This window comes from Magallana gigas, chromosome 9 (assembly GCF_963853765.1).
Source record: "Magallana gigas chromosome 9, xbMagGiga1.1, whole genome shotgun sequence".
In the NCBI taxonomy this organism is placed as follows: domain Eukaryota; kingdom Metazoa; phylum Mollusca; class Bivalvia; order Ostreida; family Ostreidae; genus Magallana; species Magallana gigas.
Genome location: NC_088861.1, coordinates 26,257,137 through 26,329,225, shown reverse-complemented (window position 1 = coordinate 26,329,225; position 72,089 = coordinate 26,257,137). Strand labels below are relative to the sequence as shown.

Sequence of the window (72,089 nt, the reverse complement as noted above, 5' to 3'; positions counted from 1 at the left end):
TGTGACAATCAGGTGAAGTATAAAGTGTTTATCTTCCTTAAACAGTATAAAAACAACGAATTCTTCCCTATTCATTAACCGTTATTTCAATAGACATCCTATGTCTTTTATAAAGTTTTGTTTTTTAACGACCGTTTCAATAAGTATTGTATTTGTTTGATGTTTATTGTACAGATTTTGCTTAACATTAAGTTCAAATAATTACTTGAAATACGTGTATATAAAGGTAAGTTTAATTGTTAAATATAGCTATTGAATATTATGATTTTAAGATATACGATGTTTTTAAATGGAATTAACCCAGTAATTTAGTGTACGTTCATCAATGAAAATGAATACAAAGTTATATGCATTCTACAGATTTTCAATTTAAAACATAAAGATGAAAAAAAAACTATCAAAATTTAATGTTTTTGATTTGATAAGTTTATGCATGAACCCGGTGTATGCTTTAAGAAAAAAAAGACTGAAATAATGTACTTTCAAAGTTAATCAACTCTTTGTAATAAGGTGTTAGTTGTGACATCAAAACATGGTTGCTCGTCTAAAATCTATTGGATAAACTTAACATGTGAAGTATTCCTTGAAAGTTAGTTGTATTTCGCAAAAAAAAATATTATGAGACAACGTAATTATCTTCAAAATTATTTTTTCCTTTTATGTAAACAGGTTATAAAACGGGATTTTCAAGCCCCCGCCATGAAATGGCCAGAAGAATAATTTATAGTCACCGTGTTACCCAGTTCCGCCACTCCGTCCTTTCGTAATAATTATTATTTAATTTCAGTTCATTATCTCGACGACAATTGCCCACATTCATCTCAAATTTAATCTTTGTATAATATATCGAGGTATACGCAGGTCAAGTTAGAATTTTGGTTCAGGTCCAATGATTTTGACAGGGTAATGTCCCTGAATTCTACATAGGAAACAAAGAAATTTTCAGTTTCAGCGCTCTAACTTCTAATGGGATTTTTATATGTAGTTGAAATTGCATATACAAATATTTTACCTGAAAATACAGGTTAAGTATGATTTTGGTCCAGGTCAGATAATTTTTGACAAAGTTATGCCCTTGAACTTAATAAAAAAACAATTTTTATAAAAATCATATTTTCAACAGAAATTATGGATGCCTGCGGGCGTGGCGTTACGAATTATGTTTGCTATGTTATGTATAGATATTATTTTGTATTCTGGTGTGACACAAATTTTTAATACGAGTTGTCTTTGCTATGCTTATATTTTGATTTTTTTCCTTTAAATAAGATATTGGCATGATTGGCTCTTAGTGCCTACATATTTACCAATGATATGTACTGAAAACAACTTATGACTCAAATTTTCATTTCATGATACTAGTAATCAGAATTTTGATTATGTTTGCCTGATTTAGTTTGGTTATGTTTAAATGAATAAACAATTTAAATAATTTACCGAATAAATATAAAGGTTGTTGAAATTAGAAAAAGAAATATTAAAAATAATTTGCTACTATTACATAGTATTTTGTACATAGTTGTCTGAATCGAGAAATCTTTTACTTAATTATTCTTTCGTTATCTTTCAGTTAAATCGTTCTAAGACAGTCCCCACTATGGTCACTTCCTCTGCGCAACTTCCGGAGAAAGTCAGCATAAGTGTGGATGACATATACAATCTAGCAGAGCGGGAGCGGTTGTGTTATTCTGCCAGGGGAAGGCGTAACGCGGTGACAAAAGCACAGAAAAAAGCATACAAAGTGGACGAAGTCTACAGGTCCCGCCCTCACACAAGCGCCAGCGGCTATATAGACTCTTACAGAAGAGATGTTATCACGCCGACCAAAAGCATTCGCAGTGAGCCGCTGCCTTCGAGAGTGTCTTCTCGAGCTGGACGGGACTTCGAGGACGAGGAGGAAGCGGAAGTGTATCCATTAAACTATATCAATGCCCCTTCCGTCTGTTGTGAGGTTATTGGGCCCCAAGCTTGTGAGGAATGTCGCCGAGTTCAACGGAGGCAGCACGAGAGAGAAAAATTCGAGGCTCGATTTTCGAATGTATTGGTGTCCGACCATAATATAACTACCTGTGCTTTTTTACAGCGGTATCTTCCACATTTGTCGAAGGAAGATATTTTAGTGAAGCTAGCAAGAGGAGATATAGCCAAACCTAACATTTTATCGCGATCTCAGAGCTTATTAGAAAGAAAGTCAACTGAAAAAGACAATGTTTATTCGAAACGGTCACGTGAGACCAGTAATATTGAACGCGCAAAACAATCCATGATTCAGAAAAAGATCAAATCTATGTTTTTCGTCAACATAATGGATTTGAACACGAAAATCAACTCAGGAAGAGTATCTCGTTCGCTCGGATTTCACTGCCAACCTTCAACGAACAAGAAAATTATACCTGAATACCAGAGCCCTTTTCCTTCCTTTGTCAGCCCAAGAAAGGTCAGTTTTATTTCTGAGGCAAGTGGTAAGAAATTTCATTACGAGCCTCCTCTTCTTCCGAAGGAAAACCAAATCCAAGAACCCGGATTTTTCGCTGGTTCTGAGAGTACGTACGTGTTACCTGAGCGTCTTCCAGATACCATTGAATTTGTTCAAGACGGGAAAACTGTCAAACGGTGTGTCTCAACTTTATCCGAGAATGAGAATGAGGCGGAAGAAATTTGAACCTTGTGAACGAATGAAAACGAACGAAGCGATTCGGACGAAGATAAAGCGATATAATAAATGTCACCAAAGCCTAGGATTAAAGTAAACTTTGTTATGCTGTCTGTATCATTTCATTGATTTATTTTTTGAATAAACAAACCAATTATGATCATATATAATTTGTAAATATTTCATTTTATCCATCATTATGTTAGATCTGTACGCAGCTTAATGATATTTTAATACAAGTTTGCATCTATATTGTATCTATCAAACTGTTTTAAAATCTACAGGTTTGGTGGTAGCAATCAAGCCTTCTTTTGTTCATTAAAAATGTTTTCATTTTATAACTAAACACACTTTAAACTTTGCAACAACAAAAATAATTTTAAGTTGCCACGACCAACTACATACATGTACGTGCAGCTTAGCATGGATCCTTCTTTTAGAGTGAAAAGGATGCGTCTTTAAATTTTGTAATCTTCTTTTCCCAATTGATACTGTCTAGCTCTTCGAGTATTATTTTCCAACACATTTAAATAACAGATATCAACTTTTTCATAAATATTTCGGTGGATATGTTTACTATTGATAATACTCATACCTTATGATTGTAAATGTACATGCATACATGTACATATTACTGAATATCAGTAAGTTAATAAACATTTACCAATGTACGCATGCATATAATCAGGGTTGTCAAAGACGAATAGAATTATGTTTGCAAGAGTGTGATCAGTGTCTAATAAATCTTTATGCCAATCAAAAGTAATAATATTAAATATATATCTTTCCTTTTTGATGTACAGCTTCCAATTTCATTCAAGAGTTTGTCGAAACAGGTATTATGTAGGAGAGACTCGCCATTCGAGAATGTAAACAGGGCTTAGCTAAGTTAAAGGCAGCTCCTGTTTACAAGAACCGCAATAACTATCGATAAAGATAATTCTAAACTAGTGGGTATTGTTTTTTTATACAAAAAAACACATGTCTCCCCTTCTCCCAAAGGATTGTAATATGGGGCAAATTTATTAAGTGAAAAAGAATGAAGTCAGCTATATGTTAGATATCATCCATATATGATACAGTTTAGAAAATGAATTAACTTGAGACAATAAATTGGTCAAGGTCAAAAATTATGGAGGCGTGCACTCCTTCTCAATACCATCTACCTATGTTCCAAGTTTGAAGCCTTAATGTCAAAAGCTATCCAAGTTATCACCCAGACAAAATTTAATTATTTTTTCTCAAGTTGACCTTGAGTAAAACAAGGTCAAGGTCGAATATTTATCAATAGTACACCTCAGTGTATTATAATTGTTCTTTGTGTAAAGTTTGAAGTCCTTCTGTCAAAGAATATTTAGGAGGTGAGCAATGAAGTTTTTTCTAATTTGACCTTGAAATATAATTTTTAGGTCAAGGTCAAAAATTTTGGTAAGGTTGAACTGGACTATATACCATCTATGTATGATACAAGTTAAAAGATTGTATGATTAAGGAGTCTTGTGTTATGGTCCGGACTATATTTTATATAAAACGCTTGACCTTGAAGAAGATAATAGGTCAAGGTCAAAAATTTTGATAGCCTGCACTTTTTCTTAATACCATCTACCTATGTTCCAAGTTTGAAGTCTTAATGTCAAAAGGTATCTAAGGTACCACCCAGACAAAATTTAATTATTTTTTCTCAAGTTGACCTTGAGTAAAACAAGGTCAAGGTCAAATATTTATCAATAGTACACCTCAGTGTATTATAATTGTTCTTTGTGTAAAGTTTGAAGTCCTTCTGTCAAAGAATATTTAGGAGGTGATCAATGAAGTTTTTTCTGATTTGACCTTGAAATAAAATTTTAAGGTCAAGGTTAAAAATTTTGGTAAGGTTCAACTGGACTATATACCATCTATCTATGATACAAGTTAAAAGTTTGTATGTTTAAGGAATCTTGTGTTATAGTCCAAACTCTATTTTTTATAAAACGCTTGACCTTGAAAAAGAAAATAGGTCAAGGTCAAAAATTTTGGTGGCGTGCACTCCTTCTCAATACCATCTACCTATGTTCTAAGTTTGAAGTCTTAATGTCAAAGGGTATTTAAGTTACGGCTTGGACAAATTTGGATGAAGAAGAATAAGAAGAATAAGAAGAAGAACTAGACACGATCTCGTTGCGAGCAACGAGGAGGTCTTCCGTCTGATTTTAGAATTTGTTCTATCTTGATTTTGCTATTTAGCAGCTAAACATGATTTAGAATAAAGAAGACAGGGTCTACATTCTAGGGGGCCAGAAAACTATTTTGTTACATGTGTAAGAGCTTTGTTCAACAAGTGTTTAGAATTCGTCACTGTTCTTGAGATATCTTAGAAGAAAAAGTTTTAGGGGCCGGTCCCTTATCTCCTTATTGGAGCCGCTGAACCAAATTTTGAAGATTGCATGTTGTTAAGTACATCATTTTTAGCATCTTTTCTTCTATGCTGCATTTCAAAATATTTTTTCTTTTTGAGATATAGGTGGTCATAGTTTTGGACTCTTGACCCCTAAAAATCTCTCATTACATAACACATGACATTACACTGCTTGGATACATAGTTGTAAGAAAACATATTTGCTTCTATAGCCTTTCACAAAATATCCCTCAGTAAAGAGCTAAAGATGAAAGACTTTAGAGCCCTTTGGTCCCCTAATTTGAGGGGCCAGCCCCTTCTTCTTGATATCAAATAAAAGGTCATTTAAATTTCAACACATTTTGTTTAACAAGTGTTTAGAGATTTGTTACCGTTCTTGAGATATATAGAAAAGAACGTTTTAGGGGCCGATCCCTTAACTCCTTATAGGGTCCATTTAACGATATTTTGAAAATTGCATATTATTTAGTACATCATTTTGACTATCTTTACTTCTATACTTTATTTCAAAATATTTTTCCTTTTTGAGATATGGGTGATCAAAATTCTGGACTTTTGGCCCCTAAAACCCCTAATTACGTAATACACGATAAAACCATTACATTGCTTTGAAAAATAACTGTAAGATAAACAAATTTGCTTCTATAACCGTTCACAAAATATCCCTCAGTAAAGGGCTACAGATGAAAGACTTTAGAGCCCTTTGTTCCCTTAATTTGAGGGGCCAGCCCCTTTTTCTTGATATCAAATAAAAGGTCATTTAAATCGCAACACATTTTGTTCAACAAGTGTTTAGAAATTTGTTACCGTTCTTGAGAAATATAGGAACGAACGTTTTAGGGGCCGATCCCATAACTCCTTATAGGGGCCATTTAACGAAATTTTGAAAATTGCATATTATTTAGTACATCATTTTGAGCATTTTTACTTCTATACTATATTTCAAAATATTTTTCCTTTTTGAGATATGGGTGATCAAAATGCTGGACTTTTGGCCCCTAAAAACCCCTAATTACGTAACACGCGATAAAATCATTACATTGCTTGGATAAATAACTGTAAGATAAACATATTTGCTTCTATAACTGTTCACAAAATATCCCTCAGTAAAGGACTACAGATAAAAGACTTTAGAGCCCTTTGGTCCCCTAATTTGAGGGGCCAGCCCCTTTTTCTTGATATCAAATGAAAGGTCTTGTAAATATAAATCTTTTTTGCATTACAAGTGTTTACAAATTATTTTTCAGAAAAGAGACAAACTAAGAAAACCATTAAAAATTACGACGTTTTTTTAGTCGGAATTTTCGGGACCAGGCGAGCTTCATCGCCTTTTGAGCATAACAAATATGAACGCCAAATAGCACATCTACAATCTCTTGTCTACAATCCCTGAAAGTTTGAACTCAATATCTTTTTCCGTTTAGGAGGAGATCCCTGGACAAGCCGACCCTCTGAAAATCGTTAAAACGTCATTTTCTCAAGAACGGAAATGACGTCATCAAAATAAAAAAATGTATATTAAGTTTGGACTAATATCTATTACATCTGAAAGTTTCACGAAAATCGGCTGAGCCATTGTCGAGAAATCGCCTGCACAAATTTTGTAAGAAAAAAAATAATAATAATAGGGAAAAAGAAACCGAACGAAAACAATAAGGTCTTCCGTTGGAAAACGGAAGACCTTAATAAGAAAGTCGACAAAAACAATATGTCTCCCCTTTGAAAGGGGAGACATAATTAAAGGAACAGGTGCTTCACATCGATTTTAGATTCAAATTATTTTCTTGTTTGTTTTCTTTCCTAAGATAAACGTAAGGAAGCCGCGACATGTCATGGCGTTTTCTCATATTTTCAAACCACAGTCGCAATGCTGTGAAGCAATTATTTGAGGATTAGAGATTCATTACTTTGTTTTAATGTCAATATTAGGTTTAAATAGTCCTGAAAATGGAATTCGAACGGAGAAATTTCGATTTGCAATTGTAGTGCTGTGGTTGGTAATTGGAATTTAGTATTATATTAAGCGGTCAATAAAATTACAATTCAATTCATTTATTCTCCGATAACCATATAATTGGTACAAGAAGTACATGTACATTTTGAAAGATCGAACATTAATCAGGCTTTGAAGAACAACATTTGAAAAATCGAATACATAATTATTACTGTAACCAACTATCATAAAATAATGATTTTGATTGGCAAATAATACACATTCAAAAGGGGGGGGGGGGGCTGGGTCCTCTGGATCCCCTCCCCTGTTGATCAGTACATGAATATTGAAAAAACAGATCCGTTGTTTTAATTGTATCGTATGGAAGAGTAATGTACATGTATACCTATATTTGATATTTTTAAGTTCATGTAGATCACGATAGTACATATGTATATACAAGTAGGACTTCGAACATGTATGAATTTCAATACGCCTGTGATGAAAATCTTTATTGATTTGTCTCAACTAAATTATATTCTACAGAATAGAGTACATATTTATTTGGTAATTTATTTCATTCATAACATAAAAGTATTCGAACACAAATGGTACATTCACGATAACCATTATATCACAGCTGAATACGATATATAAGCAATAAAAACAAGCATTCTGAGAGTATTGCATAAGCAATACACGTCCCCTACCGGTTTGTAGAAGTTTGTGAAAACAATGCACTGTTATGCAGAATATCATTTCTTACCGTCTCAACAGACCAACCCGATAACGAACCCGATTGTAATCATACAAAAACTGTCGATTAAATTTACAATACAATGCTTGATACTATTTTACAGAACTTATTTGTTTGTTAGAAACAATATAAGGAATGGTCCAAGTAATGCACGATATTATTACTGACAACATACTTTCCTTGTTTATTTGATACACACCGAGCCCGATAACGAACCCGAACATTAAAAAATTGGAATATAAAAAATTAATTTTCTTGAAAATATGTCAACCAGACGCTACAAAAGTGTAAACTTGATCTGCAGTTTGATATTTTGAAGCTGCTCAGCAAGTTTCATATAATTCGTCCAACGCATAAAGAAAAAAAACAGTGGAAACTGAAGTGGGACAGACAGACAGACGGGCGGACGGACGGACAGACGGACTGACGGACGCAGAGGAAAGCTATAGTCCCCTCCGGTGAAACCGGTAGGGGACTAACGCATATTTGATGTTTTTGAATGTCAATCATTATACTAGTTACATTAGAAACAGCCATTTCCATGCAATAAACGGCATGCAGCTACTAACAGTAATAAAGATTGCAATTCGCCGACGGTAAAATATAAAGAAAGAATGAATTCATTCGCTACCCATTTTATACGAATATAAAATGGGTTGGGTGGTTTACGCTTTATAAACCGCGAAGCGGTTTACGAAATAGCGTAAACTGTTCCAACCCATTTTATATTAGTTTGATTTTGTGTATCGCCTTCACAACGAATTCAACGAAAGTTTGTCTTAAGGATTACGTTTACTCAGGGGCAAAAAAAAATCCACTTATAGGAACGAAAAACTACTTATTTTACATTGTAGCCCCACTATTGTGGTGCTATTTTTCACTTTCAAATAACTAGGTCAATGACCTACTTTTTCTGACAGTGACCTCTGAATGTTTTTTGAAAAAATTGTCAAAATTTGTCAAAATTGTCCACCATTTTCAAGGTTTTCTTTATTTTGTAATTATTAGAAATAATAAAACAATTTGTAGGTTGGGAAATGATAAAATGCGAATAGCTTTACTAATTTTATATTTTACTGAATCGTTTTAAGCTCATATTTTAAGTTTAATTTAGTCCGAATTTTCTCTATCAATTTCCAAAATTCTACCCATTTTTGATCGAGATTTACAAAAAACTGACTAATAGGAGCTGCAGAAACATTTAGGAACACTTTTGATGTATTGGAATCCTTACAATGCCCTTCGAAACCCAATTGATTATTAATCTAAAGTTTTATACTTTCAAATTTCTCCAATTTGATTGACAGATGGGGGTGTGTTGTTTTGTTCCGCTTTTGTTTTGTTGATTTATTTTACAATGATGTTTGTTTTGATTACTAAACGCGGGTAAGTTATGAATGTTGAGAGTTGTTTGGCATTTGATTTCATTCTAATAATCATCAGCTAAGTTGTTTTAGACACGTCCGACATTGCTAAAATACCCAAGTACAAATAAATGTAGCAAAATGTGACTTTTTAGGTCACCTGAGTCACTCAGGTGACCTATTGCAATTGGTCTTCGTCCGTCGTCGTGCGTTGTGCGTCGTGCGTCGTGCGTTAACAATTTTACATTTTTAACTTCTTCTTGAAAACTACCAGGCCAATCGTTACCATTTTTGGTGTGAAGCATCTCTATGGTAAGAAGAATCTAAATTGTGAAATTTATGGCTCTACCACCCCTGGGGTGCCACGGGCGGGGCCAAATATGCAAAAAAAGCCAAATTTTCAAAAATCTTCTTCTCTACTTCCACACAAGTGAGGAAAAAACTGAATGCATGGTTATGATGTCCATGAGGCCCTCTACCAAAATTGTGAAATTTATGGCCTCTGGGTCAGGGGTTCTGGCTCTAGGGTGCGGCCAATATGGCCATATAGTAAAAATGTATTAAATCTTAGAAAATCTTCTTCTCTACTCCCATATATATTTGTTAAAAACTAAATGCATGGTTATGATGTCCATGAAGCCCTCTACCTTAATTGTGAAATTCATGACCCCTGGGTCAGGTGTTCAGGCTCTAGGGTGGGGCCAATATGGCCAAATAGTAAAAATGTATTAAATCTTAGAAAATCTTCTTCTCTACTATCATATATATTTGTTAAAAACTAAATGCATGATAATGATGTCCATGAAGCCCTCAACCTAAATTGTGAAATTCATGACCCGTCGGTCAGGGGTTCAGGCTTTAGGGTGGGGCCAATATGGCCATGTAGTAAAAATGTATTAAATCTTAGAAAATCTTCTTCTCTACTCTCATATATATTTGTTAAATACTAAATGCATGATTATGATGTCCATGAAGCCCTCTACCTAAATTGTGAAATTCATGACCCCTGGGTCAGGGGTTCAGGCTCTAGGGTGGGGCCAATATGGCCAAATTGTAAAAATGTATTAAATCTTAGAAAATCTTCTTCTCTACTCCCATATATATTTGTTAAAAACTAAATGCATGGTTATGATGTCCATGAAGCCCTCTACTTTAATTGTGAAATTCATGACCCCTCGGTCAGGGGTTCAGGCTCTAGGGTGGGGCCGATATGGCCAAATAGTAAAAATGTATTAAATCTTAGAAAATCTTCTTCTCTACTCCCATATATATTTGTTAAAAACTAAATGCATGATTATGATGTCCATGAGGCTCTCTACTAAAATTGTGAAATTCATGACCCCTTTGTTAGGTGTTCATGCTCTAGGGTGGGGCCAATATGGCCATATAGTAAAAATGATTTAAATCTTAAAAAATCTTCTTCTCTACTCCCACACATGTGGGCAAAAAACTGAATACATGGTTATGATATCCACAATCTCCTTTACCTAAATTGTGAAATTCATGGCCCCTGGGTCAGGGGTTCAGGACATGAGGGGGGGGGGGCAATATGGCAATTAAGTGTTCATGCATATAATGTTTAAAAATCTTCTTCTCTATTCTCACACATCTGTATAAAAAAACCGACTAATAATTATGTTTACCAGGAAGTCCTCTACTGAAATTTTAATTTTCATGTCCCCTGGGGTATGGGTTTTGACTCTAGGGCAGGGCCAAAATGGATGTATAGATGCTAATGCATATAACGTTAAAAAATTATCTTCTTTACTCCCACACACCTGAAAGGAAAACTAAATTCATTATTTTGTAGACCAGATCTTTTAGTTTTTCACCAAAATTATAGGTTTCACAGTTCTTTTTGAATTATATGTGGTTGTCATTACAAATTTATAATTTTTCTACTCCAGTATGAAACCTAATTAATTAGATGCATATATGAGACTCCATGACAAGTTTGTGTATTGGATATATGCTACTCAGGTGACCGTTAAGGCCAATTGGCCTCTTGTTTCAAACATATTTTCTTCATTGTTTACATGGTGTGGAGCTTGGAGCATGAAAAGTTAACATACATTCATTTATGAAATCTGTTTCTAAGTTTTCATTTTATTTTGATTGTTAAAATTGTATCAAAAAATGAGTCCATGGAATTACAAAGTAGTTAAAAAAGGCCCAAAATGACATAAGCTGTGTATATTCTGTCGTGCTGTATTTCGATATTTAAGTCCCACCAAGCATACTTTTTATCATTATCACCGGAAACAATTTTTATCTCATTCAGTAGTTAAATCTTTAAAACTCAAGATTCTATTGTGTGTGTCGTTTTTTTTTCTAATTGTGACAATTATTTGTAGAAAAAAATGAAAGAATAATAAATTATTATAATTGTCAGTATTTGCGTGAAGTGGTGCATCTATATTGTCGAGAGGTGATAACAAAATTAATTTCACGTTAGCAATTTTTTTTTATTATGTTTATTGAACACCAAGCTTTTCGCCATTTGAGGCCGTAGAGAATTGTTTATTTGTATGAGTTATCTTTCTTGTCATGTCATTACTTGTTAAGGTGAAATAACACACCTGGAAAAAAGGCACTCGAATTAACAGTAAATCATTTGATTATGAAAGAAAAAATGATAAATTAACTGTACATATGTCAATTAAGCGGAAAATTTGCAGTTTGGGGCTAAAAAAAATAAATATCTAAAAAGTTCATTTCAGTAAGTAACAACAAAAACCCCAGCGGGATTCGAACTCCGGATGTACGGATCACAGTTACAGGCACCTGACGTTAGCCTTTTCACTCAAAATAAAGGGAAAATATACCGCTCACCTGTATTATATTAGGTATGCAGTATATCTTTTTCATTATGAGGAAAATATGTAACGTAAAGTGCCTTTGGATATATACTATCACTTATATCACATTGTTTAATTATTTTTATGAACATTTATTCATTACGCATGAAGGAGATAATATAGTGATGATGAATTAGACTATTCTTTTTTAAAAAATCGTACCTCAATATTTCTAGCAATTTTTAGTTGTTAGATTATCGAGTAATAAATTTTCCTTCATTTATGGAGTCTTTAAAAAGTGAATATGGCGTCAAGTCGCAATTTTAAAATCTCAAAAACATTCAAGGCCGATGAGATATTTATATTTGATTTAAATTTTGGCCAAAACATTGATTTAATTTGAACATATTTTATAATGCAAATATACATTTACATAAATGGATTATGCAATAGGCAATGTGTATGTAAAAACATTTAATGCATTATTCAGTTTAATATTATATTATCTTTTTATTTATTTATTTATTTTTTTTGTAGTGCGATTAAAGGTCTTTAGTTTTCATTTTGATATTTTTTAATGTATGAAGCTGTCGACATGTAATATACGAATCATAAATATACATAAATAATCAATGATTAATCTTTTCTGGGTACCTGGTATTTTTTTAAATTTCATTTTTGCTATTTAGGATAAATATACATGTATGACCGTAGAATATGAAAAAAATTAACAAACAAAATACACCATAATAATTTCCTTTTGTTAATTTGTTGACATTTAATCTTAAGATGCTTTTTATTTAGAAGCTCGTATATTTAATTTTGTGTGAGGCACCTATCGCATGTACTTGTTAATCAAAAGTGTGCTTTAAACACACAATTTTAAAATCAACTCAATCAAGAAGGCATTTGCTTTTTTAAAATGGGTTGTAAAAATAGAATACAAATAGAAACCAGATATATAAAGATATACAAAGGCTGTTGTTACAATCTTTCGACCGCAAATTTGAATCATAAAGTACGATGTTTTATTAATCGAATACGTTTTAATTAAATGTATTGACATTTCAGTCGTTTGCTTTCTTGCATTATTTAAATAAAAGATTTTTTTTCTTTAACTTCCTACATGTGTAGGCCTGTATGCCTTTATTTCTTATTTGAAAAATCCCATGATATATGAGTTTTCCCAGACTGCTCCGATACGATTAAATTGTAAAGTATTTTTTCATCCGAATTTTTATTCAAAGAAAATCAGTTGATTCAGACACTTAATCAAAATGAAAATGAACAAGAATAAAATGTACGCGATCCAGTCGAATCCAGTTCATACGACCCCTTCTCCAAAGCTACATGTACATTGTCATTGAGAGCACGGGCTCCACGGACTTGCACGGACCGACCTCGGACTTCTAAGTAGCTGTGGTAACCATGGTAACGGTGGAGAAACGGCGCGACTGTGAAATGTGCTGATCGACAATAATTACATACATGTACTTTTAAACACTTTAATGAATAATAAATAGATTCAAAAATATAAATGTAAATGATTACAGGTAAAAAAAAAAAAAGGATGATTCATATGGGCCTTGATGGTAGCAATCATTGCTAAAAAAAAAAATAACTTCCTGGCGAAATTTTACCAATGAGAGATAAGGAAGGGAAAAGAAGAAGGGGGACGCTAATATCTTGGAAGTAATATATTTCATAGATTATATTAGATATAAGTACTTTTTCCTTTTCAACATTCTTGTACAATTAAATTCTTGAGATATTTTTAAAGTTTCTTAAAATGAACTAACCATCTTTTTACATGTACTTTTAAATGGCGCATTTTATATAGAAACGTGTAAGTAAGACGAAATAAATGGAATCGAAACAATTTTTTTTTTAATTTGAAACTCTCGACTCAACTGTTCATTTTAATTTCAATAAGTCTCTGCGTTTGCTTTGTTTTCCTACCCTCTGTCGCTTACTGAATTAATAACTAGCACGCTCAAAACAAGTACACGGAAAGTTTTTGTTAAATACTAGACAATTAATCAATATTAATTAGGAGAACACTAATCGTATAGACTACAGGGTTATCTTATCTATACAGAAAAAGCTGTTGCTTGTATTAGGGACATGCCGCTAATTCAAAATCACTACGGTTGTATCTAAATATTATTGTAAGAAATCGAAAACTAAAGTGGCAAAATATTTGAGGAGAAACCACAGAACACTAGGAAATAACTCTTGAAAATATATCTATCGATTGAATCGGGCTATCAATTTTCATGCCAGTAGATTTGGAGAGGGATTTAAAGCAAGCACTGGCTTCAATAAATGTTTTCATTTATTCGCTTGTTCCTTGTCACTGGTGCGTGTTTAAAATTACAAAACGAAATAGTCAATATGAGCAGTTAATTTCTCTCTCTCTCTCTCTCTCTCTCTCTCTCTCTCTCTCTCTCTCTCAAAATAAGTTTTAGCAAACAAATCGCCATCTCTCTCTCTCTCTCTCTCTCTCTCTCTCTCTCTCTCTCTCTCTCTCTCTCAAAATAAGTATTTAGCAAACAAATTGTCATCTCTCTCTCTCTCTCTCTCTCTCTCTCTCTCTCTCTCTCTCTCTCTCGTAAAACGTATTAAGCAAACAAATCGTTCTTCAATATTGACAGAAGTAATTTTTCCTTGCGTCTATGAAGACAGTCTGCATTTATATTGAAGTTTAAAGCATACTACATACAAAACCACCAAAAGACAAACCAATCTTTGATACATTACAATGACAGAACATCTTTAGAAAAACTTTCAAAAGGTTGTGCAATGATATCTTGACATTTAAATCAAATTTAAAGTCAAAGATCAAAATGAATGACTCAAGCATTTCACTTTTCAATTTTGCCATCAAACACAGTAGAAGGAGCAATCTACCTTTAGCCTTCTAGACAATTCATTTGAGCACTCCCGAATTTGTCCAGATCTCATTTGAACTTTTACCGTCTGTTATTCCTTATTTGAAAACAAAACAAAACAAAAAACCTGTCTTCAAATCTCGCTCTAGCTATAAATAATACCCGAGTTGAAAAGCAATCTGCTGAATGGCCACGAAAGTAATTTAACATTTGCAGTGTGTTGTACAAAATGCAGCGGGGTAATCCATTTTTCGCCTAATACCTTTAAACAGGATTACCATTTGACTAAAATTAGCCGCATTAACAAATCGGGGGGTAGATTTTTCTGTCTGCGCGTTCTGTCGATTGAAAATCGAGAAATTGGAAAACAGATAAAAAGTTTACAGAGGACATTAACGGAGGGTGATATGGGGGGTTCCTAAGATCACGGGCCATTGCTGAACAGAAAGAAAATTGTAGAGGAGTAAAAAAAAATCAGGAATGTTCAATAAGCGATTTAAATGTTTTAAGTGATAAGTAAACCTTGGGATACTTCAAGTTATGGGTTCTATATGCTGTTGACACTGGTGAATAAATGACTCTTGTGGAACCGGACCGCCAGTATTGATGGGTTCGCGTTGATCAGCCAAATCACCAGGTAGGGAAACGACGTCTCGTCTCTAACCTTCATTTTCACGTTATCATTATTATCATTGCCATAAAATTCATGACTTTTATTTTTGGTCTTTTTACATAGACATTAATGTTTGATTTTCTTCTTATCATAAAAATTCCGTAATGTGATTTGAGTTTTCATGTTCGTTGAAATTTAATCTCCCTGGGAAAAAAATATGCTTCTTTTGATTATATTTAGATCGTAACATATTGTAAGCAGTCGAAGATACAGCATTTATTTAAATTTTTGATTATTTTTCTGCCATATCGTCGATAACAACTTGTTAATTGAGGTACGTATAAGGTGTGCATTTTTCCGCATCGATGGCCGACGCGATTACATTTGACAGTTATTGAATTCGAGAACAAGAAAAAAATATCACATTTCACTCTAAATTTCGGACTAATTAGTTAAGTCTGTGGGAATTACGTAACAAAGCATTCATCATTTCATTGATCTTGGTCGATCTTGGATTTGTCATCAGTGTATAGTAGCGATGTCTAGCAAAACGCTTTAAAGACTTGCTTTGTTCTTTTTGACTGATAAAGAATACTTGACAAATTTTCTCACAGTCGATAATCAATCCAATTATTTGTATAAGATATTTAGTAATTAAAAAATTCCGTATTGAGAACTTGTTAGCGATCAATAGCATTAATGAGAGAGAGAGAGAGAGAGAGAGAGAGAGAGAGAATGTTATACGTTTCTTTATAAAATAAAAAGTGAACTTTCTTTTTGATTTGTATTTAAAAGTTTAAAAGTACAAGAACACAAGTTTTCACTTTTGAAATTCTTGTACTTTCCTAATAAATCCTTCTCTTCTAAAACTTGCACCTGAATACAACCGTATTTAAAAGAAGTAGTTTGACAAGCGCGTCTCGTAAATTAACAATCTGAGTACTTGAACTCGCTCAAATAAGAGAACGTTTAGAGAAGGACATTTCCATTCTTTACTCTATCACTGAGCGATATTGCACTAGCATTAAGGTTGACTTTATGATTTGTGTGTTCTCTGGCAATTGATAAAATGCCTTTCCCTTATTTACCGTAGCCCTGGACGACTGCATCTAATCCATCTAACACCTTCTGTCCCCCAAAGAAAAACGAGACTTTTTACACATTTAAATCGGTTATTCGTCGAATTAACTGTTGGGAATGCATTGAGTCTATATATCTCACTCCTTTGATACTTATCAAAAGACCTTACAGCGCTTGTGTATGGAGGTAATACGGGGGTAACAGGAGCATATTCTTGTATCTATTACATAAATGTCACCCCCCGCTTTGAGATTGAATGTGAGCGTGTGTGTGTGTGTGTGTGTGTGTTTGTGTGTAAGTTCAGCAGAAAACGTTTAATCAGGCCGCTAGGAATTGGAATATACTGGTCTAATCAACACATTTCTCTGCATGTGGAGACGGGGAAATATTAAAACTGCATCTGAACGGTAATCGTACATAAATTTTGAATTTTACAGGCATAGCTTTTTTTTTTTTTACATGAAATTCGGCATGTAATTAGAAATCTGCAAGACGCTCAAGGGATCTAAATATTTCAATCTTTATTTATATTTTTTTAAAACAAATATATTACAAGTACGTGTAATCAACTTTAAAAAAAAATATTTTATTTCATTTAGAATCATGAATTACTTTACCGATATATATTTTAGGGGCGGAGGTTTTTGGTTTTTTTTTTTTACATAAGATATAAAGGAATATGAGAATGATCAATATCATTAAATTAACGTAATCTTTTATTTGCAAAGTTGGATTAAAACAGTAGATTGCTGTAAGTTACTCGAGTTATGAAGAAAGTTTTACAAGGTGCAGCAGCGTATTAAATAAATCTAAATTGGAGATTAAACTGCATTAATTCTTCTAATTTTTAATAGCCATTACGGTTAACCACGTGAAAGGTAATATGCAATAAGCGCTACTAGAATATAACAAATTAAATACATTGACATATTAACAAAACTTTGATTTTAAAATGGGAGTCCTTCAAAATGTTTTCAATAAACTTTGTCAGTTGTCAAACGAATAGACAGAAAATAGCATTAAATTTCTTGATTTTGCAAATTTGACTAGGTACGCGCACGACAAAAACCAAAACCTAAAGACACTGACCATTAGATCTACCTTTTAGCGACTAACTATTTTTAGCTTAGAAAAGTTCCAAATATCTTAGCTTTAAAATTTGAATATTTTCCTCTACTTTATACAGAGAGCTCTTTTTCTTAATGAGATTCGTGTAGTCTAAAAATGGCCGGGACCAACCAGCCCTCTTAAAGAAAAAAAAACATCGAAAGGTAATGATTTTTTCTTCAAAAATAATACCAAGAACAGGCACCTTCAAACACGTGTCCTTCCTTGTTTTAAAAGGACCACATTTCGTGTGGTTCTTATCTCTCTGTATCGGCTTCTACTCAGTAAAGCGGTATTGACTTTTTCCTCAAATCTAAAGATATATGAATGGTACCCAGGGAATCAATCAGAATTTAAAAGATTTCAGGTCAACGGAAAATGCCACTTTAATCTTTAGTCAAAGCCCATTCTGTGTGAATGTCATCAATTTGGGCATTATATTGTGGAATTGTTACCAATGTACATTCATTTGTGTATTTAGATTTTTTTTCATGTTGAAAGGAACCTTCGACTAGAAATCTATGAGCAAAAATCGTGATACATTTTAATTATATCTTTGATATATCTAAAGACGTTTAGTTTTAAAGTGTTTGTGAAATAATGATTAATGTTACTGTATGTTTAATTTTTCGGGTGGGGGTAATATCGGTGCATGTTTACATTTATGTTAAACAGTCAGCCACCCACGAATAGGATAATTGATAGTCCCATAACGGTCAAATCCGACGACACTGAATTTTTCATTTTTTTTTGTTCGTGGTTCTTTTTATTTGGTTCTTTGACATTTGTAGATTTAAAAAAAAGAGGTTATCTAACAAACTGTGATATTAACATTAACAAAATGAAAAAGATACCATCGAACTCTTATATTCACATCCACTCTCCCCCATCCTATTCCACCAAATCATCTAAAAGATGGCCCAACCGTCTATGATTATTTAAACTTATTGTGCTTTCTTATTTACTATCTTACTTAGGCCTGTGGTTCCGCGAGGAACATAGGCCACCAACAACAGTTCTTGTGCCCTGTCCATCAAAACGAAAAATAAAACTATCGTCAAATTGTGAACAGTGATTAATTCTTCATTTCTATATTAAAATAATACATGCATGTTGATTTATAATAATTAAGCTTGTCAGGTTACTAGATACATACAGACAGTATGTAAAGAAAACAAGATACTAGTACAAAACAGTAGTTAAATCCAGTAACTTGGTACAACATTTTCTAAAGGGTGTGTCTTCAACTTTTACCTTTGAGTTAACGGATCTTTGATTTGGCAGCTAGCTTTGTTTCAGTACTATGGTCCATTTGGCCTCTAATTGTCTAAATTAGAATTAGCGTATTAACATGTCTAAAAATTTTTCTTTAACAAATGTTTACAACAAACTTAACTCTGAAGTGCTAGTTCGATAACATCAATGATTAGAATTGTATATTCATAAGTATGACAGTCGCATATCAGTAAGGCGCAAATCTACAAGGTTTCTTCTTTGAAGACTTTAAACCTTTTCCAGATAAAACTAGCTAACGTTTTTCAATTTGAATTATTTTAATAGATGATTTATTTTGAAAGCTTATTTTCACCGACCTTTGTTGCAGGCATTTAAATCACCAAAATAGATGTATAAAATATCATACAAATGGATTTTAAATGTGAAAATGATGAAGGTGAGCTTCAATTCATTTCTGTGAACTATTTCAATAACTAGTTTTTATTTAACCATTATGTTTCTGATAAAAGTTTAATAATTTAATGACGTGTGGACATTTTTCATATCCATTTCTGGAGGTTAATAAAACATTATATTTTTGTACATAAACGCCTAAAGCCAGGTAGGTGGTGTGTTCAAGACATAGAGAAGATTATTTTCTCCGCTTAACAATGGATCGAAAATCAAATGACATGTCGCAGAGGACTTTTTTCAAAATTAATGATCTAGAACCATTTTAGAATTACATATTTCAGTCTGCTGTGGGTGTAAAGTTAATTGAAGCAGTTTAATGTCAGGCAAAGAAAAAGTTGTAAGAATATTCTCGCAAATAAAAAATATGATTAAATGTGTAAACAGGTTCTGTCGAAGCATGAGAACTAACCATCCCTTTTTCAGCACTGTCTTCCACGCTTTGTTCAAATTACAAAAATTTGTAGATATATTCATGTATACTAGGAATTTATTTTTTTGATACTCATTGATTGGTAAAATGAACATCAGCGTTTACGAACGAATGTTTTCGTAGCTTAATTTTTTTTCAATGCATTCTTCGCAGATTTTTTTATCTCAGCAAACACTTATATAAATGTTTTTCTTTCTATTACAGGTTAAGGAGCCTGGCATATTCTCAAGTTTCCCAAAATCACAATTAACATATCACACAGGCTAATCCACGATCATTTATAAAAACGTAATCGTTAAATGCTTCCATCCAAACCCCCTAAAAAGTGATCGACGGATGTTTGAATAAAATCGCCTTCCCGATTAATCTTTTAAAATGCGCCTAATCACTAACTGTTCAGTCAACATTTCACTGACGTTTCTTCGTCGGGGACAACAACATCATGAGTTCAGCAGTGTTGACTTCTGATAACTCGAACTGGAGACCGACAGTTGTTCAGATTGCTCCGTTTGTACACGACCAACATTTTTCAGCTTCGAGGCCCTCGACCTCTTCTTCATCGCAAACAAACTCTGACTCTACCACAGAGAAACGGAATTATCCCGTATTGGCCGTAACCCGCTCCAACTCCTGCATAACAACCGGCTCCGAAGACGTGAACAAAGGGACCCAAGATGTTCCATTCTCAGGCAGACCCCCGACGGAGTTTATAAAATCGTTTTACGGCGGAAAATTCGTGGCTAGTCATTCAAAGAAACTTCAGATCGCATCAGTAAAGAAATGCTGGGTCCAGGATTTAAATACACAAAATAACGATACTCTGAGTGACTCTCAGTCTGAATGTCAGATGGATCAATCTCAATTTCTTGCTACAAGTAACAGTGATAGTGTGAAGTCGGTGTTGTCAGAAAGGAAGTATTTTTATGGAACCAATGTTATAATGCGGAATCTGAAACCAACCCCTGGCGAGCTTGACTTGCAGATGCGGAAAGAAAAGTATGCGAGTGAACAAGCTCAGAAGCGAAAGAAATATAAGCTGAATGTGAATCAACTCCCTCGAAGTACAACCCCCATCAATGATCATGACCCAGATAAGCTTAACATGAAACAAGTGATACAATTTCTTCAGAATAAGAACGGTTCAAAAGTCATTCCCCCAAAACAAGCAGGAAAAGTTTCGATAAACAGCGATTCTCAAAAGACAATAGGAACGACTGGATTACGACCTCAGTCGGAGGTCACTGCATCAAATCAGCGACCTCCGACTGACAGTGTTCGTTCTAGCACGGAAGTTTTGCGAGATGATACAAAATCGGACTCCGAATCCAGAATTGCTAGTCGAAATTCGTGTTACAGCAGGGACTCTTTTGGATCGCGTTCTATTTTGTCTACTCAAAGTGTTCCGATTATGGACTCCAGGGAAAAAAGGACCCACTCAAAAAGACATACGCCATCATCGAAATCAGTGAAGGACAGAAGTCGGCACTCCCGTAGAAGTGTAAAGGAATTCAAACTCTACAGGTTTCTAGCCCTAGCTCCCAATGGAATGGGACAAACAACAGTTCCGGATAGTCAGACATTAGATCAACTCAGATCCAAGGAAAAACAAAAGGAAAAGGCAATTGATGATAACCAAAACCGTGTGGCATATCGGGCGCCCATTATAAGAGAACAAGTACCTGCCTATCAATTCAGTGAAAACAAGTTGCAAGGCAACAAAATCAGTGCTAAGGATGAAATTGAAGGGCATAATGGTGAACGGAAAACGACAAAAAAGACATCTCATTTGATGCGTCGCCGTGCGCTGCTTCAGTACCGAGAAAAATTTCGCATGCTTAAAGCGGAAAATCTAGAAGAAGAAGGCGATCAGAGAAACACGATACGATTACCAAGCGTCCATGATTATGATGATAATGTACGAAGTCACGAATCCGAAGATGAGGAAACCGTGCCAAAAGAGATATTTTCATATCCAGAAGATACAGTAAAAATACAAGATTTATCTCTCTTGTCTAGCAGATCTGACCAAACGAACAACAGAAGCGTAAACTATCAATCACCTTTGTTGATCCAAACAACATACGTAGACAACAACAATAACAACAAAAACAAAAAGCTTTCCGTAAACATTCCCCAACAGTCGGACAAAACAACCAAGGAGGTGATCAAATTAACACTCCGTAAAGAGAAAGATGTAACTCGAGAGCAAAGCTATATGCATGACATCGCGACCCCAAGGGACGCTAACATGTACACTATGATGTGCCAGCATCTAAAACAATCGCTACCTCCGACGTGCGAAGACGATTGTGGCTACGATAGACGGATTTATAGAATATCGGCCGTAGCCATTAACGAAGAGGATGATAATTATAATATTCTTCCAGACGAAGCCACATTGGCAGTGCATGAGACCTTAGCAAATAGCTGTATAAAAGTCAGACAGAAATTGAAAGGCACTGTCCACAATGACTGAAACAGCTAGTTGTGATTTAAATTCTTTGTGCTAAACTGGTAATTGATGTCCTCTTATAGAGGACACGCTTGCCATATATTTTATAATAGTATTTTTCTTGGCTATTTTATAACTAGGAATAATTTAATAAAGTTTATACCTGCAAGGTGTACAGATGGCATTACACACCTGACTGAGACTTTTCAATAACAATTCTGCTTCGGACTGATATTCAATAGCGGTAAATCAATGGTCGTTTTACATTGTAATCTAGGATTAAGAAAAGTACTTAATGCTTTTTAAATGCACATCTACATATTCCCAATGGCTATAGTGATTAAATCCTTTTTAATTTAATTTGATATGAAAAAAATCCTAAAATATCCGAGCCGTGATTGCTGCTCAGATTAATTTGATAAACTTAAGTGCAAGTTAAATTGTGATAAATGTGCATTGAATTTAATTCTATAGCTAGGTCAATCCAAACTAAGTAATTTAAAAGGACATTGTAAATGGCATTCCTTTTACAGATAATTATTGTCGTTGTTCTTCCAAGTAACGTCTTAAAACTAAAATTTCATATTGAAATAATATATTTGATGCTAATGCAGAAAAGAATAACAATAAGATTCCCTTACAGATTTTTAATTTTTTTTTTAAAATTTTGAAAATTCAAACGATGCTAAGAGATGAAAGCGTTTAGGGTCATTGTATCTTTTTTCACTACCTTATAAGGAAGTCTTTAGGCCATGGGTTTGTCCATTACATGTATGCACGCGTTTACTGCCTATACGCCAAGTCATACATGGTCATATCTAACAAAGGAGTGGATAAAATGACAATGTCATTTTAACTTGTCTCTAATTTTTCATCTTTTATTCGAGTCAAGGGTGAAGGTGTGGAAGTGTATCTACGTACATGTATATTGAATGACTGACATTGCTTGCAAGTATCTCAGATTATACATTTCTATTTTTTTTAAGTTTTGAATGTATATGAAACATGATTTTAAGGAAAAGGAAAAATCTCAATGCTGTTTCTTTGCACAGTGACATCCGGCAGAAATACTCGATTTATTTTTTAATACAGTCATATCATAAATCCAATTTTTATGTTACAATTTTATTTTCAAGAAATTGTCAATATCACTTCAACATCTGTTAACACACGTATAGATATAACCACAATCAACTCGAAAAAGCGTACAATATTACTTACTAGATTTGTTACTGACTGTTTACAGAAATTTGTGGGGTCGGTAAAGTCAATAGAAGGTGAGGCGGAGCCGAGCCTTCTATGGACTTAGCCGACCCCATCAATTTCCCTAAACAGTCAGTAACAAACCTAATAAGTGTTTTGTTTTGTCGAGAACAATTTGATATGTAAACAAACAAAAGATAATATAAAACAATTGCATTCATAGCTTAATTCTTTCATTTTTTACCTTCCTCGGCAGTCATCTGTGCAAACCTGGATGCCATTGTAGAATCTGAATATTACAGTACGGGCAAAGGGGGGTCACTCTTAATATTTTGGGACTTAAAAATTAAAGGTAGGTATGAATTTTGACGCTCGCCGTGTAAAGAAATTTATATGTCAATCACGTGACGCAATTCATCCAATGACATCGAGATATTCTAGTCCGAGGCAAAACAAAATTTGATACAGTAATAGCTTTGGAACAATCCGTATCCATACAATTTATGACTGTATGTTAACATTGTAAAGTTCTGCAGAATAAAACAGTTAAACTTATATACAGAAAAAACAGTCTATCATTTTCTTACCCTTCATCATTAATAACATTAAACACTTTCCTTTAAAATAAAATGTTCTCTAGGTCTATTTATCTTTACAATACTGTCTCTCATATTGTTGCGCAATTCGCAGCCTTCTGATGTATTCAACTCCCCATTCCTTCAGCAGTGTCTACAAAACAATACAATTTAAAACGTCAAAATGAACATTTTTCGAAAATTGCACTTTCATCAAGAGTTATTTTCCACCAGCAACAATATTGAAGAACACCATACCTGAATTCCTTCATTATTCTACCAAATTGAATTTAACCTTGTCAAATCAGGCACTTTTTGTGCACTTTTTTCTGCTTTCGCTGAACTGAACCGAATGTTCTCATGAACTTTTCTAACTACATGTTGCTCTTCCGTCTGTCAAAATTTCCTGTACCCGCAACACAAATTTGGCGAGCGAGCGATCGCTCTGTTGAACTCGAATCTGGCTTTTGAACTAAGCTAACGCGATCTATGACCATTTTACTCGAAACCAGCGTCATTTCTGACTTGTTTTGGTGAAAGAAATAGAAGGCTACGTCCTACCGAAAGTCCAAGGTATTGTTAAAAGAAAAACACTAGTACTTAACATTGCCAAAATGATAAATGAGAAAACAGAGCCGCTCGAATATTGGTGTCTGCATTGTTTTTGTGACAGATTGTACTCGCTTTGAATTTGCTATTTATTTTGTCCTCGGCATGATTTTAAATATTAAGGAATCCGAGGAAACGTTACATTGATATATATTTTCGCTTCCATAAAGTTAACATCATTTCAATTAGCAACTCAAAACAATCCTAAAGCTTGGGGCGAAATTCAACTAAACAAGAAGTGTTTGTGATATTAAGCTAAGGTCAAAGTCTCAAATCGCAACATGAGGTCTTGATCAATGCATCGTTTTTCACTATTTGGGAGTTTAGTGGAAATCAGTCATCCCATGACAAGACAAATAAATATGCTTATTTCATATATCAAATTTATTATACATATACAACTTTGGTATGTCTGTCCATCTATAATTTTTTCCCTTTTCATTTCTTCTTTAAAGCTACCGGGTGTAAGCCAAAAATCAACAAAACTTTACACAAAGCATATAAATATTTATTTTGTATATTTAGCTGAAATAAAAGGCCAAATATTTTTTAGATAGGGGTGTTATTACGAACATATTCCTCTCAAAAACTACAATTCTCAAATATGTAACATATGAAACTGTTATATATGAATAATGATATCATTATTTGAGAATTAAGGAACCATTCTTTGAATTAAATGAGGTGTCCAAATACGGTCGGGGATGACCAAATCCAATTGAGTCAAGAACTGTTAAAACTACCGAGATTTTAAGTTTACAATAATCCAAGCGACAAGCGATAAGCGCGTGCTATGATCATTGACGTCATGAAAAAGTTCATACAGAACGTTTTCCCTATTCTATAGGTTCATATCAGGAAACATATTTGCAAATGTAAATATATGTGTCTAATGTATATTTGCCTCCACTGTTTGTATCATATTAGGATTTTTCTTACATTACTTATTAAAGTGTTTGTTTCCATAACGCGTAGGGGGAAGAAAAATATATTTTTTAGTGCTTTGTTAATGAAAAATGTGGGATTTTCTATCAACGAGGATTTAAAGTTCAGAACAAGCGTACATTCGAGGTATTTGATATGGCTTGTGACAAGAAATAAAACGAAATTTTCACTACTGCGTAGTTCTATTTTTCCGACATTTTTGCGCTAAAAAAGCACCACATCTACGAACCAGAGATTTTTTAGGATCGGGATTATAGTAGTGAGTAGAACGTTTATCTTCTGTCATCAAAGCTCTTGTTTCAAAAATTATAAAATTCCTGTGCACTTTCGAGATTATAATGCTGTTAAAGTTGGAATTGCCATATCCCTCATAACATTTCTATATTCTTACTTGTATGTGCATTTTTTATCAGTACCTCTCCGTATTTTATTGCTTTGGCGAGTCTTCCATACACAGGCCTCATTTCTTCATCAGGGTACACAAACCGCTGCAGTTCTCGAGGTATTTGCTATAATATCAGATTAATTAAAAAAGACCAGATGAAAGAATGGAAAAAATGTTGTTTTCTCAGCTACATATTATAGCTAAAGCCTAATATGACATATCCGGGCTAAAATATTATAATATGAATTTGTATTAGAATACGTGCTATGAGCTTAAATGCTAATACCCCGGTAGGTGTAACTGTATTCAGGGTTATTTTCGGCCCGTGTAATTTTCGCCCTTTTACACTTGTTAACAGTTTTACTTCGTCTTGAATTCGCCCAGACACAGTTGTGTTTTAAAAGAAATAATTTAAGTTTGAATTCGCCCAGTCTTAAATTCGCCCGCTGACAAGGAGGGCGAAAGGGGCGAAAATAAAACGGGGCGAATATTTTCCTGTGAACAGTATATGTATGTTATTAAAATCAATACATTTTGCAGAATGGGAACTCTTTTTAACCCGCTTTTTTATATGGTTGAGGAAATAATCTTGTATTTTATGATCTTAGATATCTAAATTTCTCGCCTCCTTATCACATACTGTAAATTCCTAATTAAACGCGAGGAATTAATATCCGCGTAAAATCGCGAAAAGCCCGTCTCGCGAATTCTTAAATCTCGCTTTAAATTTTAGGAGACATGTGAATACATGAAACTATGATGAAATTTCGCCATTCGCGATTTTATGTTCTCGCGATTTGATGGTAAATCGTTGAATCGCGGAATTAAGTACTCGCGTAAAATAAGGAATCTACAGTACTCAATTTTTTGTTGAGTTCTGCAAAGTGTTTTCTTATTCTTTTCTTTGTCAAATATAATAAACAGGGACATAATGTTGGAGCAAGGCGATTGAATTTAATTGTGTGTATGTTGGTAACATACCTTAACTTTAGTACTGAATTAAGACTTGAACATGATCTTAAAAATATATGCTTGACAGTACATTTATAGCTGATAATATGAAGCAAGAGGGTAATGGGCCATATCGCGCACATGAAAAATAGTTTTTAACATCTTGTACAATTTTATTTCGATACATAAATTCTTTAAAAATCTTATAAAAATCTCATGTATTCCAATATCTGACAATTCATACATAAAAAGACTCCTACTTTTTGATCATCATATACTAAGATCTTAGATGCGTCAAGTGACCAACCTCATTATTCTTAGCCCCAACGTATTAAAAGATAACAATATTGTAAAATGGACTAAAACAATTCTAAAAATTTATTAAACGAAGGTTACTGTGGCCTTCATATGGGGATATGAAGATATGAAGAGAAATTTTACATTGTAAATTAACTTAACGTAGCAGTGTACTCTATAAGATGATATTTTTGAAAGAAATTATTTTTTCTGTATACTTCTATGTTGAACTTTAAATCAATTTTAGGACCTTAGTAGAGTCTATACTATCTAAGGATGCTTGCAAAGAAACCTCAGAATTGTAGCATTGCAGTTTTTGATAAGGAGATTTTTAAACATTCCCCACATATTTATATCTTGAACTTTAGACCTCTCTTGGGGCCCTATCATTGGCCCGGATGGGGGGCTAGATGAGTCGCAATTTAACAATTTAGAATTTACAATCTCTGAGGATGCTAGCATAGTAATCTCACAAATTGTGGGATTGTAGTTTTTGAGATGATGATCTTTATACAATTTTCCTATACAATTATATGTTGAACTTTGACCACTACTGAGAATTTTAACAATTTAGAATTTAAACTATCTGAGGATGCTTGCATAGTAACCTCACAAATTTTTCTTGAGAAGATTATTTGTTCTTATGAATTTCTGTCCTTATCAATTTAGAATCTAAACAATCTAAGGATGATTGCATCTCATAAATTGCTGCATTGTACTTCTTAATAGGATGATTTTGAAAGATTTATATATATATATATATATATATATATATATATATATATATATATATATATATATATATATATATATATATAGATAAAAATTAAATAAGAAAACACGAAAAACGTTCAATATAGCTTAAGCGCTTTCATTTTAAAATCTTCAGAAGCTATATAATGGTAACATAGTAACGTGACGTCAAAAAACTTGAACGTTGAACGGCAATGTCTATTATGACGTCATAGCTAGATTTAGCGGAAAAAATATAATTTGCAACATAGTATATAACATACAATTCAATACATTGTTATTACAGACAGTTCAATTTGGGTTTTAAAATACGGATGAACTGTTTTTCTTTTTCTCTTCTTTGCACATTACTGTCACTCAACAGTTTGTAAAATGGAAAGATTTTAAACTGTTTAAAAAATTTAAAGATATTTCATCAACTTGTGAACAACCTTGATCCCAACATCAAATTTACTTTAGAAAGTAGTGACACCAAATTACCATTTTTGGACGTTCTGGTTATAAAGAAGAATTCAAAACTTTTTACTGATATATACTACAAAACAACTGACACACATCAATATCTTCATTTTAATTCGTGTCATCCTCATCATACAAAAACTGCTATTCCATATAATTTAGCTCGACGTATTTGTACCATTGTGAGCGATGAAAACACCCAAGACATACGCCTCGGGGAACTCAAACATTACCTCACTAACCAAGGTTATCCCGAAGGTCTCATTGACGACGGAATTCGTAAAGCCAGGACGTATGATAGATCGGAATTATTAGCCAGTAAACATCCGGAAAAAACCATTGATATTATTCCATTTGTACATACTTTTAATCCAAGAAATATGAACATTACGCCAATAATTCATCAGTTTAATAATATCCTCATCAACGACCAATCCACGAAAGAAATTTACAAAGATGTGAACTTCATTAACAGCAGACGTCAGCCTAAAAATCTAAAACGAATATTGTGCACTTCCCATTTTGATACTAAACACACAGTTACTAAGTGTAGAAACCCACGATGCGGGACCTGTGACCATATTACAGAGGGATCTAAGTACGACTTCAACGGAAAAGAATTCATCGTAAAGACGGACATGTCATGTGACACTAAGAATGTATTATATGTTATAACATGTCCAGGCTGCAACGAGTACTATATTGGGGAAACAAGCAATCCACTTCGGGCCCGTGTGCGTGTACACAAACAACACATAAACACCCCGGGATATCGACAGATACCGTTAAGTGAGCATTTGGACACTTGCGGCAATAAACAGTTTAAAATCTTTCCATTTTACAAACTGTTGAGTGACAGTAATGTGCAAAGAAGAGAAAAAGAAAAACAGTTCATCCGTATTTTTAAACCCAAATTGAACTGTCTGTAATAACAATGTATTGAATTGTATGTTATATACTATGTTGCAAATTATATTTTTTCCGCTAAATCTAGCTATGACGTCATAATAGACATTGCCGTTCAACGTTCAAGTTTTTTGACGTCACGTTACTATGTTACCATTATATAGCTTCTGAAGATTTTAAAATGAAAGCGCTTAAGCTATATTGAACGTTTTTCGTGTTTTCTTATTTAATTTTTATCTATAACTCGCCGACCACTGTGGATTTTATTGTGTTTCAATATATATATATATATATATATATATATATATATATATATATATATATATATATATATATATATATATATGAAAAAAATCACAACACCGAAATAAACTCAACTAGTTTCATTTTAAATCATCAGGAGTTTAACAACATGTTGCTAAGTTACACAAATACACATACATACGAATACATATTTCTTACTGTGACGTCATAAAACGCTAGTATTATGTTACGTTATGTAGCCGAATTGATTATGACGTCATAATATAAAGATATACATTAAGTACGGGAAAATAAAATTCTCCATACAAATAATAGAAATATATAAAATAATTACGGGAAACAGTTTTTATCTGATACATATATATATATCAATGCTATCAATGCTAAATTTTGAATTTCTCGTTGGGACCCAGTATTAGTCCGAAGCCTAATTTTAGAAATTTAGAATCTTCACTATATATACAGGTTTTGATGACAATATTGACATTTCTGGGGCAGTAGTTCTTCAGAAGAAGATTTTTAAAAAGAGTTTTCAGGCATACACCCTGTTTTCATTGTTTCGTAATTCTAATTATCTCCCTTTCAATAAAGGCTTTGTTCTTAAATTTTATAATTCAGAATCACCTTCCCATACGGATGGTTTCTACCAAGTTTGGTTAAATTTTGCATTGTGGTACAAACAGAATAAGTTAAAAGTGTGAAAAGTTTACCGATAGACAGAGGGACGTACGACGGACAACAGGGGATCAGAAAAGCTCACGTGAACCCTCGATTCAGGTGAGCTAAAAGGCTCTTGGGCGGAGTCATGAAATGAATGCTACTTACAGCATACAAATGCTATATAACCTTTTTAGTTCTTCAAGATTGTCTTAGTTAAAGTTTTATAAGTGTTTAATTTTCAAACGGAGTGCAAATTAGGATAAATTACTTGCCATTGGAGCTTTCCCGCGTATTACTGTAACTTGTCTTACAATGTAAAGAAAAATGGTTGCCACGACTCGAAGATTGCTCTCCGCCAGTCCAGAGAATCTCTGTGGTGCCACGAGACGATATTCAACTGGCTTTAAGAGGAGCTTCAGAAAGAGGAAAGAACAAAATAAAATGCATATAATCTGATCAAAACACTGATCTACACGTATACTTAAAAAAAAACCCAACTGAACTACCAAAACACTGTACAAAAACACTTTTTTTCTATAAAATAAAACACTGAACAACTCCTTCACTACTAAATATAAAAGGCTGAACTTCTCGTTCACTTAAAATAATAAACATCTCGTGCTCGTATTTTTGAGGAGAGAGGAAGAAGACAAAATTTCAAAATCAGCAGGTGGGGACGTTTTAATTATAAGCTGTTTTAAGGATAGTATAGTTCACTGGACTATTTCAGTAAACTTAACCAAATATGAATGAGAAATCATTATGTTAAACAAAGTGTTCGCATATGGCCTTTTAATTTGTGTTGAAATGTTTATGTATTCTAGAAAATGTGCAAAAAATGATTAAACTGTCGACATTGAATAAAGGATGCCACGGTTTTAAGAATAATTTCTGATTAACAATTTTTAATGTTAGATAACCCGAATAGAAAAGAAAGTATCTACCAAAAAAGGTAATGCAAGAGTTGCTTTGCCTACAATTAAATGTTTAAGGGTCTCCTTTTCACATGAAGTCGAAGAATATGATTCAAATAAGGAGAGAGTCATTAGCATAATAGTCATAGTTTGCAAAATGTGACTTTTTCAAAGAACCTGCACGATTCTCATTATACATATACAAGTTATTATATATATAAATGCCAAACATGTCATATCCCAGGATGTGTGAATAATTGGCTTCTACAACGTGACTTAATGGCAGAACTCATTCAGTCAGCTTTTCAGACTTCTCGGTTAAACTTCAGTTAATTCAATGTCATGCGTTCGTCATGTGTTTCGTATATATATATATATATATATATATATATATATATATATATATATATATATATATATATATATATATTGTCTTTTTATGTACAATATTAATATTATGCATATTTTGATAAGTTTTGATAAGAGAGAGACAGACAGACAGGCAGACAGACAGACAGACTTCCTTACCGTTGTTATAAGACCCCTTGTGATGTACATTCCAACCAACAACATGAACGCTTCTCCATCTCCAATGTAAAGAACCCTACATTTCTGGTCGAACTGAAGTCGGTCCTTCATTTTAGAAAATATTAAAAAAAAAATACTACCGGTCATTTAGTTTCAATTCAATTTAATTTCCTACTTCATAATGTAACTAACTTATATTGTTTTAATCTACTGAAAAGATCGCAGGGCGAAAGCACTATAGACAAACGTTAAAATATGGATTTTTTGTATAATTCTCTCTCTCTCTCTCTCTCTCTCTCTCTCTCTCTCTCTCTCTCTCTCTCTCTCTATATGCACCTTCAAGTTAATAAAAACAAAATGCATATAAAACCATATTTCTTTTCCTCTTTAATTTTATATAAGAACAAGTCTGACATTGACAAAAGAAAATGTATGTTTTAAGACCCTCTTTTTAACATCTACCTGACAATCATTGTTCTTGGCTTGAAATCACTCAAATAAGCTTTAACATATATATATATATATATATATATATATATATATATATATATATATATATATATATATATATATATATATATATATATATATAAGTTTCCACTTTAAACACTATTGGGTTTTGTTGGGTTTTTTTTTAATTTTAATACAAGAAATAATTTCCCGTCCAAAAATAGAGTTTCTATCCATTTACAAAATTATATCCGTGGTTTTTTTTGTGTTTTGCCTTTGTTTTTCGTTTTTCGTTTAGACTGCTTATATTTCTCCAATGAACTACGTCTTATCTTAAGTTTTTTTTAATAGCTTACAACGGTAAAATCAGATAGCAGGAATACATGTGCTGACTATAAAAGATACTCACAATTTCGCATTGCAAAAAATAACCGTCAGGAAATGTGTTTCCCTCCCGAATCAGTTCATATATTCCTGAAGATTTGAAGCTCGTTCCGAGTAAGCCTTGTGTAGGCTGTAGACAAAAATTTTGAGTGAGATAGAAAAAAGACAAGGGAGAAATATAGGGGGAAAATTGTCAGAATTGTGAGTAAAAATGTGAAAATTGTCAGACCCCCACGAGAAACAGAGCTAAGAACTCGAAAAGGGGAAGAAAAGGGACGAGAGAGAATGAGAGAGAAAAAGGGAAGAAAAAAGGACTAGATAGAAAGAGGGAGAGAGAGAGAAATTCATTCACCATGATCCCAGATACTTCGTAGATGATGTTTTCTGTGACATATTGCAGCTGAGAAGTGATGCTTGCTGCATCTGAATGACTACAGCCATATATCAAAAGCTCAAACTCGTACGATTCTGGCTGGATAATATCGCTCAACACAGAGGATATTGCACCTGTCGGCTGATTCAGCGAAATTTTCAAAATTTTGAGTGATATAGTTTTCGGAAAGAAATTTGTATTGATATAATAATGAATGCCTTCTACATTTATTTAAACGAACCAATTTTGTTAACTTTACTCTTTAATAAATATTAAATACAAAATGTATATATCAATTATTATTCTGTATCGTAGTTACCATTATATATTTTAGTTATATGGTTATTGTACTTCAAAATTATAGGTTATATACAGCTTACAAAATAACGTTTTGTCAAGCATCTTTGTTAACTTTTTTAAACAGAAAACGGCGTTTTGGTAAATAAAAATGGCATATTAATTATGTTTTGTTAGCTTTCAGTTTTATGGAGTCATTTACAAAATATATGAACAATGTTGTACAATATTAGCATCATAACGGCTTTTTTATTTTAAAGTACTCACAAGTATACTGTATTTCACAATAATATATCAAGTTACTTACGTTCAGAAAATGAGAATGAATTTCCACTATTGTTGATTTGATGACACGATGGAATTGATAAAGGCTTAGGTTTCGGACTGGAGACTGTTGAATAAAGAAATTGGAAATCTCATGTGTTCATACAAAGTGTAAAATTTAATATGTTCGAAGACCAGTGAAAAAAATACTATATCATACGACAAAGAGGTGTTGACAAGGCAATCAATGTCCTTTAAATAGAAAACTAATGTGTAATGATTACTAAAAGGTAAAAATAAATTAATGAAGTACATGTAATATTATAATTTCAATACACATATATTTGATAATATAACGTTGCTTCTCCTTACTATGTGATATAAAATTATATAATAATAAAATCTGATATGTACTTACTGTATGTTGGTCATGTGTCGTAGATATTTTCTTCACTCTATACAGTAGAATGATTAATAGTTAAAAATAATACAAAGGATTAAAATTATTAAGTGCTCGATGTTTTTATCTGCCAATCTTTCTACTCTACCGCTACAATTCTCTCTCTCTCTCTCTCTCTCTCTCTCTCTCTCTCTCTCTCTCTCTCTCTCTCTCTCAAGTTGCTTTCTTTAACACAAATATACAAATCTTCTTCTAGTCCACTCACCTAGAACTACTTCCACTCCCCATTTTTCGTCATTCTTCTTTCCCAATCGCTTAAAACTCTGAAACCAAATTAAACAAAGACAATTGATCCTGTAAATCTCGAGAGTACACTTCAATCTACAAATTTAGGAGCATTGTTGTTTCATTTAACTTTCCATTATTTGCTGTGATCGACTTCAATTACAAAGGCTTTTGTTTTATTTGTAAAGTGTTTTGGTCTGATGAATTTTACGACACTTTAAAAAGATTAATAAATTTTACTAATTGTATACTGTTACATGTCGTTAGTCATGTTTTTATTGTTTACTAAAAAGAAACTTCAAAAATACCTTCTTTCGAGGCTACATTGTTTACTGTTTACTACTATATTAAAATAATAGACTCGAATTTTTGGTCTTTAATACCGATAAATTAGAAGAATACTGTATTTTGTTTTATATATTTTAAACATTATTGGTACTTGAAGATTATTTTTTCTCAGTTAAGCTTCGCTAATTAATAATCAACGAAAACTTCCTCAAAAAATCCCGGAAATCATCTGGATTTTTTGGATTAATCTTGCGCTTGCGCAATACATTTACGCTATCGGGAACTTTAGTTTATGTTTACACAATATCATATTTGCATGAATAAACTCAAAAATGATAATACAAATACGGGTAAATTTTCATTGGAAATTTGCTATATATTCTGTTCATAAATATATAATAATGATTACTTATGAGAGAAAGTATAAAATACTGTATACAGACTTATTTTGACCCTTCTACACCTCCAAGCAGTTACGTCCCGTCTTAAATTCGCCCAGACACGCATGTTTACTAAAGAGATAAATTGGATCACTGAAATTCGCCCAGTTTTAAATTCGCCCGCTGATAACGAGGGCAAAAGGGGCAAAAATAAAACGGGGCGAATATTTCCCTGTATACAGTAACAAATATACATTTCCACTAAGTACTTACTTTTGTCTTCGTGATGACAAAAATTATTTGATAACATGCAAAAAATTCACATTATATTTCTTAGGAGAGTGCACATAGAATATGTTTTATCGTAACTATGAACAATGTCCCACGGACCCAGTTTTACGATAGAATGCGTTCCGTGCATTGTCTCTGTAGCAAAGAAAATACGTGTACGTTGGTGAAAAAGTGTTGAAATCTTCACTTATATGGATTCATTCATTTTCTCCAAAATCGTTCCGGAGCGATTTTGCAATTTTCTGCTACATTACGGGTATATGGGAGGCAATCCAACCGTGGTGAGGGCCTTTCCCGAAACACAGATAATTCAGACTAAGGAAATTGTTGTAAAATTAATAGCATCATTGTATGCTTATAGCATTGTAATGTAAATGTCAATAATGTTACAACGGTTTTTCCTGTGTACTCGCTTTGCTGAGGTACCGGGGAATAAAGGATCGTCGGGGACTTCGAAATAAAACCAAATATTGAAATAAGGCCAAAATATAAAGTTTATTAATTTAGATCGCAAATGTCAAAGGTTAAACTCACAATATAAACAGTTCTTAAAATTGACAATTAAAAATAACATAAAATGAAAATATATTTACCTTCGAAATAAAACCAAATATTGAAATAAGGCCAAAATATAAAGTTTATTAATTTAGATCGCAAATGTCAAAGGTGACAAATTGCGTTTGGCTTTTGGTTTTATTTCGACGATAATTACAAAGTCACGCCCATAAAGTTAATCCCGAAATATAAAATATAATTGGATATTTAATTACTTATGGGCGTGGATAAAAATGAAACGAACAGGTAACAATCATTATAATTAGTGTTAATAACCACTGTTCAAATTATGTAATTAAGACGCTCACAGGTGCCAGGTAAGATGTCAACACAGGTTGAATTATGTAATTAAAATACTAAGCGGTCCTGTGAGGCTTATTTAACAATTGACGTTAATTTGAAAATTAAAGAAATAAGTAATTAAAGATTTCGACATAAAAAATAATATTAACTAATTATTAAGTAAAATCATTATTGTGACATTTGAATATTCCTTTTTTTTTCTTCTTTTTTTTTCTATTTTAAAAACGTATATACAAAATAATTTATCTACAAATTAAGAACATAACATTATTAAAATAGCATTTGATATGAATAAAATATACACAAAATATACAGGGTAAGTGATATATAGAAATATAAACAAAATATATACACGGAGCATAAAATTCTGTAACAATAATACGGTGTGTCGATGTACCCATTTTGTAAATGCCCGATATGCAATGTCAACCCGTGCATGCACGGGTCAAAGTCTAGTTAATTTTATAAAGACGACTCTTCTTGAAATTGAGTTATTCGTCTTCAGTATTTGTATTTAACACACATTAGTTACATTGTACTGATGGAATCGATTGAAAGCATTACGTTGTTGATACAGATATCACAATTTCTAACACTCGTAGCACAAACTGAAGACATGTTTTCAGGATCAAATACATTTTTAATGAGACATTGGTGTTGTAAAGACGAGTTCCTTTGCACGCATCAATGTCCGAAGAATACGAATCATGATAATAAAAGTATAGAATCATGCATCGATAATAGTCAGGGGCATGACCACAGGTAAATGCTGCTAATTAAATACTATCGGTCTGAGGTTCACTTTTGCAAAATAAATTTCAATCATAAATATATCAAAAATGAAAATAAGATATTTAAAATTAAAATAAATAATAATAATAAAGTTTCCACTTATTTCAATTTCTTTTACTTAAGATAAGGACGAATAAACATTTTATTCCCGTAAAACATATCTTTTAAGATTTTATCCATAGTTTTGAAGAAATATTAACAAAAATGTGCTTATTTTATTTTCATAAATTGTTTTTTATTTCCAAAAAATAATTACATATTTTTGTCATTACTGGACAGTTTATTAAATATTTGTATAATTTATCGTTTGTACTGTATTGAATTACAAAACAAGAAATGTGTTGAATGAAAACTCGGGGTACATGTTCAAAGTTAAAATAATTCACAGGAAATATTTGGAAATAAAACGCAAAATATTATTGCAAACGATGTTAGTGGTTTAGTAACAACGTAAAGAATTGAATTTTTTCACTGAGCCGCCTAACAAAACTTGATGTTACTAATTATTCATTTGCTCAATCATTATATAAAGTACAGATTAGAATCTTTCAGCATTGTTTGCCAAAGGGTCATGGAAAAAACTTTAAAGTCTAATGAAATTGCATTGAATAGATTTTAAGTTATGTGTTCTGTCTACGCTATTTTGGGACAACTCTCGTATTCTTCACTGAACAACGAAATCGTGTTTAAAAAGAGATACTTATCTAGCAATTCATACGATATTTTTTTGCATGAAATATTCTTCTTTAAATGCATAACAAAAGGTCCTGATAAATATAGTGTGATTCTTACTTTCAGGATGATTTTGAATGGTAAGACTACACGTTAATACAAATATCATGAGAAATTGCATGGCTAAGATGTTGAACAATTGCAGAAAAAGAATTAGTAACAGACAGTAGGGAAGGGCTTATAGGACCGGAGCTGGGTAGGTGTTGATGTACTAGCACCTCTCACCGAATTAGAGTTTCCAATTAATCTTCTTGGTACTTTTGCAAAACAGAAGATCAATGGTATAAAAAAAAAAATCGGAAAAAACAATTCAAGGTTGATAAAATTATATTCAAGAATCGAGAAAATTTAACCAGGAAGTTATAAATATCATAATTTTAATTGGTTGAAGCCGCCGATAGCATTTAACAATTGAGTTTATTGTGACTGAAATGGCCCAGTGGTTAGAGCACCAGACATAAGGAAACATTAAAGAGCTATGGTTTTTAGGTTATGAGTTCGATACCACCAAACACTTTAGATTTTTTTTTTTCTTATCGTTATCGTTAAATATTTAAAACTGCATATAGTTAGAAATTGGGCTTTGTAAACCTGTATTATAACATTATCAAGACTAGTATGTTTAGTTTAGAAAAAAGTTGAATTTGTATTTTACGATTAAACCAAATGGATATTTGTGCTATTTTGTTCCCCAATCTTCTTTAACAATTTTAGTTCAGGTACAATAGTTTATAATAATGAACTCAGATGTCCTGCTAGTTTCACTATAACAATCTTTTTTCTATTCTATGAGGTCAAAGAAGTTAGTAAAAATAATTAATACAGAATAAAAATGTACTATATAGGGAGCAAAAGCGAAAACCGGGATGATCATGAACAAACTTACCTTATATTATCTTAACTGGGCTTCTTACAGAACAAAATACAAATTATTGGTTAGAAGATGTACAGAGATGTATTATATTTCAAAAATCAGATTTTGATATTCGTATAAATAAAAAAAAATGCATGATTTTTTTTCTCAAGTAGAACGGCAAACGTTGTCCACTACTTTGAATATTTGTTATTTGAATTGTTGATTTACCTGAAACAGTACTATTCTATAGCAAATCAGTAGCGTATGCTTCAGTCTGGTAGCGAATGTAATATTAGACTGATGCGTTTTTTATTATTATCATACTTTCAAAGGTAATTTTTGTACTGCAAAAAAACAAAGGAATTACATCACAAAAGTTTAAAATACGTTGTGAAACGATTAACCAAACTTCAACAAAATCATACATAATTATTTTTGAAAGAATCTATACCATATTTATTCATTTATTATCTTCTTTCATTAAAAAACCCACTTATTACAAGACACGTACTTTTTTTTTTTAAAGTAGAACATTTTAGAAAAAATCGCATGCATTACGCAAAAAAAAATGCCAGACAATTGACACTCCAAAGATACATAGTATGGCGGAAAAAAATACCAATCGGATAACAATTAGATCACGTTAAAAACTAAAAAGGACATGAGCAAAGACGATTTCATCATCGTAAATGATCAAAGGCATGCGTTTGAAAATTGGTTTCCAATCATGTCACGAAGTGAGAAATCAAACCTCACCTCAAACATCTGCCATCTCGCTGTTAGCTCATCAAATATCAGTGTGATGCCATATATCTTCCTTGTAAAGTTGTTTCGAATCCAATTGATACCAGAAAACGGAAGACATCAGTCGTAATAAGGTAAGAGAATCATAATTCATATCTTTTACATTGAGTATAGATTTCACAAAATGTTTTCGAGGGAGAATATCATTCGTCTTCGCTTTCAAATTTGATTTTTTTTTAATTTCTTAATACAATATATAAACATATTGCTTGTCTAATGTTTTTCGCGGGAATTCGTTCATTGATGTTATACCTATAAATGGTATCACCCTTAATTTAATATCTTTCCTCGTGCGGTAGGCGGGCGTATGCACTGAAAAGAAATTATTATTTCTTAATAGAAAACAACTTTCATATATATAGAAAAGAGAGTAGTAGCTTTCAATAGGCCTGGCCTGTATATGAGCAAAGACTGCTGCTGGAGGGAAGAAAAACAATCAAAGAGGAATTTTAGAATTAGTTTGTTGAATGAATTTTGTTTGGATTTCGATAAAGGCATGCATATGATTTATTCTGGTTTTGTATTCATAAGGGATCTCATTTTTGTGACATAAAGCTGATTTTCGGTCTAAAGCAATGCCCGATGCATGAACTACAGTTTTTTAAGTGTTTATTTTACAAAAAGCTTGAGTGCGGCTATTATTGTTGAACAAAATAGTCAAAAAGAACGGAAAAATTATCTATGAATCTACACTAATTTTGACTTTGGAGCAACCATAATAAACGTGATAGTCTTTAATCTTTTTGAAAATTTAGAATACTTTAAAAATAAAATGCTTGTGATTGAAAGTTGAATAAATGCATTAATTTTAAAACTGATACAGAAACTAATATCTTTTTATATTCTTGTTTTTGATAGTTTTAGTACTTCTTGTATTGTAAATTATTCATATTCTACAATTATCAATTACCAAAAGAAAAACCAAAAATGTTCTAAGAAATAGAACTAGGTAAAAAAAAAAAGAATACCCGATTCCAGACTACATTTCATCCAAAATGTATGATCAATAATTGTAATTGTAAATCATCTCTGGATTAAAACGTTACCTTTTATTACTTTGTGAATTATAGCTACGTTATGGTACTAGTTGGTTTGAGTTTATGGACATTCTCTTGGATATTCACTCAAGTTAAAACGGCAGCTATCCATTACCAAAGCTACAACCCAGTTTTTCTACAAAGGTATGTTTGTTAAAATGAAGTTACAACTTTGAAATCATCAAGTAAAATTATTATTGCTATTAACCTGAAAATTTGAGAATTATTAAATTTAAAATATCTACGATTGTATTTATTAAAGACATAATGAATACTCATTGACAGTAATTGTTTTCAGTTTTATCAAAATAAGAGATGTACATTGTGTATGTGCCTTCTCTCATGTACCTTTGTAGTTAGGAATAAGGTTAGTTTCTTCATAGAAGCCATCGTCAAAGGGGTACGTGTATGATGGTTGTAGCCATTTTTAGATTATCAAACCCGATGAAAATAAGGGCTTTGAGTAAGGAAAATAATTTTTAAAGATGCATGTTAACTTTTCTCCTGAATTTAAAAATCTTCTTAATGATGATGCATTAATTTTTTTTATCAGATTGCCTTTTTAAAAACAAAATTTGTGAGAACATCATTTGATAACTGTATGCAAGTAAATAATGCTTGCTTTAACCAGGTGTTCAATTGAAGTTAACAGTTTGTGCAACAGTAAATAGAAAAGTTAGTCATTTATATCAGCTTTTTATTTTCATTTTCCATTTACTCTAATTATTTTTGTAAATATATTTAATATTTATATATACTTACACAATTATAATAGTATCACTATATCTACCATGCTTAATACATTTGTTAACTAATTTATTCAGTCGGGAAATTTTAAAATCAAGCTTTTGAGAATGGCGTTTTAAATAAGACAAATCATATGAAAAATGTTTAAATGCTAATGTTAAAAAATACTATTCTATAAATTAATTCAATATTTTATTCAATATCAATAATCATAAAAAGATATTGTTAGAACATGTACAATTTCAAGAGAGTTTGGCTCGCTTGGTCAGTTGGTGTATTAACCCCTTCACGGTAACTGCGATGTTGCTCTTTTGCAGGGCAAAGCGACAGAATTTGGTGAAATATGACGTAACGTCAATTGTTTCATTTACGTCATTTAATTATCTATCTACTATAAATTCGGCAAAGTAGATCAATTTGCCCTGCAAGAGAGGAGTATCGCAGTTATCGTGAAGGGGTCTATAAATCTTCACTATCAATGAGGAATATTAAACCTGTTAAATCTCTAAACATGATGCGACTGGTCAGCTCTCATTGTGTGTTTTTGATTATTGTCCTTCGATGTTTTGTGAATATTATATAAAGAAAATTTCGCCCTAAAGTGATTTTTTAAAGATAAAATCCTTTACATCATCAATATGAAAGGTTCTATTTGAGCATAATCGACAAAATGCTTTACCAATAGACAAATGTACTAATAATATGATATATAAATAGACCAATAGACAAAATGCTTTACCAAACGACAAATATTCTAAATTTTATACAAAATGTAATATACAAATAGACCAATAGACAAAATTCTTTACTAGTAGAGTACAAGGTATCCCAGTATTGCTAATTATCATATTAATTTATCCTCAAATATGTTTAGAATTGGGCTTACAGAATGGAACTGGGGTTTTTTTTTAATTCATTTATTTCCTATAAAATGCACATGCTTTTGACAGTTTTCAACACTCTAACTTTGTAATAAAGTGTATAATAGCACTAATCCGGCATACAAAAAAAAAAAAGAAAAAAGAAAAAAGAGTTTTGTGCAACTATCAAGCATTACGTGTATTCATCATTCAATGAATATTTAGATGTCTCCGAAGTAAAACCTTCCTGAAATTAGAGGTAATAAAAACAATTATGAGCGTTTTAGTTGTTCCTTGTTTTTGACGGGGTGGTTAATTTATTTTTGAAATGTTTACTAATATACATCTGCTTATTCTTGTACGTGTTACCTGAAGGCCACATTTATTTATTAAAGCTCACTGAGGATTGTCTTTACCGACCACACACCATTTTGACGACATTCCACATAAAAAATAACCATTTACTGAGTAATCTTTTTCATACTTTAATATATAGCGTTTTATCACGCAAGGAACTTTCGTTCATAAATAAAAGAAAAATTATAAACAGTCATGTAAACATTGTTGGTGATTAAGAGGACTTATTTGCAGATTGAAAGTGTTCAGTGACCAAATAAAATACCACAAATTGCCATAAAACGGCTTTGTACAGATGTTTTCCATTAATTACACAATGGCTTATAGAAAAAGGATCGCAGTATAAACTAATGCCGTTGATGACGCCATAATTAGTTTTAATGGTATATTTATTTGACAGGACGGAAGCTGAATGGCGCTCACTATGGCATAACGACTGTCACCGGGTGTGCCACTTCGAACTCGATCAACACGTCGACCTGGCGTGTAGAATGGACATTTACCGGATACGCAAACGCTCAGTTGATGCAGCGGAGGAACCAAGGATCAGCAATAAATGTAAGCTCTTAATCTGCGTCTACCACAGGCCTTGCGCGTATAAAATAAGCATAACATTTTCTTTTTAATGAGTCTTCTTTCTAATAGGGTTCATAATAACATGTATATATGTTTCCGTTTTGCATTGAAAATTTGAGCAGCATGTTTATAAGTGGTTAATTAAATAGATGAATGTATGTTAAGAAAATTCATTGCAGTAAAATTCGGTAATAGTAATAGTGGGTCACAAGTGGACAGCAATGCTTTATTCAGTTATATTCGTTTAACATTTGTAATAACATGTATATGAATTGCGAATCTATACTACTATATTAAAATAATAGACTCGAATTTTCAGTCTTTAATACCGAGAAATCGGAAGAATACTGTCTTTTGTTTTATATATTTTAAACATCTTTGGTACTTGAAGATTACCAATTTGTTTTTATTTTTTCTCAGTTAAGCTTCGCTAATTAATAATCAACGAAAATTCCTCAAAAAATCCCGGAAATCACCTGGATTTTTTGGATTTTACAATCGTGCACTTGCGCAATACATTCACACTAACGGGATCTTTAGTTTATATTTGTTTCCACAATATCACATCTGCCTGAATAAACTCAGAAATGATAATACAAATACGGGTAAATTTTCATTGGACTTTTGCTATATATTTTGTTTATATAAATTAATGATTTCTTATGAGAGAAAGTATAAAATAACAAATATACATTTCAACTAAGCACTTACTTTCATCTTCGTGATGACAAAAAATATTTGATTACATGCAAAAATGTTACATTATATTTGTTAGGAGAGTGAAGATAGAATATGTTTTATCGTAAAAATGAATAATGTCCTACAGACCCAGTTTTACAAAGAATATACGATTACGTGTACGTTGGTGAAAAGGTGTTGAGTTCTTCCATTCTATGGATTAAAATTTTTAGTTGAAAGGTATTTGCAGTCTCAAAAAGGTTTGTTGTGATGTATTTGACTGTTATTTTCAAGGCAACATCATTCATTAACTTTCTCCAAAATCGTTCCAGAGCGATTCTGCAATTTTCTGCTACTTTACGGGTATAAGTAAGGGAGGGGCTTTTCCCGAGACACAGTTAGGTTATTCAAACTAAGGAAAGTGTAGTGAAATTAATAGCATTATTGTAGGCTTATAGCTTTGTTATGTAAATGTCAATAATAAGGTGTATCGATGTACCTATTTCTAAATGTTCGATATGCAATGTCAACCCGTGCACGCACGGGTCAAAGTCTAGTATACTGTAAACGTATTACATTTGCCTGTGTATTCTAGTTAGCGTTTTTGGTGGAATGCGACTTCCACTAAATCAAGAACATCACTAAATGCCATGCATATATGTATAAGAATAGTCACGTTTAGGAATAAGCTAATTCAAATCCACGCCAACTTGTTCAAAAACTATTTTCCGCAAAATATATTACACGCCAAATAAAATACGTTTACAGTATATCAAGGAAGTTGAATGGTCAGCCAATTAACCATCAAATCTGCCTAAAACTCTAAGATATGATTAGTTTAGTTATAGACTATTATGGGGGGGGGGGAATAGTACTAGTCCAAATATTGTACATTTTTAATTTGGGCATTTTTTTTATATAAAGCTCCTCTTTTAAAGGAGGTCAAAACAGTCTAAAAATACAGCGCTGCTTTACTCCGATATACTCGTGTCACAAATTTGTAATTACTATAGCATTAAATGATTTATTTTTGACGTCGTCGTGTCAATAACTGCCGTCAGGTGAGCAGACAAATTGAATAACGCGCGTTAGCGCGTTATGATAATTTGTCTGTTCACCTGACGGCAGTTATTGACACGACGACGTCAAAAATAAATCATTTAATGCTTATATTTACATTCCCTTACTGAAGAAATCAATTGTTTACTTCAATAAATCGATATTAAGTGCAGATCACGGAGGGAGTGAATAAGTAACAGCAAGAACAGCTGTTTTGTAAAACCGGTTTAAACTGGTTTTCACATAGACTGTTGAGATGAGATCGACGAGCATGAAAATATAATCCATGATAAATAACTCTTGAAATGTTGCTTTTTACAATAAAGTCAACTTTTTTGTCGAATAATTTTAAAACATGGTGTTTTGACAACATTCATGAAATACATTTTTTAACCGATAACACAGAAATCACTGTTTGAGAACTTCTTATGTAAATTACTCGTAAATTCATACGCAGTGAATAGGTGTTGCATTTAGAGGCATTTAACCATCACGGAATTTAATGGAAAAACACAGTAGAATGTAAATATATGTTCATGAATTGCAAATACATTAACAGTTTAAAAAAAACTTTCTTCCCGTGATTATCGGATGTCTAGATTAAAGTACATTTACATTATGTAATATGCTTAATTTCAAAATGAACGATATCAGGTGGTAAATCTATGAATTAATTTCAAAATAATGACTAATAATTATAATAAAGTCAATTAATCTTCACTGAAATTCAAGAGAAGTAAATTTCGGTCAATCTAAGATCGTTTTGTAACAGTAACTTCAATTATTCCGCAAATCACGTTTCTCTATACAGTCGTATAATAAAAAAAAAATTAAAAAGTTTGTCATCTTATTCTTGCTACTAGTATAATCTGTGATTTTACTAATTCGCTAACAATGTCAAATACTAAATTAAAAAAAGGGTTATTAAAAAATATATTCATGTAAACTTCAAATTCTTTAGTATGTATGGAAAAAATCACGAAGCTGATTTAAACAAAATTAAATGTTTTAAGTTTGAAATTGCCATTACATGTTTTATACTTGTTTAAAGATGAAACAGATAACCAAAATACGAAGGGGGTCTTTATTGACAAATCCACCTCCATGAAGTTTTTGTCACCTGACTCCGTGCACAGCATCAGGAGGAAAAGGAATGTTCTGAACGAGTGCTGCTACTCTAAAGGCTGTAGTTGGGAGGAATTTGCCGAATTTTGCCAGTTTTCTATTCGACTTCCAGCAACGAACGCTAACTCTTGCGTATCCTAACCAAAGGTTCTGTTAGAGAATTATTCTACACTTTAAAAGCAGGACTAGTCGATTGTGAATGAGAATTAAATCATTGTATCACTTTTGAGTCTATTTTTTTAAATAAAAATTAATTAAAGGGGAAATGGAATGCATGCACGTTTGAAATTTTGCCTTTGTTAGAACTAATAATATATATGGGGTTTTTTATTAGCTCACTGAACTGAAAGCTCATGATCAAGTGAGTTTTTCTGATCACTTTTTGTACGGCGTCTGTATAACCCTCTGTCCGTCCGTCCGTCTGTCTGTCTGTAAACTTTCTACATTTTCGACTTCTTCTCCAGAACCACAGGGCCAATTTCAACCAAACTTGGCACAAAGCATCACTAGGTGAGGGGAATTCAAGTTTGTTAAAGTAAAGGGATATGCTCTCTTTCTTTCAAGGGTAGATAATTAGGATTTATTGAAAAATTTGTTGATATTTTTCAAAAATCTTTTTTCTCAAAAACCATTTGACCAGAAAAGCTTAAACTTATGTGGAAACATCCTCAGATAGTGAAGATTCAAGTTTGTTCAAATAATGATCCCCGGGGGTAGGGTGGAGCCACAATTAATGGGGGCTCAAATTTCTATATAGGAATATATCGATGCTTTTATTTTCTACTCAGACCACGTTTGGCCAGAAAAGCTGTAACTTGTGTGAAGTATCATCAGGTAGGGTAAATTCAAGTTTGTTGAAATCATTATCCAAGAGGGTAGGGTGGGGCACAATGGGGAGGGGATAAATTTTTACATAGGAATAAATTGAGAAAAATCATTTAAAATAAAAAAAAATTTTTATAAAAGGCGCAACTTGAGTGAAAACAACCTTAGATAGTGTAGATTCAAATTCGCCAAAATTATTTTTCTCAGAATAGGGTGGGGCCGCATTGGGGATCCAATTTTACAAAGGAAAACATTTTATATTCACTAAAACTCAAATGTTATACTATATGGTTTTACCTATATGCAAGCATTTTACATAATGTTGATTCTTTACAATTGTTAAGACTTTGGTCCCTGGGCAATTCTTGGGCTTCACAAGTTTGATGTAGGTTTATGTCCCATTCGATTTAGATCTTCTTCAGAACTATAATGATTGATGTGTAAAATGACTATAACATCATCGTGTGACAAAAAGGGCTTAATGATGAATAGACAATCCAAGGAAAAAAATATTATTTTTAAATACAGGATCTGTTAAACTATATTGTCCAGATATTTTGTATATGATTCTGTGATGCTGAAAAATTCATGTCAATTGTTGCCCAGGTGAGCAATGTGGCCTATGTGCCTCTTGTTTGAATATGTGTCTAATTGCAAATTACAGTTCATAAAAATGAAAATAGCCTTTATCGAAACATTGTTACTACCAAAATATATAAGATTTTGTTCATAGGCCTCACAAGTGTATCAAAATTTTTGTCCATACATCTACGAGGGTTGATCCAAAAGTAATGTCACAAAGGCCGCGATAAAATCGTGCTAAAAGCTACGTAAAGTGACAAAAATTCGTACTTTGAAACCTAAATCTACATCAATTCTGATCTGACGCCTTTAAAGCGTATATTTCCTGACTTTCAAAATTATTTATAAACATGGCAGATGCTTTTATAAAAAAAAAAACCCTTCGAGGGTACTCTGTTCACTTTCTCTTATTTTCCATTAGCCATGTCATTACTGGTCAAAATTTCTAACGCCACACTTTAAATAATCTATAATTTGAAAAACTTTTAAAGCAGTTTTTAAATTGTTGACATAATCGTCTGCCGTCCATGTCAATTGTAATTGAGTAAGCAATTATTTTACCATGACCGTATTTTTGAAAAGCTTGGAGGGTGTGTTCGAGATGTTTTTTCCGATGCTTTTTCAAAACAACTCCAACCGATCGGTTTCCTGCCTTTAGCGGTTTATGAAAAACATAAAACCAATTAAGTAGAATGCGGCGCTTGTCTGCCCAAGAACATTCAAGTTGCAATGGTCCAAGTAGAGCGTGGTTCACGATAGGTTTGTTTCCTTTCACAATATTTGCTTCATTTATTTATAACCTTTAAAAACAAATACATTACAATAAAAAAGCTATTCTTACCTTATACTGTAAACGTATTATATTTAGCGCATACGATATTTTGCGGAAAATAATTTTTCAACAAGTTAACGTGGATTTGAAATAGCGTATTTCTGAATGCGCCTCTTCTTATGTATGTAGAAATGGCATTTAGCGATGTACTTGATTTGGTGGAAGTGGTTTTCCGCGAAAAACGCTAAAACGAATACACAGCCAAATGTAATACGTTTACAGTATTCATCACAGATCGCTGGAGTTTTAAAAGATACCAGAAAAACCATTCTTAAGCTTACCTGTAAATTCAGTACAAACGGAATTTAAAGTGTTAACGACCTACCATGAAGGCCAAAACGTCATGTAATGACACGTCAACATGGCCGTTACATTGGGATAACTCTCATTTATACATGAAATAGATACCAATCAGCACGCGTAACTGAACGACACACTTTAGAAACATTTTAATGGCCTGTATGTATGGGACGAGATAAACCCGAGAGTGAGACAGTCTCTCAGCATCATAGTTTAATTTACATTTATCAAAACTAGACCACATAAACAAATTGAATAACCTTCCTCAAAAGTTTTTATTAAATTATGAGATATCCACATCGCTTTTCAGGTCTTTTTAGTTTAAGATCTAGAGACAAAAAAGCACCATGTTTTACCGAAATAAACGGTAATGTTTTTATTTTATTTTTTTAAATACTTTGAAAAGGATACGCCATATCTGTTTTAAAATATTGTGTTGTTTGGAGATTTTTTTTTCAAATTGTGTACCATGTTATTTACTTTGATACGAAAACTTTAAAATGACGTAAATTTATGACCCGGCGATGTCACATACATGTACATACCATGTTATAAACATTCATATCTTTTAATCATTCAACGAAATTTAATCCAATATTTCAAATTAGAATTTCAATTGGAAAAATTTTGATACATAGTTTTATTTAATAAAGCACGCTGCATTGTGTGACATTACTTTTGGATCAACCCTTGATTACAAGTATTTATATATTTAATTTAATAGGAACATGGTTTTAGTCCACTCGTCAATTATTCACATTGTCTGGCAAATGATAAAACCTTCAGGTACTGTAATTTTTTAAGTCTTTAATTTTAATCTTGTTTTGCGCTTAATTCTTTTTTTTTTAATAGACAAATGGTTAGACTTTGCGTCATTCATAAAATTGACAGTAAAAAGAATGAATTTGAACGGAAATCTTTCCATATTCTGCATACTTCAAGATTATCAATATGACAGGTTTTTTTTTAATAAGTAACTGTCATATAGATGATTTAATTATTGATATGACATAAAAATGTGAACGAAAACAACCCCAATGGGAACAAATGGACACTATAGTCTGTCCCACGATGTTTATGCAGCACGTTTAGACTATTTTTTTTTTTATTAAAAATACACATAGCAATGAAATAGAGGAAAGGGAAAATATCCAAGACATTATCATTTTTCATTCTGAAAAATGGACAGGAACGAAAACTGATTTCTTACAGAGATTTATAATGGGGAATGTTGACATCTTTTCTCCATTCGGAAGTCATTTAAAATATTTCGTTTTTTAACGTTATCATCCGGGTCTGTTGCAAAGTAAACCCCCGTAGAATTCACATTTTAGCCGTGTATTGAAATTTAATAAGCTAGAGGGAGTTATTCAAATGAGAAATCTTGAAAATTTTCATACTTTAGAACAAACATAGTTTGAACCCTGGGGTATTCATACATATCGAGTAATTAAGCAAATTGTGAATTGGGGATATCTTGGACAGAGTATAAAAGGTAAGAATACCGGATGTGAAGCATACATAGCTTTGTCGATGAAGTTCAATGCTAAACTTGCACTAAGTTCATTGCAAATATATGCATCAATACAGAAGCCTTAAATACATAGATGACAACAGTCGAATATATTTAAAATCCTTTAAACGAGTCTGACTATTGGTTAGGAACGGTTACATATAACCCCGGTGGTTTGCTTAACATCTATTGAATTCTATCTCTAAAACTTCATAAAAGTCCATAGGAGTAATTACTCCCATTAAAATTTGTAAAACGTGTTAAAACATATAATGCAAACAGAAGTAGATTATTATATTATTAAGAAGATAAGTCTCAAAACTTTTTGTAAAGCATATCCGAAGTCTCTTGGGGCACACGATAAAGCAAGGCTTAGCCCTACAGTATAGTATTAATGTCTATGATACTCTTACGAATTAAATTTGCAACGTATAGTTCGAAGTCAAACAAATGTCATTATCTAAACAAAAAATATGCGCTCGGTCCAACGGTCACATCGTTTTTATATAACTACGAATCGAAATTATTGTACAATTCATCGGTTTTTTTTAAAAATTATCTCACCTCTGAAAAGGGTTTGGTCCTTCATTTAAACTACTTTGATTCCCCTTCGATTGAGAATATTTGTGCCAAGTTTGACTGAATGTATATAGCCTACTCCTTTAAATAAGTAAGTAATAAATGTGAAGAGTTTATAGACGAGGGAACAGACAACAGACAGCAGGTGATCGTAAAAGTTCTGAACTCTTTTGTTCAGGTGAGCTAAAAAAAATCAGATGCATGTTACACACAATGACCAGCTAGAGACATTTTGAATAATTGCATATTCCATCTGCATACATGTTCTGCCGAAGCATACTTTTCTCTCATTTCAACAGAAGTATATTACTTTTACATACAAAGCTATTTAAAAGTAATAAACAAAAAAACAAAAGCAGCAAGACAAAAATGCACTGGACACACAGGAACGTTCAACTTTGGCTGATAGTATGCTGTCTGAAATACTTATGAGATATACCGAGGTAGGATATGTTTTTATTTTCTTTTTCTTTCTTTTTCATCATTCAACAAGACTGAATTTTCGAATTTCAATAATTTCAGTAAGCCGGTAATAAAAGTTAATGACTATGTAAGATGAGTAGTTTGTGTGTAAGTGCATTGTAATAAATACGTTGGAAACTAAGTATTGTACTATATTAGGTTATGTATATCAAGAACACACTAATACTCAATTCCTGCACCTGATGAAAAATTGAAGACTTTGATACTTTTATCGCACCTTTTAAACAAAATTTCCTTCTAAAATATGAACAGTAGAAGATTTTACACCTTGGTCCTTCATTTGTTTCTGTATTTTCAAATTGTTAATTGCAATTCCACAATATATAAATGATTATTTTCAAATTTAGAAAAATTCGCAAGTTTGCATTCTTTCAAAAAAAATACATTGAATTGTTTCAGAATTTCAAATTAAATTTAGAAAAACAAATAATCAACGTACATGTATCACCTGATCGGAGGAAGAATAATTATGTTTTCATTGAAAAACGATCGACCTTCAAGCCTAGATCCTAATATTTGTCCTCTAAAACTCATTAAGATTTTTTAACATGAAGACATGCCTTATATTTGAGCAAAAATCGCAGACTGATTGATTACGTAACTGACTTCTTTTTCTCGAAATCTATTTAAAATTTGTGCTTTTGTTTTGCTTTAGATAAAGAATGCATTCTTTTGAGAGAGAGAAAAAATATTGGTCTGTAAATTGGTTTTGAACAAATAGAATCTTCTTATATGCCTTCATCTTGTCAACAACAAAAAACATCTATGATACAAGTAGAAAAATTATTGGAAAGCGACTTGAATTAGTTGTGTTTAAAAAAATTAATATGAATTCTCCGTTACAAATATTAAGTTTTAAGCAATATGAGCTGTATTTTTTAAAATTTTATTTTGCTGCAAAAACCTGCTAGCATGATAAGGCTGCGTGTAAACTAAACTCTTATGATGAATAAGATTTGAAAGAATCATTAATTTTCGTCAGAAGATAGATTTCTCTTCTAAGGAATATATAGCAGATCAATTTTTGTACAGGACGACAATAATTCAATTTTGCTTCATTTAACGCTTCTTTGTGGCTTTTGTAATAAAAATATTGCTAACAGAACATTAAAAACTATGATATTTGTGTCATTTAAGTAGAAAATAGCATTTTTTGTAAAAAGAAATTTCAGCATGAAAATTGCAGCTCATATTGCTTTAAAAAAAAACGCCGTCGGATCAAGTTTCCTGTTATGCTATATCTCTAGTGTCTGATGATTGAGGATAATGGCTATATGGTGGGTTTTTTCAGTTGTTGATTCACAGTCACTTACTTTAAATATCTAATTCGATAGTTGAAGTGTACCCTTTTAGTGTATTATGACGTCAGCGTTTGAGGCGACACACCGCGGTGAATAAGCAAACCGCAAAAATCTTGAAACAATTACTTTTACGATTTTCAATTAAAAAAGATAAACAACCCCGATTTGAAATGGTTTTATATTTTGCGATTTGTATGTTAAGAAACGGAAAAAATAATGATAGTACAAGTATGATGACACGAAGTAAAAAATATATAGAAAAGTGAAGAAATGCAACTAAATGCTGAACGACAAACTTTGGAAGGTCAGACCTGTAATGTATGCTAGTATACGTCGTTACAGCTACTACTTGGAAAATCGATCTATAATCAGAAAATCTGTTAAGACTCACTTATAGCTGTAAAAAGTGACTGTCTGGGCGTGAACTTCATCTAACGCGATATCAGTCACCCACCGGAAACCTGATATGGTGATAAATTAAATACTTTTTTCAAAGCTTTGCTAATTCTACCTATAGTCTGCCCAAAATTATTGCTTCCATCACTTTTGAGATTTTTGATTAGAATTAACATATATCTGTCAATGAAGTGCAATTCAAATGGATAAAGGGGGGGGGGGTCCAAGATTTCTTCATCCATACATCATCTGCTCTTACCCAGAGAATTTCACAGCAACGAAAAATTACACTGTTCGGAGATTCGGAATGAGAAATGCTTACATCTATTTTTCCATTCGGAAGAATTCGGGACACCTTGCACCATTTTTTAACGTAATCATCCGGGGTACTGTAAAAAATTTTGCAATGCAAAATCCCCGTAGACCCTCTAATTTTGGTTGTGTATCAAAACCTGAAATGATAGAGGGGGCGTTTCAAAACAGATAATCTGGACTTTTTTCCTTTTCGTGAATGAATGTAGTTTGGGCCCAGAGGTACATGTATTTATGATTATCGAGATATTGAGCAAAGAATGGTGGAAGCAGAAACTTTGGGAAGAGTATAGCAGAACGTATGCTCTGTGTAATCATGCAACCCGTCTATTGCATGAACATAAAGCTATAATAGCTAAAAGTGTCTTCATTATTTGATCTGAGCCAGTATCTTTGTCCTCTTTTTTTCTAGAGAAAGCCGATCGTTATTCGAGCCAACATCTACAAAAAATAAAACAGATCAAGAACTAACCAACGGCAGCAAAAAGCAATTTTTACGAATTCATGAATTTTATTTTGGGGTGTTAATAAAGTTAATTTGATTACATATAATTAATAGTGTAGACTTATAAATAAATATTTACATCTACCGAGTATGATTTCCTCTGTTTCTAATGGAAACTTATAGTTAATTCATAGCTCTATAGAACAGCTGTAGAAACTGACAGGACTGAATATCTACACGCCCGTTTATCAATTGGTCAAAACCTACAGCGACCTAAGACAAATCACGGACTGCACAAAATATTCATGATAATGCCACCCTCAAACTTCCAAATGAGATGATTAGGCTGTTTCTTTTAGCTGACGTACTAATGTACTTTAACAGTGATTTGGTGAATTTTACTTATTTTTACAATCAATTTATCAATTTGTTTAAAGAAAGATGTACATATAAACAATAAAATACTTTCTTTGATGATTCATGCGAATTATAAAGATGGCGATCATTTCAGAAAAAAAATAATACATAACGCGTCAACAAAACTGTTGTATTGACACAGTACTAAATTGAAAATGTTATAGTGGAACTCTGAAAACATTTGTCCTCAGTTTTTAAACTTGTTTGTTGCAAATGTCCTTCGTTTTGCCATAGTTTCCCCTTAAATATTTTTAGCATTCTATTTCGAACGTGACATCTCACAAACAACATCGCAGTTTACAGTCTCTCTGATCTTTCCCCAATATATTCTCCACAATCTAATATATTCCAAAAATGAGATAATCCCTTGTTAGATAAATGGTTCCGCGTTCCTTCGCTCAAAGCAACAAACACACGGGGGAAAACCCTGGCCGGGGACTGGGGGTGAGAAAGGTGCGGAATAGAATAAGAGTTGAAATGAATCTGAAGAGATTTGTTTCCGTTATGAGCGGTCGGCGAGATAGGTTTTTATCAGAGGAGGTCGGTCCGTCGATTGATCCGCGAGGTTTGGTCTCCAAACGAATACTGAGGCAAACATAAACGACAGGTAAAGAACAGGTAACCAACGGTGTCAGGCTCTACACATGACACATTAGAAATGGACAATTTTTTCTTCTTATCAGTGATATGAAATACAATGGCCGCCGTGATATTCTACGTTTGGGTTCTGCTGTTTTTCATCAGCTTTGAAAAAGGTATTTAAGCTTCTTTTTTTTAATCATCACAGGAATTTGTGGAAATATATCTTGTTACGTGTAGATAAGCCATTAAATGTTTAAAGAAAAAATTTTGATCGATGAAAAATTGATTATTAATATCTCGATTCAGAAGTGGAATGTATTGGTGGTTCCAGCCATGATTGCTACAAAGTGGACGGCACCACGAGTGTTAAAGGTATGCTAATTCTCCTGTTGTTATTTGTTTATTATATTATTTTCAAAAGCCTTGAACGTCTAGTGTATAAATTCCAATGGATGTAGTTGAGTTTTTTTTTATAATTATGTCCATGAATATTATCTCACAGAATCATTGTAATTATAGAGACCAAGAAAGTAACTATATTTTTATATAATTATATATTTGGAAGTGAATAGACTGAATTTATAAAGCTAGCATTGTTACGACTGAGTATTCCAATTTTATATGAGTGCATTTTTGTAGACCTATTTCGCCAACATTTATCGGTAGTATTCTTTAATAATATTATTGTATTGTTAATATATCTATTAAACAATGCATCTTCTTATTTTTTTTTTTTCATAAGTTAAGCAATTCTGTTTTTAACATCAGTGTTCTTCATTTTCACTTGTGACAGAACCATAAAAACCAAATTAAAACATCATACATGTATATGAAACATATCGCTTTTCTCTATCTTCTGAAGAGAGATCAAATATTAATTATCTTATATACCGTTAGTTTTAATGCATCTGATGTGCATTACGATCTTACCTTTTAAAAAAAAATATGTTAACATGGCATATTTTACCTGTTGGGATTATGAAAGTGTGACGTCATTTCAAAAAAACAAAACTACTAGAAATGAATGGAATGCGTTGTCTTTTTGCTCTGTTTCCAAATACCCAGGTAGAAAAATTTTTAAATGACGCAGTACCAATATTTAAAAAAAAGTTTTACCCAGTAAAACGTTTTTTAACAAACGTAAATATTGCTGGAGTTCTTAATGATTGGAATGGACTGGTGTGGGTCTTTGTTAGTTTTTTTTTTTCTAATTCTTTTTGATAAAATTTTAATAAAAATTGAAGGTTTTTGTTTGATTTGTTATATAAAAACTCAAATTTAAAAGAAATTTTAGAATAAAACAAGGGGTTCTTAATTCTATTTGAATTTTGTTCTCCTTTTAGACCCTGATATGCATGGGCGTTACCTGTCTCTTTGTTTTGATATTAATGGGAGCGACGGATTAGCTAATATTTGACAGTGTTTACTTTGGGATCTATATCAAATGAGATAATTCCACTCGACAAAATCAGGGGGCACAGAAAAACAAGAACGGTAATGTTAAAGGCGATCCACTGTTCACCCACCTCTCACTCGCTCTCGCTCCCCACAGCTTCTAGTACAAACTCATTACACGCGATTAATCTTAATTTCGGTAGAATCCTTATCTGAAATATTAGTGACTTCATGCTCAAGACGGTAAATACAGGAGAGTTGTTGTGAATGTAGATGGCATGTGGTTACAAATGGTTATCAAATGAATGTTATTGAATTGGTGAAAGAGAAATGCAAATATTTAGAAAACGTGTACACTGGCAGTTGAAAAGAAAATGCTGACTTTATATATTCAGAAGGAGGGATTTTTTTAAAAAGTTTTGAAAGAAAAACAAAGAAACAAACAAAAAACGGTTACCCCAGCATACTTCATTCCATGCAAAATCGTTTATATATTTGCAGGTGTATTTCTTTTCGAATACAAGCACCATAATGAATATGATAGCATTTGTGTTTATGTTTTGAATTTAATACTGTTTCGTCATTATTTCGTTAAACAACATTTTCGTGGGTTGTGTCGTTGTGTCTCTGTACAAAATACAAATGAATTTTATTTATAATAAAACTTGTGATATAAATCTAATGGATACAACCTATGTCCAAGAAATTATAAAGCATCAAAACTGTGTATTTTACGGAATCCAAGGAAATTTATTCCTACAAATTCAGCGATATAGAATTAATTTTCATTATAAAAATACTATCGATATATATATACATGTACTAGTATTCACAAACGTAAAGTGGTATATGTCTTTACTGGTAAGAAATGGCACTAACATATCTCTCTCTCTCTCTCTCTCTCTCTCTCTCTCTCTCTCTCTCTCTCTCTCTCATATTCACGAGTTGTCTGTCTTTCCATATATTCCATAGAATTTCGTTAATCATCTCTTAGAAAATAATATTGATATACATCTTTAAGATCCCCTTAGGCAATAGAATAGATTCATTGTTAGACCTACAAAGTCTCTTATATTCTAACATGTTGTATGTATTGATCAGTTTAACAGCTTTATATCGAGTTATCAATTAACTTCCATATGCTATCGTTTAACTTACTTTATATTACAAACAACTTAAACGCTTTAACACTTTATATTAAAGCCGTGCTATACTACACAAAAATGAGCTGCAATTTTAATGTCGAGTATGTCGGTAAAATAAACAAGAGATTACTAAATGGTTTAAACGACATAAATGTACAATTTACAAACTTCAAAAATTGAAGGAAAACTAAATTGTGAGTATAGATGGTGCATAATAAAAATAGAATTGTTTACAGTAAAGATATTAGTTGTACTGCATGTCACCAAAATCTTTCTCTGCAAGACTATAATACTTACAATGTACTTACTGTCAAGAATTTTAAAGTTAAAAGCAGAATTTCAACTATTGTGTCATATTTCTGTACCAAATTAAAATGATTTCAATATTAAAGCTCAAATATATGATTTTATGTTCAATAACGTTATGTGATGCATTAAAACTATATGTACTTTATTTCTTACGTATTTGTTAAATCACACATGCATTGTCTATACAAATCACTGTCATGCATAAATGTTTGTTTATTTATAGGAGATTTGTTTTTTATTGTTATGTTGGGATACAGTAGGTATTTTTTCAGTAGCCCCCCTTTCATCTGCAATACTAGTATAACGTTAGTAAAGGTATACTAGTATATATATTAAATATCATATTGAAAATAATATAAAACTAAAAAAAAATGTTACCAGTGGTTAACCTTTGACTCATCTCTTTAAATCTATTTCACAAAATCAAAGCACTGTCCTTATTATTATATAATACTGTAAACGTATTATATTTGGCGTGTACGATATTTGGCGGAAATTAGTTTTTGAACAAGTTGGCGTAGATTTGAATTAGCGTATTCCTGAATGTGACTATTCTTTTACATATATGTATTGCATTTGGCAATGTACTTGTTTTAGCGGAAGGCACATTCCGCCAAAAGCGCTAAATAGAATACACAGCCAAATGTTATACGTTTACAATATTTGAAAACCACGTGACCTAATCTTTAAAGTGTGTGCCTTATTTGATGCACATGGTGTTTGAAAAATAAGGATGTTTTAGAAATAAACAACGAATATACATTTCTGGTTTTAATTGATGTTTTATTCTTTGTTGCTGAATATTTAAAAAAAATTATAAATGAAATAGCTTTTTCATAAATAAAGGCTCTTCAAGTTCACAATGATGATTCGATTAATTTTCTTTCTTTCAATCTTGTTTAAAAATATTTTTAGAACTCATACCAACTGAAAGGTACAGTCATGTATATTGCATCTTCATAGTAACTTCAAAATGCATATCACAAATTGTTCGTACACTTTGATATATAATTATTTATTCGTATTTCTTCCTTAAAAGGAGTTTATTTTGGGTACATACACGTGCAGAACCAAACAATCGGCAGCATTCAGTTTTCCAACAACACAGGGACCAAATGTGTCTGTCGATTTCCAAACAGCAGCTTCACAATCCAGAATGTGACTTATTACGGCGATAGAAACATACCCACAATCCAGAGTTTTTTCGATCCAGGATGTCGTATAGTAAGCAACAGCGGGGTGCAAAGACCCGGATATAGCTGTCGTGTCAACATCACCGGAGTCAACAACAATTTTGGTGAGCTTTCATGATCAGTGTGTAAGATTTGTAGTGGTTTGCTTTTTTAAGCAACAACGATGAACATTTCTAGAATTTATTATATTATTTGACCTATTGTAGCATTTTCATACATGTATATATAATTATTATTTTTCTGTTATTTCAGACGTGAATTGCTCAAACATTAGCATCGGACCAACAACTGGCCCAACAATCACTTCAACCATTGATAAATCTTCAAAGCAGACGACAAGTCCACAACAGACTCCAGAAATATCAACCCAGACTCGGTCAACATCATCCTTAACATTTACATCAAACACATCCCAAACCCCGACCTCAGATACATCAATCAAATCAACGTCCAAATCGGTATCTGTTTTTACGACACAGACGAGCGAGTCTTCTAAACACTCAACCAACCCCGAGTCTAATCACGTGACTACTTCATCTGTTACTCGGACAACTGATTTTGTAACGCACAAACGACAAACATCAACCTCTCATCATGCATCAACGACAACAACTAGTACAACTAGAAGAGTACCAGAAGTCTCGTCTAATCAACAACTGGTGTCAACTTCCGGACCCGAGAATCCGTCGTTGTCCCCAACAATCAAGTCTTCTGTCGAGTATGGAATCTCCTCTACAGCCCAGTCAACGGGCGAACACATTGAAACCACGACAAAACACAAATCAGAAAGAAAAAGTGATCTAAAACGTAAGTAAACACGTGTAATCTACTCTGATGAGGTTTTTTGAGTCGTAAAAATATTTTATTATTAATAAAGTTATGTTAACCTACTTAATTTAGCGGAAATCGAATATTTTAATGGCACATTTTGAACACCGCTTTGCACCAATTCATTTAATTATACAATGTAAGCTATAAACTACACTTTCATAATCATGATGCTCAAAACAAATATGTCCAAGAGCAAAACGAACGACAACTCCACGTATAGGAGATTGTATAAACTATAAAAGCTGTTCTCCAGGAGCCTTAATTTATGATTTTGATAATCAATTGATGAGGGAGACTAAGTGTGCTGATTACTTTGGAGTTCAATACTGTATTTATAATTTGTTTAAATTCAATACTTATGAGATATTTTTTATGTATTTTTAAAAAATTGAAACCTACAGGAATAGCATTTGCTTATAGACAAGTGCAGAGAAAAATTACTAAATATAACCGTTTGTTTATTGTAGTGGAGATTATTATCCCCCTTGTTCTCGCCATAGCATTGATCATCTTTATCATTGCTGTGTTTATTTGTATAAGGTAAGTCTATGATTATCATCGTTTATCCTAAGCACCTGGGTGATTTTATTTATTTATTTATTTATTTGTGTATTTATTTATTTATTTATTTTAAATTATTTTTATTTATTTACTTATTTATTTATCCGTGTATCACATGTATCATTTTATTTGTTTATATGTTCAATAATAAAGATTTATGGATAAAAATTATATTATTTATACACCAGGAAACAACGTGAAAAGAAGCGGGTGTTCAAGTATGAAGTCTCACCAACACCGAGCGTGCGCAGTAAAGCTTCCGACAAGGAAGAGATCTTGAAATACAATAATGAATTTTATAGTGAACACGGAACGAAACATAACATTCTGTACGAGGGAGAGGACTACTGCGAGCACGGTATATTCAATAAAGCTTTTATCGAGACGCACCCCGAGGCAGCGAGGAAGAAGGAGGATGAGAGAGTCTATGCACCGACGTTACGCGCAACTGGGAGTGAATCTGAAACTCCCGCGGAGGATTTCGTATTAGAAGATGGATAAAAACGAGATTCACTATTAACTTTTCTTTCTCTGATTAATAAAGCTCTGCTTTGAATATTCAGATTATATACAGGGTAATAAGTGCAGATTATGCTCAAAGACATAATTATGCAGAGTATATGTAGACGATTTTATTTTCTCAAGAATTTTATGTTACTTTATTTTTTAAAGTTGATCCAATATTATACCATGTGTAGATATTATAACATGCTTGAAACCTCTTGAAGGACAAGACAGCAGAATAATAGCTAGACCTGATGGCTGAGATTGCATTATTTTGAAAAATATTAATTTTGCAATGTGCTTATATATCAAAATAGATCAGTATAGAAATTTAGTTTATTATGGCAGTGCATTATGTGATGTTTTGCAAGGATGATATCTTTTAAATTTGTATCAATATGTATAATATAAGAAACAATATACTGCTTTGAAATTGAAAGTAAAAAGAAAGAAGCGTATTATTAATAGAAAAAGCAATTAATTTGCTGGTGTTTTCCATGTATTAACTGAATTACGATATATGTATGTAGATTTCCACAACATCAGGATAATAAACCTGATATTTTATCAAAGACTGGCATTTATAAAACTATGATATTTTGTTACAAAATATATTTTTCTGATGGGTATATAATATAACCATTTCTGGTTTCTTTGATATTCTTTTTTTTGTAGTTTAACATGTCTAAAAAAAACTTTTAGACGTATTGCGTTTTAGACTTGACTTATTTTCATTTTACTTTGTTTGATATTCATTGAATTTTAAAAAAAATAACGTTTTTTAATTTGAGAGTTAATTTTATGTTATATGGATATTAACGGTTCTTCGATATTCTTATACATGTATATATATGTTCCATCATTTTCCGGTTAGATATTTATATTTCAATTTGATATTCTTTTCCATAGTGTTCTTATCGGCGTTTACAAAATTATGTATTTTTTTTTAGCTTGAATTTTTCTTTTAAGTATCTGATATGCATATTCAAGCTATAAATGTATCATGATATTTGTCTTACTATTATCGACGTACGATCAATTGTAACTTCATAATTTCATTTAAATGTCAAAATTTAGATGTAAGTATACAACATGTACATGTATATGTAGTTTGAAAATGTACCTTTACATTAACGTTGCATGCACAGTATGTAATAATCATTTTAAATGTACAATGTATGTATAATTGGAAATAAAACAAAAAATCTAGAATTTGAAAAAAACAACATATTAAAACAGAAAAACAAACATGACAAACTGAATACAAAATGAACAGACGAAAAGGTTAAAACCATGTAAAAAGCCATTCACCGAATAATAAAAACGCAATGGGGTTTCTTGCTTAAAAAATACTTGTGGTCAATTTTTTCAGGGAAATGTCGAATTGCGAACTGCTTCGCGTCCAAATGATCTACGATGAAGGTAAAAAAAAAAATTGGATAGTGTGTGTAATTAGTGCTGACATTTCCATTATTTTGTAGGCAATGCTTTCGTAGATCGAGCCTCTTGCTGGGTTTGTTGTGTCGGCCCGGCATGGTCCCGCCATAGAAATACATACTGTACAATATCAGAATCACAATTGCGGATGCGTTCGCCCATGTTTCATAGTTAGAGTTGAATTAGGGTTTTTCCTCCCTTTGTGTCCATTTCTTTTCTGTTCTTATTTTCTCTTTAGATATCCGTTGCTAATAAACCGCAAATAAAAACTGCCTGCCTCAAACGTAGCCTGAATGAGATTAATTATTAGACGCTTGTGAACTTCAATAAAATCTCGCTGTGGGTTCTGCAAAAAAAATTACGTTTAAAACTTTCAAATGACCAAGACAAAATCACGTGATGCGCGCTTTCAATCAATTAACTAAGTTCCTAGATTCTTTGTTTTCTTTTACTCTGTATAATCTTAACGCAGTTAAAGAGAAAAAATAGAAATAAACGCAGGGATAGGAGTAATTAATGATCTTTAATTAACTTCGCACATCTGACCAAACAGAGATATTGTTGTCTTTGATAGAGTGTCAGAGTGAAATCGCTCGTAAATTACCACGGGCCGATGCTTGGAGAAGGCTGACAGATTACCGGCCATTTTGATGGATTTTGTCATGTGTTTCTCATGAGTGGCCAATATTTTGTTACATTCAAGACAATGTTTCGCAGTCAATGGTTAGAGGCTGACCACTGTGTGAATTGTATTCACCTACATGTAGCTACTACATTGGAATTTTGCTCCTATAGTTATCAAATGGCATGCATACATACATGCATAATGTGGTTTCGTCATTATTCTCATTGTTGAATGAGAGTACATGAAAACAAATGTTTTACGATGCAAGAAATATAACAATTTATATTGGAAAAGTTATTCAAGTCCACGAACTGCGTTTTGCGAAATCCTCGCTGAAATTTATTACCACGAATATCATTGAAAGAAGAATAAATTGTGTCTGGATACCAACCGAATTTTTTCCCTAAATTTTTTCTTTGCACTTAGTCTACTTTAAATGGAAATAATTGTAAAATGTTTTTTGCTATAGAAGCACTTTATTTCTATAAAAGTAAGCTTATTGTCCTTTTTTAAACAAATAAAGACATATCGAAATCTGTTTGTGATATACGTATCATAAATAGGGCTCACATACAAAAACATACATATTCTCCAAACTTTGGAGATTATATATTAGTTGGGACTGTTGCATCCCTTTTTTTAAATTGACAAATGAAATTGTAGATTTTATGTAAAATTCAGATAATATCTATGATTGATTATTTGCCAAACAAACCATGAAAAACAGTTTATTATTGTTTCTTTATAACACGCTGCCAATATTTTTTGTTCTTAAATAACGATTTTATAAATACCTGGAAAATTTGATGTAATCAATGAAATCGATTTGACTTGATGATGGTAGTCAAGTTCAGACTTTAATAATCTTCTTATGAAGAAGTGCTTTGTAAAAAGATAGAGGGAAAAAATTTAAAACTATAAATGAATATGGAATATTTCATAACTTAATGATAGTTTATGGCTTAAAAATTTATATCTAAAACTTTAAGGTAGTTCTGATGGGCAGTTTGCTGACCATCCAACCTGCTTAAATCATTTTTTTTCTTTATCCTTAAATCATTTTTTTTCTTTATCTTTGATGATTACAACCATGTATGATATTATGGAAAGAAATCGGATCTGTGACAAAAAAAAGTGTTTATATAAAAAATATGTTTAACAAATGTTTCTGTTTTTCTAAAAATAAACCCCCCAAAAAACAAATAGTAAATAAATTTCAAATATTATTTGAAAACGAGTTTTCCCAGTAAAATCTAATTAAAAAAACTACTTGCTCCATGAAAAAGTAATTTGTCTGCTGTTAAATTCCTATTAGATTTCTGTTTTCATCTGCCAAGCCTCGTTTTCATGTGTGTGACTTTGCTAATTCCGTCCGTCCTTCATGTTTTAAAAACAGCTAGCGCTTGTTAATCTATCGCAAGCAGTTAATAATTAAAGTATTTTTTCAACATTACGCGAAATACAATAAACAGAATAAATGCATAATTAGAGAAATCACATTTTGACATTTCATTTGTAGCTGCATCTAGATGAGAACCTTTGAAGCAGTCGTTTCTCAGACTGGTACCGCCATCTACATAAATTAACTCGATGTGCAAAGTTAAATAAAAAAAACTCCCCCCTCATTGCAAGCCATTATTCATCATGCACACAGCAACATAAAGTTACATAATAAAAACACGGACGGCACTGCGGACGAGAAATTTGTAGAAACGGCAGGTAAGCCATTAAGGAATGGGATATAGAGCCGTGGAAAAGTTCAAGGAAAGTGAATGGAGTTTACTGGGCCCCCACTTGACACCGACCCAGAGGCCTATCACGTCCCACCCCCCTCCCAGTTGAACACACAGGGTTTAATTAACGAGGCTATTTTCTCACGTTAGTTTTCGCTGTAAAAAAATTTGAATTCACAATACGAAAATCCACAGGTTTATTCGTTGAAGTTTTCAAGGAAACCACCGCGACGAAATTGTTTTTTTTTTAGGCTTTGATTTTTTTTTTTCAGAGTTTTGTTTTATTATTATGTGTGGTAATGATTTATAAATTGAATTGGCGAATAAAATTAAATTTTCCAATTCAAATTAAGATTCTAAAACTCACTTAACTTTAATAAAAAAAAAAAGTTTGTTTGCATTTATTCTAACAGGTTGCAGGTGCAGACGGTTCTAATTTTGTTTCTTTATGCTGACTGGATTATATCGAAATTTTGTTTACAATGAAACTTTTATTGAGTTCAGTGAGGATGGTATGATCGCATGTATCTTTTAAGATAGAACAAGTTGCGGAATATGATTGACCGAAGATAAGTATAAATTTTTATAGATAGAGAACAAAATACAAGCCATCTATATATATATATATATATATATATATATATATATATATATATATATATATATATATATATATATATATATATATATATATATATATATATATATATATATAAAGCACTGAATAGAATTAACAACACTAGGCATCTTTAAAGTGTCGGATCTAATATATATATATATATATATATATATATATATATATATATATATATATATATATATATATATATATATATATATATATATATATATCACATTGATATGATACCCTGAGTATTTATTTACATATCATACAGATATCTTGCGATACAGATATATAAACCTTCCCTACCAGACATTCCAGACTTAAGTGGTAAAGCTATCGAACACTTGAGCCAGTGATTCCGACAAGTGTTAGCAAGCCTCTGTGCTACTAGAGCTTCAAGTTTTCAGCAGTTCGTAGCAAAAAAAAAAAAAATTGTATAGTTAGCGTTCACTTGCTTCAATTCATTAGTTGGTAAACCATGTAAATTTACCTACTGTACATGTACATGAATGTCAAACTGATATGATTTTTAAAAGATTATTTTTCATTTGATTTAATTTCAATTGTCTTTCGTAAAAAAAATCAAGTTACAAGAGAGAGAGAGAGAGAGAGAGAGAGAGAGAGAGAGAGAGAGAGAGGAGAGAGAGAGAGAGAGAGAGAGGGAGAGAGAGAGATGTACAAGTTGGGACATTTGTGGACAGGTGATGAAGATGGCGCCTATGACGTTCACTGACAAGGGACGGCGCTAATGTCAGGGATAGACCCCCGTGGCTTGGAATCCCCGGAATCAAAACACAGACCAATCATGTAAATTAATCATAGCTAAGATTACCGCCATGTCGAACACGGTATGAGAATGTTGAGCGCGGACAGCTTTACGACCCTCTTAAAATTGCAACCAAACAGAAAATTGGATCTCCAACATATAGGTAAAGAAAGAGAACGAGGTAATATGTGCATCTCGTGAAGAAAAAATAACCATTTGCCAGACAACCAGTAATCTTGTTTGCAAGCGAAATAAGGGGTAGGGGGGCATTCTTTAAAGCATCGGGAAAGATGTGTGGTAAAAATACCCTTAAAAATGAAGATCCATGACAATGTAAATTATATTATTTACTGAAGAACAACTGAACGAGGATATTATCAGTTTGATAAATGATAGAGATGTGGATGAAAACTTTTATCAAATACCTCAGTAATAAAAGGAGTTTCCGCGCAGTTTGATGTTGACAAATTGCGGAGATCTATATCAGAAACCGCAATACTCCGATAAAAATCCAGCTTCCTTTATAATGGCCAAGAATCCAAGTATTTTGCTAACGAGATTTCCGATATACCAGAGCTCCTCTCTCTGTGTCAAAAAACTGCAAATGACCTTCATGCATATAATATTTGTGTTTGTGTCTGGTCATTATACATTTCTATGCATGTTGTTTTCTTTTTCTTCTTCTTTTTTGCGTTTTGCTTTTGTTTTTTTTTTAATTTAATATCCGTTATTTTTTTAAATGGTTTCCAATCATTTTTTGTTAAATATACATGTTCAAATGTAATTACAATATTAAATATTTTCAAAAGAAAATTAACAGACTTTATAATTAATTCGTTACAGGCGTGCACTTGTACATGATCACAGGTCCCAAGTCTTATTAAAAAAAAAGTTTATCTTTGGCCAATATAAAATATAAACTTTCTTTTTTACTAGATTGTTTGCATAATATATAAAAGTAATAGGTAAATGATAATCAAGAACATACAACTTCACTTTTATTCATTATTTTATATTTCATTTTTATAAAACTACTACAATATAGGTACTAGACAATACTTTAATTGGAATTCTGAATACAAATATTTTGTTGTCGAATGGTAGATGGTTAAGTACATAAAAACTCACCCTTTCTTTAATTTGCTCTCTTTTGCCTACGTTAACGGAATATTTACTCAATCTCATTAGAGGATTGTTAACAATTGAAATTCTTTTTCTACATGTATTATAAAATATAATCCTGTCTGAATACGTGAGCAATGTGCGTTTTCATGGCCCAACATTACTTTTGCTTGTTTAATACTGACTGCACTCTACCCTTATTGTTCCAAGTCACATAGGCAAGTTTGCAAGCAGAAAACAAAGATGGTTGTTCGATGTATTGGAACTTTAGAAAAATGATCTACAAATCTAAGATAAAATAATCGTTGGATGACATCAAAAGTGTTTTGTTTCAATCTCTAGCCATGCTCGTATTTTGAAGATAAAAAAAAGAAAAGACTGCAAGATTTGATTTGACAATGTCCATTTATAATTCTTTGTAATTATAATCTTCCAACCCCCGTTTTCCCTCGAAACCTGTACAACGCATCTCTATACCAGAAGCCCATGTGTCTAGTATAGTTCTGTAGACGTGTTGGACGAGCTAATCTCCGTTCTGATTGTCCAAAACAATACATGGAACTGTCAGATAAATATCTGGAACTCTGCAAAAATGTGTGAGAATGTACGACGAGGTTCTATCACAACAGATGAGGAATGTATGCCTTTCGCTGCTCCAATGGACGCGTCTTCTTAAGATCGCCATTCATATTCCTCCAGCAATTGTTGTGTCCCCAAGACCGACCCTGTGTACGTGACTCTGTCTTTCTAGCAACTCCAAATAAACTTTTACGTTATTTCACAAATATAGAAAGCATAGTTTTAAGGACTGCACACAAACCAATGTGATAACATCCTTCCGATGCGTTTGGTGAGAAATTGTCTTCTAGTACGTACATCATCAACTATTATATATGTTGTATCAATATAGCTTGATAGCAACCACTTGATCTTTCTCTTGATGATACGTGAAAAGTGCGATTGTTTTGGTCAACTCGAAAAGGACAATATCAATCGTTTGTCTATTGTATAATTATAATTATTGTTCATGGATGTTGAATAAATAAGAATATTTTATCTTATATATACAGACAAGGAAATAACGATATAGCTAGCATTTATCACTAAGGGGGTGTTATGCAATCTACTATTAAAACCTCTAATTTTGAATCGGAAGTAGGTATAGCGTCAATTGTACAGAAACTACATACAAAAAATATAATCGTCTTCCTAAGTACTACATTTAACATACTGTGTCATACAATATTGGTCTGAGGCTAAATGGTCATGGCTATTTTTAGACAAGTCTATACTAATCTCATTAAAAAAAAAAGAGCTCTTTTTAAAGATATAGTAAAATCTTCATATTTTTAATCAAAAATAATCTATTCCATACCTTATCGCTTAAGAAATCACATGAATATTATTAAATTAGTATAGAGTTATATATTGACCATCCAGTCTCTTTAGATATACTTAGTCCATATATTTGACCAAATTCTGACTGATTCTACATACTAGTAAGTCACTAGGACTCGTTCAACTGAGTTTGCAACATTAGTTTTACAAGTTTGTGTACACAAACATCATAACATTTAAAATGAAAATATTACGATATTTCTGAAAGGACCTGTTGGATATGCTCGCTAATCGTGCCACGATAAAGGAAGAGAGGGAGCTTTCGACCAAAATGTTTCTTCCAAATGTTGATCCAAGAGATTATTTTACGCGTTTTAAAACAAGGGGACAACTTATAATGTAACCCGAGCTTGAGGGTGGTATCTTGCAATAACAGAAATTATGAATGTCTCTTTTCTCCCTCATCTCTTTCGCCATAGCGCAGTGTGGTCCCGTTTCTTTTGTAAACCTAGAAAACAATTGTAATCAAGTAGCCAAATAGATAAACATCTAGGAACACAACTGATAGCTTCACGATATCGCCCAGTCTTCACAGGAAAAAAAACCTCTTAATGAAATGCACATGCGCCGCCCGCCCGATGAAAATTCACTCGCCGTGCATTTGCAATGTTTGGTCGCGGATATGGTTTTTGCTTCTGTCGAAAGATTGTATTGTTTTGCAGTCATCAGAGCAGGAGTCGGGAAGTACGAGCCGTGATTAGTGATTTAGCAGGGCCAATTTCTTTTTTCCTACTTATAGTTTTTTGTTTTTTTTTAAGTTATAACGCTTTATTATACACATTTTATAATATGTTTTGCCAAATTTAAAATTAATTATAAAACATAAAGCTGGTGGTTGTTGACATAATTTTTTAAAATAGTTCACTGCCTCAAATAAAAAAGAAAGTATTGAATGAATATCAAGTTATTTCACTGCACCGATTTTGAAATATTTCGCAACTTGATAAGTGAAGTAAACATTGATTTGTTTGGAGTTAGAAGTCCCTACCAATTATTGATTACTAATCCACCTTTATAGTTAGAAAAGATATTGCGGGATTGAATTATCAAAATTTACTGATTGAATTTTTGTTCTCCGTAAAGACTGGGAGGAGGCGGTCTAAGTTTCTTAACTTTTCCATAATCCCCATTATCATAATATTTGTACAACAAATAAGTTCAAATCAATTCAAGATATATTGGTGTATTTGGGCCTGAGACAAATTGTTGCGACCACAGAGTTTTGCTTGTGACATCTCATTATTGCAGTGGCGAGAAATTGTACTTTGCTAGAATTGGTCCTGCATGCATGCCACTATATTTGCGTAAAGCATTAATGTTGCGCTGTACTGTACATGCATAAACTTTAAAATTTGAAAACATCTAAAATGCGGACTATTTGTAAATCTAAGAGCAAAAAAAAGGGAAAGATTTCATGAGTTTTGTTGTTTGGTTTTTGCTAAGCAATTCCTGTAAATAACTATCGAAGATAAAAATGTACCCCATATGATGCCATTTGCCAAAATTTGAACTCTCCGCTTTGGTCATCCATTTCATTAATGTAATTTATCAGCACAAGATGCGATAATGAAGCCGAGGTGTTAATTTGGTATGTTAATTAACGGACAGTTATGGCACGAGAAAGGGTTCTCGATTCAAATCCCGTGGGGGGAGATGTCTATCGGAGATAGCGCGTGCTTTATGTCTTACTATAGATTCCGACCCAATGTGTTGTGTGGAAATCTTGCTAATCGAATGAATTATTTTTCTTCATTCTGTATATTTTTAGTAAATGTTTGTTTTGAGATAGGCCAATTTTAAAACGTTCCAAATTCCGCAGGACCATTTATACTCTCTCTCTCTCTCTCTCTCTCTCTCTCTCTCTCTCTCTCTCTCTCTCTCTCTCTCTCTCTCTCTCTCTCTCTCTCTCTCTCTCTCTCTCTCTCTCTCTCTCTCTCTCTCTCTCTCTCTTGTTGGGAAGATTAAAATTCAAAATAGATTTTAAAAAACCCGAATTATAGTATACTTGATGTTCAAGTAGTTAAACCAATTCTGTAAGAAATATACAACTACGTTGAAACTTTTAGTTAAAATATACTGTCAATAAAATTTATAAAATGTGAAATTAATTAAATTTTACGGTGTAAAACTGATGAATTGTTTTAGAAAAAATAACTAAAGGAAATCGTCTTTCAGTGAAAGGTTTGTTTATAGATAATTCTATTATTTTGAAAAATAATACTGTGTCCCCCAGTACGATTTTCATTTTTAAAACACTTTCACCACAATCGATCACCACATATCAATAAGACTTGCATATATAGGACGCAACGTTATAGTACAATGTACTAATATTAGTGACTGACATACGTTATGCACTACACAGAGGGTCCTATTAAAAACATCCAGTCAGTAATTCTTCATCAAGATTTTAAAAAAAACTTAACTTTCGATGTTAACTGAAATTGTTAAGCATATACATTGGGTTTTCGAACAATGTCAAAGAAAACAGATAAGAGAAATTGGAAACATTGCGATTCATATAATTTTCTAGCAAGTGGATAAAATATCCTTATTTAGGGTTATTGCATCACATTCTGCGAGTCCAGAAGATAAAAATATATATTTTTTTACGGAAAGAAGAAAATACATGTATTTTAAACAGAACGGTTTATAGCATTTAATATAAGAAGTGAAATAAAACCGAAATATACATGTAGCTTTAAAAATAACAACGACTTTATAACATGCAAGAGTTTGAAATTCATATCCACATCTGTTAGCAAGATTATAATCGGTTTCTGGACCATTTTCCATAAAGTGAGCACAGTTTGTATGAGGTGATGAGAACTTTTATCATCGGTCATCTCATTCCGCGTGTGAGTACAATAAAATGGACGGTTCTGATTGGTTGAATCAACGATTGTCTCTTCCCTCGCAGTGCAAAAGTGGGCGTGCCCACGGCGCGTGGGTATGACGTAGTTTAATCGGCTCGTGTTTCAACAACCATGAAAGATAGCAAAACCATTCTATTACCTCCAAATACTCCAGAGAAAAACACGAGGAATGTCAAAAAGATGGTAAAAATCGCCTCCTGAGAATGCCATCTCGCGCGATCTACCTTTGAGCATTGCATTATGACATCCTGCGATACGATGTATCAATTCTATAACCCGTATTTCCCGCATAAAACACCGTCCGGCGATTTTGCGGTGAGTAGTAGCAACAATTGTGTTTTTTAAAGAAAAAACAAATTTAAATTTTAAAAAAAACTAATAATCTTAAGAAAAACAAGAACTGGAATTGCGACGGACGGATGTGTATTTATCTAGAATCCGAGAAATATGTTGGAATTTTCCGGCATACATACCAGAGAGAGGAAAGCAAACATACCACAAGCATCTACCGATGTTTCGGTACAGAACGGTATTTTCTGGACTAGGAAAAATAGTTTGCCACTCGGGTTGATCTTCATTCTAAAGGATGTCTTTTTTCGAGAAAGAACTCTTTAAAAATTTTAATTCAAAAGGATGGATAAATTAAAACAATACGTTATAGGAATTCGACAACTGACTCTTAAAATATTTTCAAGGATATTTTGTTTAACTATACTTTTATCTAAATATCATTTTGAATCCAAAAAAAAAGTTCTTCAAAAGTTCGTCTTTGACTTTGAAAACAAAACAAAAAATTCAAAGAAGTTAATTTGATTTATTTTTATTTTCCTTTTTTCAGAAGTTTGGTTCCTCTGGGCTGACAACGGATCACCACCATATACCCCCCGGCGGAGCTTACCCTCACAGTTCCTTACTTCCGTGTCCCGTGGGTGAGAGACACGATGCTTTGGAGGGAGGGGAGATAGACCCCGAGTCTCAGCCCAAGTCCTCACAGTACCTGAACCCAAACTGTGTCTTACTGAGTTATTTCTCTGGGGACACGGCCACAGTTGTGGATGAACATTTTACACGTGCGTTGAGCCAACCTAGCAGTTTTAATCTGGATCGAAATTTTAGCAGTTCGTCGTTTTCCATCAAATCCAAAGCAGGCAAGTACCCATTTCAAATAATTATTACATGACTGTACATTTGTTAAATATTTATGTGAATCTGAAACTTTACAAATGATCCTGTTCTCTTTATTATTATTATTTTTTACAAAAACCATTCTACAAAAAACTTAATTTTCTATTAATTTGCGAGACGAAGAAAGGATATTTTTTTGAAAATAAAGAAAAGCGTTAAGTTTACAGCTCGGTTTTTGCTTGTCGGTAATGATATCTGAACCAATGTGCCAAAACATTTATCCTGCATCAGAAATTCAACCTTGCGGAAAATTGCTAACACATAAAACATGTATTTAACCATTTTGCGAATTGAAACCTCTCCCTTTTAAAAA

At 32.4% G+C, this 72,089-nt stretch overlaps 6 protein-coding genes and 1 long non-coding RNA gene across 17 annotated transcripts in view; 5 read left to right on the top strand and 2 right to left on the bottom strand.

The window, feature by feature from the left end:
- LOC105333729 (uncharacterized) overlaps positions 1–3,466 on the top strand; it is a 6,437-nt gene extending 2,971 nt beyond the window's left edge. The window contains exons 1-2 of one of the 3 annotated variants that reach the window (XM_011436867.4): positions 1–12; positions 1,571–3,466. The exon at positions 1–12 is cut by the window's left edge and continues 565 nt beyond it. In XM_011436867.4, the coding sequence (XP_011435169.3) occupies positions 1–12; positions 1,571–2,662 (1,104 nt within the window). In that variant the 3' untranslated portion in view covers positions 2,663–3,466. The remainder of the gene's footprint in view (positions 13–1,570) is intronic. The other 2 variants (XM_011436869.4, XM_011436868.4) reach the window with 2 other exon arrangements.
- An 11,507-nt stretch (positions 3,467–14,973) lies between these two features.
- LOC105333728 (uncharacterized) lies at positions 14,974–22,351 on the top strand. 6 transcript variants are annotated; one of them, XM_034478630.2, is made up of 4 exons: positions 14,974–15,428; positions 17,671–17,755; positions 19,195–19,263; positions 19,915–22,351. In XM_034478630.2, exon 4 carries the CDS (start codon positions 20,153–20,155, stop codon positions 22,184–22,186), a length of 2,034 nt encoding a protein of 677 aa, XP_034334521.2. In that variant the 5' UTR covers positions 14,974–15,428; positions 17,671–17,755; positions 19,195–19,263; positions 19,915–20,152; the 3' UTR covers positions 22,187–22,351. The 6 variants fall into 6 exon arrangements, with proteins under 6 accessions (XP_034334521.2, XP_011435165.3, XP_065927033.1 ...); XM_011436863.4 differs by lacking the exon at positions 17,671–17,755; XM_066070961.1 differs by lacking the exon at positions 19,195–19,263.
- Positions 22,352–22,893: 542 nt separating this feature from the next.
- LOC136271281 (uncharacterized) lies at positions 22,894–26,411 on the bottom strand. The gene is made up of 2 exons (XR_010709198.1): positions 25,911–26,411; positions 22,894–24,094 (listed from the first exon to the last, which is right to left on the bottom strand). It is a non-coding gene; the product is annotated as an uncharacterized lncRNA (long non-coding RNA).
- Positions 26,412–30,408: 3,997 nt separating this feature from the next.
- Positions 30,409–34,203, bottom strand: LOC105333727 (uncharacterized). Of its 2 annotated transcripts, XM_066070959.1 has the most exons (7): positions 34,045–34,201; positions 33,798–33,834; positions 33,423–33,506; positions 32,798–32,959; positions 32,471–32,575; positions 31,612–31,716; positions 30,409–30,582 (listed from the first exon to the last, which is right to left on the bottom strand). In XM_066070959.1, the coding sequence occupies exons 1-7, from the start codon at positions 34,065–34,067 to the stop codon at positions 30,424–30,426; spliced, it is 675 nt and encodes a 224-aa protein (XP_065927031.1). In that variant the 5' UTR covers positions 34,068–34,201; the 3' UTR covers positions 30,409–30,423. The 2 variants fall into 2 exon arrangements, with proteins under 2 accessions (XP_065927031.1, XP_065927032.1); XM_066070960.1 differs by lacking the exon at positions 31,612–31,716 and having other exon boundaries at positions 34,045–34,203.
- Positions 34,204–39,027: 4,824 nt separating this feature from the next.
- Positions 39,028–45,731, top strand: LOC105333726 (probable insulin-like peptide 7). The gene is made up of 4 exons (XM_011436859.4): positions 39,028–39,139; positions 40,136–40,246; positions 42,467–42,624; positions 45,431–45,731. The coding sequence occupies exons 2-4, from the start codon at positions 40,143–40,145 to the stop codon at positions 45,643–45,645; spliced, it is 477 nt and encodes a 158-aa protein (XP_011435161.3). The 5' UTR covers positions 39,028–39,139; positions 40,136–40,142; the 3' UTR covers positions 45,646–45,731.
- Positions 45,732–53,956: 8,225 nt separating this feature from the next.
- LOC105333725 (serine-rich adhesin for platelets) lies at positions 53,957–61,175 on the top strand. The gene is made up of 6 exons (XM_011436858.4): positions 53,957–54,244; positions 54,378–54,443; positions 57,960–58,217; positions 58,366–58,920; positions 59,412–59,484; positions 59,694–61,175. The coding sequence occupies exons 1-6, from the start codon at positions 54,187–54,189 to the stop codon at positions 60,004–60,006; spliced, it is 1,323 nt and encodes a 440-aa protein (XP_011435160.3). The 5' UTR covers positions 53,957–54,186; the 3' UTR covers positions 60,007–61,175.
- Positions 61,176–70,696: 9,521 nt separating this feature from the next.
- The window catches only part of LOC105333723 (transcription cofactor vestigial-like protein 2), a 5,519-nt gene continuing 4,126 nt past the window's right edge, over positions 70,697–72,089 (top strand). Inside the window, exons 1-2 of one of the 3 annotated variants that reach the window (XM_011436855.4) lie at positions 70,697–70,906; positions 71,430–71,739. In XM_011436855.4, the coding sequence (XP_011435157.3) occupies positions 70,832–70,906; positions 71,430–71,739 (385 nt within the window). In that variant the 5' untranslated portion in view covers positions 70,697–70,831. Of the gene's footprint in view, positions 70,907–71,023; positions 71,121–71,429; positions 71,740–72,089 lie in introns of those variants that run through there. The other 2 variants (XM_011436856.4, XM_011436857.4) reach the window with 2 other exon arrangements.

What these genes read in the sequence shown, in the direction of transcription:
- LOC105333725 (XM_011436858.4), top strand. Translation starts at nt 54,187, where the DNA reads ATGGCCGCCGTGATATTCTACGTTTGGGTTCTGCTGTTTTTCATCAGC. An exon ending in TTTCATCAGCTTTGAAAAAG is followed by an intron (nt 54,245 to 54,377) that starts GTATTTAAGCTT and finishes ATCTCGATTCAG; the next exon opens with AAGTGGAATGTATTGGTGGT. An exon ending in CGGAGTCAACAACAATTTTG is followed by an intron (nt 58,218 to 58,365) that starts GTGAGCTTTCAT and finishes CTGTTATTTCAG; the next exon opens with ACGTGAATTGCTCAAACATT.
- LOC105333726 (XM_011436859.4), top strand. Translation starts at nt 40,143, where the DNA reads ATGGTACTAGTTGGTTTGAGTTTATGGACATTCTCTTGGATATTCACT. An exon ending in AACCCAGTTTTTCTACAAAG is followed by an intron (nt 40,247 to 42,466) that starts GTATGTTTGTTA and finishes TTTATTTGACAG; the next exon opens with GACGGAAGCTGAATGGCGCT. An exon ending in ACCAAGGATCAGCAATAAAT is followed by an intron (nt 42,625 to 45,430) that starts GTAAGCTCTTAA and finishes ACTTGTTTAAAG; the next exon opens with ATGAAACAGATAACCAAAAT.
- LOC105333727 (XM_066070959.1), bottom strand. Translation starts at nt 34,067, where the DNA reads ATGGGGAGTGGAAGTAGTTCTAG. An exon ending in GGGAGTGGAAGTAGTTCTAG is followed by an intron (nt 33,835 to 34,044) that starts GTGAGTGGACTA and finishes TCTACTGTATAG; the next exon opens with AGTGAAGAAAATATCTACGA. An exon ending in ATTTTTTGCAATGCGAAATT is followed by an intron (nt 31,717 to 32,470) that starts GTGAGTATCTTT and finishes TCTAAAATGAAG; the next exon opens with GACCGACTTCAGTTCGACCA.
- LOC105333728 (XM_011436864.4), top strand. Translation starts at nt 20,153, where the DNA reads ATGAGTTCAGCAGTGTTGACTTCTGATAACTCGAACTGGAGACCGACA.